Source organism: Lolium perenne, chromosome 2, assembly GCF_019359855.2.
Source record: "Lolium perenne isolate Kyuss_39 chromosome 2, Kyuss_2.0, whole genome shotgun sequence".
Taxonomy (NCBI): Eukaryota; Viridiplantae; Streptophyta; class Magnoliopsida; order Poales; family Poaceae; genus Lolium; species Lolium perenne.
This window is the reverse complement of record NC_067245.2, coordinates 300,087,813-300,159,555: the sequence shown is the minus strand read 5'-3', so window position 1 is coordinate 300,159,555 and position 71,743 is coordinate 300,087,813. Positions and strand designations below refer to the sequence as shown.

The 71,743-nt window shown below is 42.8% G+C and overlaps 4 protein-coding genes and 1 pseudogene across 4 annotated transcripts in view; all 5 read left to right on the top strand.

The window, feature by feature from the left end:
• The first annotated feature begins 13,350 nt into the window (after positions 1-13,350).
• On the top strand, positions 13,351-17,284 carry LOC127336033 (RNA-binding protein L). Its single transcript, XM_051362774.2, has 7 exons — positions 13,351-13,780; positions 14,189-14,648; positions 16,101-16,156; positions 16,238-16,368; positions 16,459-16,561; positions 16,652-16,846; positions 17,011-17,284. Exons 1-7 carry the CDS (start codon positions 13,433-13,435, stop codon positions 17,011-17,013), a joined length of 1,296 nt encoding a protein of 431 aa, XP_051218734.1. The 5' UTR covers positions 13,351-13,432; the 3' UTR covers positions 17,014-17,284.
• Positions 17,285-19,212: 1,928 nt separating this feature from the next.
• On the top strand, positions 19,213-22,696 carry LOC127336035 (RNA-binding protein L). Its single transcript, XM_051362776.2, has 7 exons — positions 19,213-19,597; positions 20,043-20,502; positions 21,474-21,529; positions 21,610-21,740; positions 21,834-21,936; positions 22,027-22,209; positions 22,400-22,696. Exons 1-7 carry the CDS (start codon positions 19,271-19,273, stop codon positions 22,400-22,402), a joined length of 1,263 nt encoding a protein of 420 aa, XP_051218736.1. The 5' UTR covers positions 19,213-19,270; the 3' UTR covers positions 22,403-22,696.
• Positions 22,697-24,070: 1,374 nt separating this feature from the next.
• LOC127336036 (uncharacterized) lies at positions 24,071-29,203 on the top strand. Its single transcript, XM_051362777.2, has 9 exons — positions 24,071-24,305; positions 25,533-25,654; positions 25,733-25,863; positions 26,041-26,197; positions 27,103-27,348; positions 27,702-27,803; positions 27,915-27,965; positions 28,451-28,541; positions 28,678-29,203. Exons 1-9 carry the CDS (start codon positions 24,128-24,130, stop codon positions 28,830-28,832), a joined length of 1,233 nt encoding a protein of 410 aa, XP_051218737.1. The 5' UTR covers positions 24,071-24,127; the 3' UTR covers positions 28,833-29,203.
• A 14,353-nt stretch (positions 29,204-43,556) lies between these two features.
• LOC127329404 (BTB/POZ and MATH domain-containing protein 2-like) lies at positions 43,557-44,779 on the top strand (annotated as a pseudogene).
• A 26,931-nt stretch (positions 44,780-71,710) lies between these two features.
• The window catches only part of LOC127329405 (BTB/POZ and MATH domain-containing protein 2-like), a 1,101-nt gene continuing 1,068 nt past the window's right edge, over positions 71,711-71,743 (top strand). The window contains exon 1 of the mRNA XM_051355928.1: positions 71,711-71,743. This exon is cut by the window's right edge and continues 1,068 nt beyond it. Coding sequence (XP_051211888.1) covers positions 71,711-71,743 — 33 coding nt within the window.

Genomic DNA, 71,743 nt, shown 5'->3' with positions numbered 1-71,743 from the left:
CATGGGGAGAGGTGCCTATACTAGGGTATGTAAATGAAAGGTTATGATTGGTAGTTCGCGTACTGCGTACTATAAATCAGGGCCAGTTACCCCTGACGAGCTATTGCAATTGTTGTGGCACAAGTGTACAACCTCTGCAGAGTTAAACCTATTCGAATAGCCGCGTCCTCGGTTATGGACAGTTGGAAAGGCCATACTGTTCCGTCATCAGAACTTTTCGAAAACTATGAATGGTGAAGGGTGACTTGTGAATTTGAACTTGAAAGGTGACATTGACTTTGAATCACAACGGAGTTGTGGGAATGACACTAATGTTCCCACTTGAGTTAGTTAGCACAGGAAGAGTTGTTTACAAAAATGTTTGTGAACTAAAATTGGCTTTATGCAAAATAAACTAGAGCTTAGCACCCCTTACTAGAATTGTTAGCACTTACATTAGTATTAGTTTGCGAGTACTTTAAAGTACTCACGGCTGTGTCCCTGGCTATTCAAATGGCCAGACTATGAAGAGGAGCAGAACTATCAAGATGACGACCAGCAGGACGCCTACGACAACTAGGGAATCTTCTGACGTCAGACGTTGGCCTGTGGACTAGCGAGTCCCTTCTACTTTACGCTTCCGCTATGAAACTATGAACTTTGTGTATATTGATCAATAGATCAACTATTTGTGTAATATGGATCATGTGATCTCTATTTGTAAGACGACTATGGTATGTAATGAATGATGACTTATGATATTCAACTGTTATGTCTCGCAACAACAATATTCCTGGGATTGCGATGTATGGCATAACAGGCATCTGGACTTAAAAATCCGGGTGTTGACAACAACTCACGTTTCTTGGAATATCATAGTGATGATGAAGTATCCAAGAGATGTATTCAAACCTTGTTGGGTCAATGATGAAGATAAAATATTAATGCCATTATATTTTTTGTGGATTATGCTTTAGAGACTATCGCTTTTACACTAAATAGAGCATCATCATGATCCGTTGAAATGACACCATACAGGTTATGGCATGGGTATAAACCCTAATAGTTCTTTCTTTAAATTTTGGTCTAAACCAAAATCGGATGAATGTCTTTGTTGGTTATCCCAAAGAATTGATTGGGAATTCTTTCCACTATGAAGTAAACAACAAAAGTGTTTGTTAATGTTACTTGTTTATTTCCAAGAAATTGTTTTCTAGCGAAGTATTTGAGTGGGAGGACAATAGAACTTGATAAGGTTTATGAACCTGAGTATAATGATCAGAGTAGCGCAGCATCGGAAATTGATTCCGGAAGCGGCTGCGACGATCATGGCTCCCATGACTACAAAATGTTTTAGCCATGGAGATCGAAGTTCACATTGAACCTTGTAGGTATGGTTTACTTTGTGATCAAATAAATGATTTGTGGACAAAAGATTGATTTTGAACAATGATAAACCAACTACAAACAAAGAAGTTATGATGGGCCCTGACTCCGTTAAAATGGCTATACGCCATGAAATCCAAGATAGATGAATATTTTTTTTGAAAGTAAATGGATCTACAAAATTGATGGACTTGGATGAAATATCCTTGAAGAAGCTTGACTTGTCGAAAAGTTGTTTACGACAAAGTTCAAAGAGTTGACTACGACAAGATTAGATCTTCCGTAGCAATGCTTATAGTCTATATGGATTATTCTAGTAATCACTACATATTTCTTTTATGAGATATGTTAGTAGGATGGCAAAATACATTACTTATCAGAAGTATGTATTAAAGGTGTATACAAGATACAACCAAGAGTTTAGCTGGTCCATGGAATACTAGATAGGTATACAAACTTCAATTGGATGAAGTGAGTATCACGGAGTTGGAATCTTCACCAGATGAAATAGTCAAAGGTTTTTGATTTCATCAGAGACGATGAAGAGGCTTGTATTTGCAAGAAATTAAGTGGGAGCGCTAAGACATATTTATAATACTTTATGTAGATGACATATAGTTGGTTATAAATAATGTAATTATATACTTGATTAAAAGGTTTCATTGAGAATTAACTTTAATGAAAGGATATGGACTGAAACAAATTTTGTGTCAATATCTATAAAGATAGATTGAAACACATAATAAGTTTAAGCCAAAGTACATAGAATAGATATTGAAATAGTTCAATATAGAAATATTTAGAAAATATTCTTGTCATGTGAAGGTTTAACAAGACTTGAGTGTATCTAACACTCAATGAGTAAAAACACATGAGTGATTATAGATCACGAATAATATGTACACAATCAGATGTCATATGCTATAAAGTGTTATGAGCATATACCAGAATGATTCATATGATGATCATTGGACGACAGTAAGAATATCCTTGAGTACTTTAGAAGAACTAAGGATATATATATAGTTTTGTATGGGGTAATGACAAACAAATCGCTGTAAAGTGTTGCACCGATATTAGTTTGATCACATATAAAAATAAAATTCAAATCTCAAATTAGGCTAAGTATTGTTTAAAAGGTAGCACAATGAGATAGAAGTTGTCTATGCTAGATTTAGAAGAGTTCTAAATATTGTGACGGATTCTACAAACAAAGGCAGAGCATGTCATTGTTTTGACATTGACCGAGGATGTTAAGTCAAAAGGTTCTTTGAGAACTTGGTGTAGTTCCGACAGAGTCAGAACTTTGAAGCTATATTGTGTGTGACAATATTAGTGACATATTTCAGACCGCGGAATTAAGGTTCCACCAGAAGACCAAACATATTTAATGCCGACTCATTTGGAAATGAGTGATGCGTTGAGACGCAAATGAATTACAAAATACATACGTTTCTGAGCGTGTCAGATCCGTTGACTAAAACCTCTCCCGTGAGCAAAACATGATAAAGCACCGGAAGGCCAAGGTGTTATATCTTTACAAATGTAAACTAGATTATTGACTCTAGTGCAAGTGGGAGACTGTTGGAGATATGCCCAAGAGGCAATAATAAAATGGTTATTATAATATATCTTTGTGTTTATGATAATGTTTACATACCATGCTATAATTGTATTAACCGAAACATTGATACATGTGTGTTATGTGAACAACAAGGAGTCCCTAGTAAGCCTCTTGTATAAACTAGCTTGTTGATTAATAGATGATCATAGTTTCATGATCATGAACATTGGATGTTATTAATAACAAGGTTATGTCATTATATGAATGATGTAATGGACACACCCATTTAAGCGTAGCATAAGATCACGTCATTAAGTTATTTGCTATAAGCTTTCGATACATAGTTACCTAGTCCTTTCAACCATGAGATCATGTAAATCACTTATACCGGAAAGGTACTTTGATTACATCAAACGCCACTGCGTAAATGGGTGGTTATAAAGGTGGGATTAAGTATCCGGAAAGTATGAGTTGAGGCATATGGATCAACAGTGGGATTTGTCCATCCCGATGACGGATAGATATACTCTGGGCCCTCTCGGTGGAATGTCATCTAAATAGCTTGCAAGCATATGAATGGTTCATAAGAGACCACATACCACGGTACGAGTAAAGAGTACTTGTCAGGAGACGAGGTTGAACAAGGTATAGAGTGATACCGATGATCAAACCTCGGACAAGTAAAATATCGTGTGACAAAGGGAATTGGTATCGTATGTGAATGGTTCATTCGATCACTAAGTCATCGTTGAATATGTGGGAGCCATTATGGATCTCCAGATCCCGCTATTGGTTATTGGTCGGAGAGAAGTCTCAACCATGTCTACATAGTTCGCGAACCGTAGGGTGACACACTTAAGGTTTGATGTCGTTTAAGTAGATATGGAATATGGAATGGAGTTCGAAGTTTTGTTCGGAGTCTCGGATGGGATCCAGGACATCACGAGGAGTTCCAGAATGGTCCGGAGAATAAGATTCATATATAGGAAGTCATATTCCAAGTTTGGAAATGATCCGGTGCATTTATGGCAGGTTCTAGAAGGTTCTAGAAAAGTCCGGAAGAAATCACCATGGAAAGTGGAGTCCCGGAGGGACTCCACCTTGCATGGCCAGCCAACCCTAAAGGGGAGGAGTCCAAGGTGGACTCCCCAAGGGTGGCCGACCAAGCCCCCAAGGAAGGGGTGGGAGTCCCACCTTGAGTGGGATTTCCCCCTTGAGTAGGTTTCCCACCTTTGGGAAGTTTTGGTGTTGGGGTCTTATTCGAAGACTTGGACTACAACTCTTGGGGCTTCCACCTATATAATGAGGGGCATAGGGGAGGGGGCCGGCCACCACAAGCCCTCAAGGAGGCCGCACCCCATAGTGGCCGGCCACCCCCTCTCCCAAACCCTAGCCGCCCCCTCTCCTCCACCTCTCCCGCAACGCTTAGCGAAGCTCCGCCGGAGTTCTCCATCGCCACCGCCACCACGCCGTCGTGCTGCCGGATTCAAGGAGGAGCTACTACTTCTGCTGCCCGCTGGAACGGGGAGAAGGACGTCATCTTCATCAACACCGAACGTGTGACCGAGTACGGAGGTGCTGCCCGATTGTGGCACCGTCAAGATCTTCTACGCGCTTTTGAAAGCGGCAAGTGATCGTCTACCGCAGCAACGAGAGCCTACTCTCGTAGGCTTTGGAACTCTTCAAGGGTTAGTCTCGTTCATCCCCTCGTTGCTCCCATCTTCTAGATTGCATCTTGGCTTGGATTGCGTTCTCGCGGTAGGAAATTTTTTGTTTTCTATGCAACGAATCCCTTCACGGAGCCCCCGTACGCCAGCCACGATAGAAATTTAAACTTGGAATAACATTTAAAAATGAAATTCATACAAAAGTTGCTAGATTTTAAACTAAAAACTAAAAAAAATCTAGCGGCGTTGTGCGTCGAAGGCGCTGAAGTCGAGGTTGTTGCCGTCATCGCCGTCATCGATGGACGTCCGAAAGGACCAGTCGTCGTCGCCCTCCTCCTCCTCCCTTGGCGTCGGTGGCACGAATGGTCCGGCAAGGTTGACGAAGTTGGCGCCGTGGTCCCTGGCGGACCACACCACCGCCTACCATGGGTCCAGCGTAATCTGCCGGTATTCCTCGTCGACGGAGCGACCGACGATGAAATTTTGGCCAGGGAATTCCACCTCGTCGTCGTCGCTACGGAGGACCGCCAGCGCCTCCACCACCTCCTCCCACCATAGATCCTTCACTGGCGGAAGTGGTGGCGAGGCCGCGACGTCTTCCTCCTTGAGGCGGCGGTGGTGGCTGATACGTCTCCGACGTATCGATAATTTCTTATGTTCCATGCCACATTATTGATGATATCTACATGTTTTATGCATACTTTATGTCATATTTGTGCATTTTCTGGAACTAACCTATTAACAAGATGCCGAAGAGCCAGTTGCTGTTTTATGCTGTTTTTGGTTTCAGAAATCCTAGTAAGGAAATATTCTCGGAATTGGACGAAATCAACGCCCAGGGGCCTATTTTCACACGAAGCTTCCAGAAGACCGAAGAGTCAACGAAGTGGGGCCACGAGGCGGCCAGAAGGTAGGGCGGCGCGGCCCAAGCCCTGGCCGCGCCACCCTGTCTCCTGGGCCCCTCGTGACGCCCCTTGACCTGCCCTTCCGCCTACAAATAGCCTTCGTCGCGAAACCCCCAGTACCGAGAGCCACGATACGGAAAACCTTCCAGAGACGCCGCCGCCGCCAATCCCATCTCGGGGGATTCAGGAGATCGCCTCCGGCACCCTGCCGGAGAGGGGATCCATCTACCGGAGGACTCTACACCGCCATGGTCGCCTCCGGAGTGATGAGTGAGTAGTTCACCCCTGGACTATGGATCGATAGCAGTAGCTAGATGGTTGTCTTCTCCTTATGTGCTTCATTGTTGGATCTTGTGAGCTGCCGAACATGATCAAGATCATCTATCTGTAATGCTATATGTTGTGTTTGTTGGGATCCGATGAATAGAGAATACCATGTTATGTTGATTATCAATTTATATCTATGTGTTGTTTATGATCTTGCATGCTCTCCGTTATTAGTAGAGGCTCTAGCCAAGTTTTTGCTAGTAACTCCAAGAGGGAGTATTTATGCTCGATAGTGGGTTCATGTCTCCGTGAATCTGGGGGAGTGACAGAAACCTCTAAGGTTATGGATGTGCTGTTGCCACTAGGGATAAAACATTGATGCTATGTCCGAGGATGTAGTTATTGATTACATTACGCGCAATACTTAATGCAATTATCTGTTGTTAGCAACTTAATACTGGAGGGGGTTCGGATGATAACCTGAAGGTGGACTTTTTAGGCATAGATGCATGCTGGATAGCGGTCTATGTACTTTGTCGTAATGCCCAATTAAATCTCACAATACTCATCATATCATGTATGTGCATGGTCATGCCCTCTTTATTTGTCAATTGCCCAACTGTAATTTGTTCACCCAACATGCTATTTATCTTATGGGAGAGACACCACTAGTGAACTGTGGACCCCGGTCCAATTCTTTACATCTGAAATACAATCTACTGCAATACTTGTTCTACTGTTTTCTGCAAAAAATCATCATCCACACTATACATCTAATCCTTTGTTACAGCAAGCCGGTGAGATTGACAACCTCACTGTTTCGTTGGGGCAAAGTACTTGGTTTGTGTTGTGCAGGTTCCACGTTGGCGCCGGAATCCCTGGTGTTGCGCCGCACTACATCTCGCCGCCATCAACCTTCAACGTGCTTCTTGACTCCCTCTTTGGTTCGATAAACCTTGGTTTCTAACTGAGGGAAACTTACTGCTGTACGCATCACACCTTCCACTTGGGGTTCCCAACGGTCGCGTGCTATACGCGTGTCAAGCTAAATTTCTGGCGCCGTTGCCGGGGAGATCAAGACACGCTGCAAGGGGATTCTCCACATCCCAATCTCTTTACTTTGTTTTTGTCTTGCTTTATTTTATTTACTATTTTGTTTGCTGCACTAAATCAAAATACAAAAAAAATTAGTTGCTAGTTTTACTTTATTTACTGTCTTGCACTCTATATCAAAAACACAAAAAATTAGTTACTTGCATTTTACTTTTGTTACCATGTCTAGTTCTGCACTTGTTACTTCTTCACCTGAAGAATTAGTCTTCACTTTTAAACAAGGGGATGAGGAGAGTTTTAAAGATGCTTGGTCCAGAATTTTTACTTCTTATCGTAAAACTGAACCTCAAATGACTCTAAGTTTGCTCCTTAGTAATTTTTATTTTGGTCTTATGATTCGCTATAGATATGCCTTGGATGCTTTAGTGGGAGGATATTTCCTCCATTGCAATGGGATCAAGCTTTTAATGCCATAAAGAAGTTGGTTGCATCACATGATTCAGCTAATAACTTTGATTCAGCCCTTATTAGCATTTATAATAGATTAAACAATCTTGAGACAAGTGCATCTCGCTTGAATGACAACTATCGCTACGTTCGTAACCGTCTTGAACAAGTTTTAGTGAACTCTGAACCTTCATTATGGGATCCTACTGTTAAAATTGTTATCGGTGATCAAACTCTTCATGCCAATTGTGATATTAAGTCTGAATTTTGCCTTATGCCTAAGAGTATTCATGAATCTTTGCAACTTTGGGGATTCGTTGAAGGAGGAGAAGAAATAACTCTTATTGATAACTCTGTTATAATTCCAAAGGGAATAGCTGCAGGTGTGCATACAACCATTCTTGGAAGAACAATATCCATTGATTATCTTGTTATTGAATGTGTAGGAACAGGACAAATCACACTCGGAAGATCCCTGCTGAAACTATTGGGAGCAGTCATAGATATGGGAGAAGGCACCCTGAAATTCACCTCTACACCGGGGGGAAGACATGTATTTCCTAAATCAAAGAGTAAGAAAAAGAACAAGAAAGGTAAGGGTAAAGCCCAAGGTAATGTTGATACACCATCTCTTGATAATACTTGATATACACTTTCTGCGCCTAGCTGAAAGGCGTTAAAGAAAAGCGCTTATGGGAGACAACCCATGTTTTTACTACAGTACCGTTGTTTTATTTTGTGTCTTGGAAGTTGTTTACTACTGTAGCAACCTCTCCTTATCTTAGTTTTGTGCATTGCTGTGCCAAGTAAAGTCGTTGATAGTAAGGTTCATACTAGATTTGGATTACTGCGCAGAAACAGATTTCTTTGCTGTAACGAATCTGGGCAAAATTCTCTGTAGGTAACTCAGAAAATTATGCCAATTTACGTGAGTGATCCTCAGATATGTACGCAACTTTCATTCAATTTGAGCATTTTCATTTGAGCAAGTCTAGTGCCTCAATAAAATTCGTTTTTACGAACTGTTCTGTTTTGACAGATTCTGCCTTTTATTTCGCATTGCCTATTTTGATATGCTCGATGGATATTTCGATTCCATTGACTTTCAGTAGCTTTGTGCAATGTCCAGAAGTGTTAAGAATGATTATGTCACCTCTGAACATGTATATTTTGATTGTGCACTAACTCTCTAATGAGTTGTTTTGAGTTTGGTGTGGAGGAAGTTTTCAAGGATCAAGAGAGGGAGATGATACAACATGATCAAGGAGAGTGAAAGCTCTAAGCTTGGGGATGCCCCGGTGGTTCACCCTTGCATATATCAAGAAGACTCAAGCTTCTAAGCTTGGGGATGCCCAAGGCATCCCCTTCTTCATCGACAACATTATCAGGTTCCTCCCCTGAAACTATATTTTTATTCCGTCACATCTTATGTGCTTTGCTTGGAGCGTCGGTTTGTTTTTGTTTTTGTTTTGTTTAAATAAAATGGATCCTAGCATTCTTTGTGTGGGAGAGAGACACGCTCCGCTGTTGCATATGGACAAATATGTCCTTAGGCTTTACTCATAGTATTCATGGCGAAAGTTTCTTCTTCGTTAAATTGTTGTATGGTTGGAAACGGGAAATGTTGCATGTGGTAGTGTATAATAAAATACTTGTAGAACATTGAGCTTTGATAACTTGATTCTTTGCAAATGTTTTGAGGTATTTAGATGGTAAGGCTTGCTGGATAAATAAGTTAAAATTAGTAGTGGGTTGTTGTCTTTAAGCTTGTGCCGTACTACAAACTCTATTTAAATAGTTGAAGGCGTAGTTGGACTTGATAGCTTTCCATGTCTGAGAGTTCATCGTAATAACTAAGTTGTGCTGAAGGTCGAGGGAGCTAGCGGGGTACTTGTGCCACCATGAACGGCCCTCCTTGGAGTAAATTTTAATCATGCTCTTAATGATGAACCTGCTAGTTGTTTGCAATAAGCTTGTGAGTTCTTTTTGACTAATGTTAAGCTACGGTTTTTGGCACTTCCACCATCCAAATTTGCTAGCCTCTTCGGTACTGTGCATTGCCTTTTGCTCATATTGAGAATTGTGCATACTTCGCCAGTACATCCAAACCCGTGGGAGGACTTTCTCTTGTTCTCCTACACATAAGCCCATACATCTCCTCAAAACAGCCACCATACCTACCTACCACAGCATTTTCATAGCTGTTCCGAAATATATTGCCATGCAACATCCATTTTACATTACATGCCATGTTGTCATTTATTATTTATATATTGGTTTGCATGATCATATACAGCTGATGTGTGGTTTACCCATGTTACGCTAGATCATTGCATATCCTGCTACATTGGCAGAGGCATACAGTTTCATACATCATGTTTCATTCATTATGAGTTATTTGTACCAAGAAGTGTGTTGTCATATTAGGATGTTGCCCCTAAAAATGAAAAGAGCCGTGGAGGCCATCAAAAAGAAAAAAAAAAGAAAAGAAAAATGAAAAGAAAAAAAAGAAAGAAAAAAAAGAAAAAAAAAAGAGAAGAAAAAAAGAGAATAAAGAAAAAGGAGGCAGCATTACTATCTTTTATCCACACTTGTGCTCATGTTTTAGCACCCGCATTATTCATAGTCATCATTTGTGCTCATATTTAGCACCTACATTCATATGAGAGAGTTTTCATGTTTTACTAGTATAACTATGTGGGGAATTTACATTATAGAACTTGGGTTGTATATTCCAATGATGAGCCTCCTCAAAAGTGCTCTAGGTCTTCATGAGCAACCAAGTTGGATGCACCCCCACTAGTTCCATTGGAGAGCTTTCATACACATATAGCTCTATGTGCATCCGTTGCATGGCAATCACTACTCCTTGCATAGCTTCGATCATAAGGCTTCCTCTTGTCTAATGGTCATTTACAGCTTTGCAAGCCTTTCTTCCATTTGGCCTTCCAAACTCCCATTAACGTTCTTTATGCCATAACATCCTGGTGCTAATATCAAATGCTTGCGCTCACCGGTTGAGTAGACTTCGAAACAGTTGATTCATGACGTTCATGTTTATGTTTACTTGACTGAATTCTTCTTATGTTGTGAAAATTTACTTGATGCTTGGAATGAAGGATAGAACTTCTATGCTGAATACTTAATACATCTTTAATGAACTTTCTACGGTTGCATGTCTTTAAAGCAATAGTTCATGAAAACTTCTAGCTTGTCTAACTCTTGCATTATCATCTCTTATATCAATATAGACACTTGCTTTGAATGATTTGATCTCAGCTCATATGCTTTACAATAGTATGATCAAGGTTATGATGGCATGTCACTCCGTAAATTATCTTTTTATCGTTTACCGCTTCGGGACGAGCAGAAACTAAGCTTGGGGATGCTGATACGTCTCCGACGTATCGATAATTTCTTATGTTCCATGCCACATTATTGATGATATCTACATGTTTTATGCATACTTTATGTCATATTTATGCATTTTCTGGAACTAACCTATTAGCAAGATGCCGAAGAGCCGATTCTTTGTTTTCTCATTGCTTTTGGTTTCAGAAATCCTAGTAAGGAAATATTCTCGGAATTGGACGAAATCAACGCCCAGGGGCCTATTTTCACACGAAGTTTCCAGAAGACCGAAGAGTCAACGAAGTGGGACCACGAGGCGACCAGAAGGTAGGGCGGCGCGGCCCAAGCCCTGGCCGCGCCACCCTGTCTCCTGGGCCCCTCGTGACGCCCCTTGACCTGCCCTTCCGCCTACAAATAGCCTTCATCGCGAAACCCCCAGTACCGAGAGCCACGATACGGAAAACCTTCCAGAGACGCCGCCGCCGCCAATCCCATCTCGGGGGATTCAGAGATCGCCTCCGGCACCCTGCCGGAGAGGGGATCCATCTCCCGGAGGACTCTACACCGCCATGGTCGCCTCCGGAGTGATGAGTGAGTAGTTCACCCCTGAACTATGGGTCCATAGCAGTAGCTAGATGGTTGTCTTCTCCTTATGTGCTTCATTGTTGGATCTTGTGAGCTGCCGAACATGATCAAGATCATCTATCTGTAATGCTATATGTTGTGTTTGTTGGGATCCGATGAATAGAGAATACCATGTTATGTTGATTATCAATTTATATCTATGTGTTGTTTATGATCTTGCATGCTCTCCGTTATTAGTAGAGGCTCTGGCCAAGTTTTTGCTAGTAACTCCAAGAGGGAGTATTTATGCTCGATAGTGGGTTCATGTCTCCGTGAATCTGGGGAGTGACAGAAACCTCTAAGGTTATGGATGTGCTGTTGCCACTAGGGATAAAACATTGATGCTATGTCCGAGGATGTAGTTATTGATTACATTACACGCAATACTTAATGCAATTGTTTGTTGTTAGCAACTTAATACTGGAGGGGGTTCGGATGATAACCTGAAGGTGGACTTTTTAGGCATAGATGCATGCTGGATAGCGGTCTATGTACTTTGTCGTAATGCCCAATTAAATCTCACAATACTCATCATATCATGTATGTGCATGGTCATGCCCTCTTTATTTGTCAATTGCCCAACTGTAATTTGTTCACCCAACATGTTATTTATCTTATGGGAGAGACACCACTAGTGAACTGTGGACCCCGGTCCAATTCTTTACATCTGAAATACAATCTACTGCAATACTTGTTCTACTGTTTTCTGCAAACAATCATCATCCACACTATACATCTAATCCTTCGTTACAGCAAGCCGGTGAGATTGACAACCTCACTGTTTCGTTGGGGCAAAGTACTTGGTTTGTGTTGTGCAGGTTCCACGTTGGCGCCGGAATCCCTGGTGTTGCGTCGCACTACATCTCGCCGCCATCAACCTTCAACGTGCTTCTTGATTCCTACTGGTTCGATAAACCTTGGTTTCTAACTGAGAGAAACTTACTGCTGTACGCATCACACCTTCCACTTGGGGTTCCCAACGGTCGCGTGCTGTACGCGTGTCAGTGGCCCGACCCCATCGTCCGACGTGACAGCCGTGCAGCAGCTTGTATTGTACTGGCACAGGGATGCGCTGCCAGTACCGTACGTCGGCCTCGTCGAGGCTAAGCTGCAATGAGCGGAACACGCCGCCGCTGCTGCTGGCCTCGTGGTTGTGTGCCATCGTCGGTGGGTGCGTGGGAGGTTTGCGCGGCGGTTGCGATGGTGGCAACTAGGGTTGGAAGGCGGTGAAGAAGAGAAGTGCATGCCGGTAGGGTTTTAAGGGAGGCGGGGGACGCACATTGAAGGTGCGTGGGGAAGGTGGGTAGACGTCGCGTGGCTAGTCGCCACCCTCGTCGCCGCTTAGGTTTTCGCGTGGGAGACCATTAACGCTGACGACCAACCTTCCCGCGTCGTTTCTGATGTGAACCGTCGCGTCCTCTCGCTGACAAGGCGTCCCACCCGTGAAAACTGTCGTCTCGCGAGGCACCGACGCACCCGATTCACGCCCTTCGCGTAGGGGCCGGTACGGGGTTGCCGGCGCTTCTATTCGAAAAAACACCGATATTATTTGGGACGCGCCGGTGCGAGCCAATTTTAGATGCCGGACTCCCAAAATGCTATCGGGCGTTATCGGAGCCGACGATGGAGATGCTCTTACAGAACGGAGGTAGTAATCTATATCTTTTATAAAGCAAAACCACGATAAGGTTATTTAAGTTGTCTATCTCAACATGCAAGCTATCCACATCATTCATTCTATTAGCCATCCAATTATCCATGTCGTCCCCCACTAACATTCATTAATACTCTACATGCAAGCCACATCATCTTTTTTTTAAGTCATCCAATTATTCACATCATCAACTTTTAGCCGTCAACTATATAACCATTTTAAGTTGGTTCTTTTAAGTTAGCGTTTTGAATATTTACGCATCCTGCATGTTTCAACAAATAATATCATATTCCAATTAACTTATACTCTTTCACTTTTTTACAAAATAGAGTTATCGAAGAAATTCCCGGTGAAACGGGCGGGGTATGCTTCTGAAATATTCGGAAGAGATGGACAAGGACACTGGACACCAGGTCGAGATGTGCACGGGTAATAAGAAGATTTCTTTCTGCACGGACAAATCTCAACCCTGAAATCCCCATCTCCTCTCCCGTCCCGTCTCCCCTCTCTCTCTCTAGGGTTACGGTCTCTCGCCATGATGCAGCAGCCCCCGCCGTCGCAGCCGCAGCCCGGCATGCCTCCGCAGGGCGCGACCGGGCAGCCGCCGCACTGGGGCGCGATCCCGCCGCCGATGCCGCAGTACGGGCAGCCCCCGCCGCAGTACGCGCAGCCGCCGCCACCGCAGCAGCAGATGTGGGGCCAGCCGCCGCCACAGACGGCGCCCTACGGGCAGGTGCCTGCTCCGCAGCAGTACTATGCCGCGCCGCAGGCTCCTCCGGCCGCCCCCGCGTCGGCGGACGAGGTGAAAACGCTCTGGATCGGGGACCTGCAGTACTGGATGGACGAGAACTACATCTACGGCTGCTTCGCGGCCACCGGGGAGGTATGTGTCCCGATCTGATGCGAGATTTCTTCTTCCGTCGCGCCTAATTTTGGTCGCGCTTGTCCCCGAATTAGTGGATGTGCCTGTCCCTGTTTCTAATGCGTCGAACTGTAAGGTTTAGGGTGGTTTTGTTTTGTTAGTAGAACCGCTAAGGAATATTGCTCGAGGAAATTACTTGTTACTCTGTGACGATTTTTTTTTCTAACAAAAAAAAAAAAACAAAGCTCTAGTTGATTTAGCTGTGATTATTGAGCAGTTAAATGTATCTCAGTACGATTGTATGATGGTATGACTGCAAGTCTCTTCTGAAACATCTCTAGCTAACGCCTAACGTTGGTGTGGAGGTTCTGCAGACCATGTAACATACATGCAAAGTTGCTTAATACGATCTTTGCTTTAACTTCGCAGGTTCAGGCTGTGAAGCTTATCCGTGACAAGCAAACTGGGCAACTTCAGGGTTATGGCTTTGTTGAGTTTGTAAGCCATGCAGCCGCTGAACGAGTTCTTACAACATTCAATGGACAAATGATGCCAAATGTCGAGATGGCATACAGACTCAACTGGGCCAGTGCTGGTGAAAAACGTGATGATACCCCAGATTACACAATTTTTGTTGGGGATCTGGCAGCAGATGTTACAGACTACATGTTACAGGAGACATTTAGGGTCCATTACCCTTCGGTGAAGGGCGCCAAAGTTGTGACTGATAAAATGACAATGCGCTCAAAGGGTTATGGATTTGTCAAGTTTGGTGATCCTACAGAGCAAGCTCGCGCAATGACTGAAATGAATGGAATGCCTTGTTCTTCCCGACCTATGCGCATTGGTCCAGCAGCAAATAGAAAAACAACTGGTGTTCAGGAGAGAGGTAAATATTGTCAATGACATGTCCCTGCAATTGTTATTTGCTATCACATACATTAGTTGCTTCTTATTGGTATCTGATTACTATGCTTGTAGCTGTGGGTGCCTTTACCTTCTGTGATTTTTATCTTGCTGTTTTACTTGTTTGTGTCAGAACAAATTGATATCAAGTCTTAACCTTCTTATGAAAAAGGCAATCTTCATTATTATAATCCCCCTTCGTGAATTTGGATCATTTAATGCAATAGAATTAGAACAATAGAAAACAGTACACTCATGAAACTCATGTTATCTGGAAGCAGGATGTCAACAGGCTCTCTTCATATAGGAACCCTGGAATTGACTTGAGCCGTGACATTTCTTGTGTAATGTGTGGCCTCATTTAGGTCAGTGTAAATCATTTATGTCCTAAATTTGAAATCCATTTCTGGTTCTTCTGTTTATGTCATTCTCCTGGTTACTGCAGGATCTATTGCATTTATATGTATATATCTTTGCAGCACATTTTATTTGTGTGTAATAAACTTTGGTCTGTTTTTTTACTGCTGACTTTATAGTGATTGATTCCCTTTTGCAAAGTGAATTTCATATATAACCAAACAACATGACCTTTTGTCAGTAATTCTTTGTTACCTTTTGGGTTTAATTTGTAATTGCGTTTTGCTAGTAATTTTTTATTTGTCTTCATTGCCATTTTCCAGTCACCATGTCATCTTTATCATTTGAACTAAATGTTTATGCTGCCTTGCAAACTTACTTTTTGCAGTATGACAGTTTTAGCTACATCTTTCCATTTCGCTTGTGATTTCAAATCTTAAGCAGTTCACTATGTTCAATATTTTATGTTATAAACCTAGCCTGTTTTGATGTTTTCTGCACATAGCACTGTAAGTAGGTTTATGCTTATCCTTGCTATGAATATATTAACTTATATTTTGATCTGTATTGACTTATTGTCTTACTAGCAATATTTGGCCACTTTATTGCATTTTTAATTTGGTAATGCAATTTGGCATCTATGTATAGTGTCTATTCGGCTCACGTTCAGCCTGGCGCCTTTTGGCTTCATATTTACTTATTAAATATAATACTACCCTTAAGACATGTTTCTTCTTGTTTGCCAAGCCAATTTTGTTACTCTCAATTTGCTTCTGTGGTGCTTGCTATTCTTCTTAATGATATGATGTAAAATGTATTGGATCCACTTGAATAATACTGTCTAGTGTATTTTAACCTAACCACTTCTTCTTGTTTGTTGAGACAATGTAGTTGCTCCCAGTTTCCTGCTACTGTTCTCATTGTATATGGTGTAAAATGTCTTGATCTGTTTGAATATCACTGTGTAGTGTATGTTACTATTTTGATGAAAACTCCTGCATGATAGCATTCATGTTTACCCTTTGATACTTTACAAGTCTTACATTGTATTTTCTTCACTTTTTGCTTTCATTTACAGTACCAAATACAAATACTCAAGGAGCTCAGTCCGACAATGATCCTAGCAATACCACCGTGCGTTCTTAGTTCTACTTTTCTGTACCATCTTAATTGATTTTCAGTTTTTTGTTGACTTCTTAGTCTGTTTGAGCTCAGATATTTGTTGGTGGCCTTGACCCCAACGTCAGCGAAGATGCCTTGAAACAAGTTTTTACTCCTTATGGGGAAGTTGTCCATGTCAAGATTCCTGTTGGAAAGAGATGTGGTTTTGTCCAGTTTGCTAACAGGTTGATGTTATTTACTGATTCCTTATTTGTTCCCTTCTGCACATGTCTAAAATACTTTATTCTAAGATACTCTTCTCAATACCTATCCAGGCCTTCTGCTGAGCAAGCTCTTCAAATGCTGCAAGGGACCTTGATTGGTGGGCAGAATGCAAGGCTTTCATGGGGACGAAGCCCTTCGAATAAACAGGCTCAGGTCAATTTATCGCATACTGAAAGTTCTTTCCTGTACATGTTGTTTATTCTATCTAAAGTAAGTAACATTGTGATCTTTAAACATCTTCAGCCGCAGCAGGAATCCAACCAGTGGGGGGCAGCTGCTGGTGCTGGTGGTTACTATGGTGGCTATGGACAAGGTTATGAGGCTTATGGTGGCGGTTATGCACAACCTCAAGACCCTAACATGTATGGTTATGGAGCTTATGCAGGGTACCCCAATTACCAGCAACCAGCAGCGGCGCAGCAGCCACCACAACAGCAGGTGAAGTTCCTAGATTGATCTTAGTGCATATCTAGCTCTAGAGAGTTGCAAATTCAACACTGAATTCTATTTCAGCACGATTCCAACATGTCAATAGCAGTGATAACCATGACTTTTACTGACTAATCTAAAGCTGTGCCATGTTTTTGTCATATTTTTTGCAGTGATGTCTGTTGGGTTGTGGAGACACACCGGAACCCATTTCAAGTCACTGTCAAGCTATATCAAGCCCTTGTCAATAGAGAGACGGTACCTAGACTCCAGATTTTGATTGCCCCTGGGCAAGGTTTATTCTCGCTGTATTATGAACTGTTCCATCGTGATTCTGCAGATATGCACCGGAAAACATGCTTTGTTCGCCCTCTCCTTATTTCTATACTTATTATTGTGATCTGCTGTTGAATTATGCTATAATATTGTACCGGCTATTTCCTGTTCCTTCTTTTTTGTTACTTTTGTATTGGATTATCTTTCATTAGACAACCCAGTTTGTTTGAGTTCCCGTCCGTGCTCCTTCGCATTTGGTTCCTCGCCTGGTTTGGTTAACACCTTGGCTCAGGTATTTTAAGTGAAAAATGCCTTGCTCTCGGACAAAACTTGTTTGGGTAATAAATGAAAAGTATATTTGTGAAAAAGGCAAAAGAATTGGTCATTTTTATTATGACGGCAATGAAAGAAAATCTCATCATGATCTGGAGCGGTAATTTGTACTGGCTAGTGGATTAACAGTCTTCTCTCTAGACTGAGCCGCTAGAGCCGTAGCCCCATATATATGATCTTGTAGTACGAAAACACATGCGATGCCCATACCATAGTAATGCCACCGATAGCCAAAGCCATTCGATGCGACACAACAACTGGCAGGGACGTAGACAAGGTGAGACGAGCAGGGGTTGCGCCCCCTATGCTTGTGATTTTCTTAAGAAAAATAAGCACTTAGCGCATCATATATTAATGAAAAGAAAAATAAATTTGTTGGTTTCCGAAGGAAAAATGTTTTGTCATGGATAAAACTTGACTCTCCGATCAGATTATAACAAGCGTAGATATTCCGTATGTCAAAAGCATAACAAAGGCGATGCATGCACTTGGGCCTTTTGGTTGCCTACAAATTTCCAATCAGGCTCCCAACTTTGGCCCATTTGGTTTCGCGTGTAAAAAGATATCTGTACACATAAAGCAACAAGGACTCTAATAGGGAGGAACACTCAAACCGGCGATTTTTTCAGGACTAACTTCTAGCGAGTGTAAAAAGGATCTTCCTTGGCAAGTAACTCTATGGAGGTGTTTATGTTTATCTAATCTATTTAAATTTAGTCCCATCTAATCTATCATACAAACCATGCCTTGATGCGAGGTAAGCACCCCTAAAAAAGATGTACATCAATGTTGTAATTTCATTCCCACAATCGGTTCGTAGTTTGGTTGATTTTTTAAAGTTTAGTTTCACGTTGATGTTTGGAGCTTTTTAAGGTGAATCCTAACAAATTCATCGCACACAGTTGATCGTTTAAATTTTTTAAGAAGTACCTTCATCACTATTTTACATAACTTTTGTGTTCTATGTTTTTTGTTATGACATTCAAAGATCAGTAGATCTATATTTCCCTACTATATGCAAAATAAAACTATAGTTTTTGCTAATACCATGGTATAAAGTATTGAAGTTTTTCTAAAACAAAACAACCCCCACCCCCAAAAATAAATTAATAAATAAATAAAGCCACACTATTCTTAGAAACCATAATATTGTTAGAATATTTCTAAAACATTTTGCTATCAAATGCACCGTGTGTTACCATGATATATGATTACATAGTTCTTAAAACGTTAGTTGAGCTGCTCATGGATTTTATACCATCAACTTGAAAAGAAACTCACATAAAAACTTTATGGCGATGAGACAATGAATAGTTGTTGCCGGGTGGTGACTAGTGTTGATGGCCGCTTGCGTTGGTGGGAGGAACGATCTTTCCCTTTGCGTGGATTAGAGGATAACGACATGAGATACTGCATCAAGTATTCTAGCTACTAGTATCGTCAGACAATAAGACAAGTGAAAGGGTGATCGAACTCGCCACACGTAACAAAAAATATTGTTGAGCGAATTTGTTGCAGGTACACGCTTAATTGTTTTACTCCCTCCATTGCTAAAAAAAGTTTCTAAACTTTATTTAGAGGTATATAGACATATTTTAGCTATAGATTCATCTGTATTTAGAAAAAAAGTTACAAAGCTTTTTTTTAGAAAGAAGAGAGTATACTTCAGAGTTTCTATTACTCCTACAGTAAAATCATTTGAATCCAATATGTCCAAACTCCAAGCCTCCGTGTACAAATCGCAATCCTGAAATTTCCATATCCTCTTCTCCCCCGTCTCTCTCTCTTTCTCTCTCTCTCTCTCTAGGGTTACGGTCTCTCGCCATGATGCAGCAGCCCCCGCCGTCGCAGCCGCACCCCGGCATGCCTCCGCAAGGCGCCACCGGGCAGCCGCCGCACTGGGGCGCGATCCCGCCGCCGATGCCCCAGTACGCGCAGCCCCCGCCGCAGCAGCCGCATGCGATGTGGGGCCAGCCGCCTCCACAGGCGGCGCCCTACGCGCAGGTGCCTGCTCCGCAGCAGTACTACGCTGCGCCGCAGGCTCCGGCCGCCCCCGCGGCGGCGGACGAGGTGAGGACGCTCTGGATCGGGGATCTCCAGTATTGGATGGACGAGAACTACGTCTACGGCTGCTTCGCGAGCACCGGGGAGGTATGCATCCCGATCTGACTCTAGATTTGTTCTCCTCGCTCGGTCTGATGCGAGGTACAGTTGCGCTGTGTTTGGATTGCGCTTGTCCTAGAATTCGTGGATGTACGCGTCGTTTATCTAGATTTAAGGTTTTGGTTCCCTCAAAATAAGATTTAAGGTTTGGGTGACGAAGGATTTAGTTGTGATGGTAGAGCTGCTTAATAAATTGAGCTCTAGGGAATTGAGCTCCAGGGGGTTAGTTATTTTGTGGCGATTATTTTTCTAACATTTTTTTTTCATGCTCTAGCTGAATTAGCTGTTATTCTTCAGCAGTTATGAGTTTTGTTACGATTTGTATGATGTTGCAAGGACAATTGTGTCTTCTGCACATGGGTTTGAATGTTTCTAGACCATGTAACAACAGATGTGAATTTACCAATCTGAGTTTTTTTGTGTCAATTTACAGGTACAGTCTGTGAAGCTTATCCGTGACAAGCTAACTGGACAGCTTCAGGGTTATGGCTTTGTTGAGTTTGTAAGCCATGCAGCCGCTGAGCGAGTGCTTACAACATTCAATGGGCAAATGATGCCAAATGTTGAGATGCAATACAGGCTGAATTGGGCCAGTGCTGGTGAAAAGCGTGATGATAGCCCTGATTATACAATTTTTGTTGGGGATCTTGCTGCAGATGTTACAGACTACATGCTACAAGAGACATTCAGGGTCCATTACCCTTCAGTGAAGGGCGCAAAAGTTGTAACAGATAAAATGACAATGCGTCCAAAGGGTTATGGTTTTGTCAAGTTTGGCGATCCTGCAGAGCAAGCTCGTGCAATGACTGAAATGAATGGGATGCCTTGTTCTTCCAGACCTATGCGCATTGGTCCAGCAGCAAATAAAAAAACAACTGGCGTTCAGGAGAGAGGTAAATGTTATCAATCTCATGTTGCTCTCATGTCGCTGCATTAGCCTTTTGCTATGACATTTATACAGCTATTTCTCATGGCTACCTGATTGTTATGCTTGAGGGGGCCTTTCCCTTCTTTTATATTTTTCTTGTTCTTTTACTTGGTTTATTCTGAACAATCGAACATATGTTCTACTTTTTTTCTGCAAGAAGACATTCTTCATCAGTATAATGGCCCTTGCATGAATTTAGATTATTTAACGCAGAATAGAATAATACTACTCCCCCTGTCCTGTAATATAAGGCGTTATTATCAATACTCTCCTCACGTCTGGCAAGTTATCAGGTTGTAATAACGTATTATATTACGGGACATATGTCTGGCAAGTTATCAGGTTGTAATAACGTCTTATATTACGGACATATGGACATGAGGAGAGTATTGGTGATAACATCTTATATTATGGGACATATGGAGAGAACAAATTATTCTAATGCTATCTGGAAACAGCATCCAACAGTCTTCCTTCCTATAGGTGCTGTACCAATCGAGTTGAGGTGTTACATTTCTTGCATAATGTGTTGCCTCATTTAGATCAACTGTAAATCATTCATGTTCTAAATTTGAAGTCTGTTTCTGTTTTGTTCATTGTTTTCCTGATTACCTATATGCCGAATATATACGTCTATCTTTAGAACCTCTTTCCTTTGTATATAAAAGTTACGGCCAATGCTCAATCAGGAATGCACACATGCAAAGTAAATTGCCGTGCAGACCTTTGGTTTCTTCATTCATCAAGAGAATTGCTAATTACATGCACTGAGATAATCGATGATTCCTTATTTATCCTTTCCAATGCTTTAGTCACAATGTTATATTTGTCATTAGAACTTTGTGTGTCTCTTGCATGATATGCATTCATGTTTACTTTTTATATTTATCAAGTCTTACAATGTATTTCCTTCACTTTTTTTGCTTTCATTTACAGTACCAAATACAAATACTCAAGGAGCTCAGTCTGACAATGATCCTAACAATACCACCGTGCGTTCTTAGTTCTACTTTTCTGTATAACACTTTGTTTTTCAATTTTTTGTTTGACGTTTTGGTTTCTTTTGTCGCAGATATTCGTCGGCGGCCTTGACCCCAACGTCACTGAAGATGCCTTGAAACTAGTTTTTGCTCCTTTTGGGGAAGTCATCCATGTCAAGATTCCTGTTGGAAAGAGATGTGGTTTTGTTCAGTTCAGTAACAGGTTAGTTTTATTTGTTGAATGCTATGGTTGTTCCTTGTGTGTGTATTTTTGAAGTACATTCCTTCTAAGCTACTCTTGTCACCGTGTACTCAGGCCTTCTGCTGAGCAAGCACTGCAATTGCTGCAAGGTACCTTGATTGGTGGGCAGAATGTGAGGCTTTCATGGGGACGAAGCCCTTCGAACAAGCAGACTCAGGTAATCTCTTGCATATTTTAAATTGCTATCCTGTCTGAGTTGTATGCTAGTGCTAAAGTTGGTAACATTATGAGCTGTCAACATTTTCAGCCTCAGCAGGAATCCAACCAGTGGGGTGCAGGTGCTGGTGCTGCTGCCGGTGGTTACTATGCTGGCTATGGACAAGGTTATAGTGGATATGCACAACCTCAAGACCCTAACATGTACGGTTATGGGGCTTACCCTGGCTATCCGAACTACCAACAACCAGCAGGGCAGCAGCCACCTCAACAGGTGAAGTTCCTCATCATTTATCAACCTCATCTTAGTTCTAGGAAATTTGAACTTAACATTGTATTCTACTCCAACACAGATGTGTATTCTCCTCTGTAGTCCATTGGCATGATTCCGACACGTCAACACGAGTGGCCATATAACCTCTACTTGTACTAATCTAAAACTGCACTGTCTTTTCCTTTTCCAGTGATCTCTGTCAAAACAGCAGAACCCCCATTTCAGTGCGGCACTGTCGAGCTATGATCTAGCGCCTGTCAATAGAGAGAGAGATGGTTTCTGGACTTCGGATTTTGGTGTTGCCTGCTGGCGAGCTTCATTCTATGCGTTGTATTATGAAGAGCTTTTCCCTGCTGCCCCATTTCGGTTCTCGAGACATGTACTGGAAAACATGCTTTGTTTGACCAACCCAACTCTCCTGATGTACTGTTATTTTATTATTACTGTTGTGTTATGCTTTATAAATTATATACTATTGAACCGGTCATTTCCTGTTGCAATTTTTTTTTTGCTGTTGCTTTGTGGTCTTGGATTCTCCTTTTTATCACAGGCACACCTCTGCTTTGTTTTTGATAGCATTATCAGGTCATGGCTGCGTGTGCTGTGTTTCTGGGCTATGAGAGATGAAGAGTATAATGAGTTCCAGGCTAGGTCCCTGGCGAGGCGCAGGGGTGCGGAGCTGCCATGGCCACCACCTCTGCAAGCCACCCCGGCACCGTCCACTACCTCCGCGAGTGCACTGCCTCCCATGGGAACCTCTCCCTTGGCCATGGCCTCAACCTGTGATGCTATACAATATTTTTTCGCTACAAATTGTTTTGTGGTTATACTAATATAGTACTCCCTCTGCCCCATGAAGATTGTCCGAGGTTGTTAAATCTTAGATGTATCTAGATACTATATAACATCTAAATACATCTAAATCTTGACAAATTTCAGACAACCTTGGTGGGATGGAATAAATATAAATTGTTTGCTACAATGTCTCCAACGAAATCTGTTTTTCTACATTTGTTATGTGATTTTGCAATTTTTTTTTTTACTTTTTTGCTGCCATGTCTCTAGCTAGTCTACGAAATCAGGCTTTGCTACATTTGCTATGCGATTTTTCTATAATAATAGTATAATTGTTTCGATTCAAGATCTCCGGTGACATTATCTTTAGAGAGGTCTCCAATCAGATCGGTTTTGCTGCAATTGCAGTTTTTTATTTTTGCTACAATAACATAATATGTTTGGTAGGTGGTCTACAATGGTCTCGGTGAGGTTTTTGCTAAGATGTGTATTTTATGTTGAATTACTTTATTCGACGGTCGAGTTAGTTTTGCTACATTGGTGTTTATTTTGGAAACAAAAGTAGAGATTTAGTTGGAAATAGATTTTAAAAGTTTTTTTTTTTTGCTATTTGGTACATTATATATAGCACAAAAGCGAGATTTGGAATCTTAGAGGAGCAAAAAAAATTGATCTTGGGGATGCCTAGCATTGTGTATTTGTATTTGCATTATAATAATAAAGAGAATACAGTTCCCACGGTCGACGATTCTACCGGAAAACAGATCGTCGACGAACGACGATTGTACCGGAAAGCATTCCGATCGTACCGGAAAAGAGTACTCCGCAGAGATGCCCTCTGCAAGTGCAAGGCGACAAAGCTGACGAGAAAGGCAGCCATAATTCGAGACATGCGCTGTAGCACCTGTACGTACAGCCAGAGATTCCTCGCCATCAGAGCGCTTTGAGATACGCGCCCGACCCGATCGCGTCACGAGTCCGACCGGTCGGACTCTGTCCCCATTCCGAACCGACCGGACGACCCGTCGTGACACGGCCGCGCACGCACGCTGGGTCCTTTCCTCTCCGCTTTGTCGCCTCGCCTTTCCGCCCGGCTCGTCGCCTCCCCTCTTCCTCTCCACCCATGGCCCGCCCCAAAAAGGCCAAGGCGGCGCCGGCGGCGGCCGCGCCGCCGCCCGCGGTCTGCGAGGCGCTGCTGCTCGCCACGGTCTGCATGGTCGGCCTGCCCGTCGAGGTGCAGGTCCGCGACGGATCCGCCTACGCCGGCGTCTTTCACGCCGCCTCCCTCGACGCCGGATACGGTACGCGCCCGCCCTTCCTCCTCCTCGTTGGTTCCCGTAGGTGTGCCGCGGGGTTCGGGGATCATGGGAACGGGGCCCGGTCCCGTGATCCGGCTGTTGGGTGGACGCAGTGGATGCCGCGAGGCAACTTGGTTGCTCTCCTCTGTTTTTTCTTAGAATGCGTTTGCGATCTGCGTGTTCGTTGTGTGGCCGTGGTCGGCGGCCGCCCCGTTTTGCTAGTTTTAATCGATGTTGTCGTGGATTTGGGCCGGGTGGTGGAGATCGGCGTGTGCTGTTCCTCTTCTCTGATGCGGCCATGTGCGTCGCGCTCTCCGGCGGCCGCCGGCCGAGATCTCGGTACTCTCGTTCGGTAGGAATTGTCCTGGAAATTGTATCCGGATTCCTTCGAGCTACCCTGGTTCATGCAATGAAATTTTGGTTAGCATTACGTTCCTTCACCATCCTCCCATCCTGTACCGTCCACGTCGTGAGTTTAGTTTGAAGCGTCATTTTGGCGATCTTTTGAGCATTTGGGGTCGATTCAAATGTACTTTGTTGAGATCACAGGGTACCGTTTCTGATTTATTTTCTGGTCTCAAGTCACGTTGCTGCATTTCGTTGTTGGATTACATCGGAGCCATTAGTGTCGATTGAGGGATGAAGTTCCACCTGTATATTGCTTTTATTTTGCGTACACGTATCGACAACTATGCTTTCGTTGCGGGATCAAGCGGCTATCCTTCATTGTGTTATCCAATTGTAGACTGTAGTACGTAGCTAATTGTTATGATTGGGTATTATGAAGGGATTGCACTAGTTAACTTAAAATATTGGTTTATCTCTAGATTTGAGCTGTGATTACGTGCCTCGTGGTGAGTTTCAGAGGAATAATGTATTTTTATCCGCAGAAAAGTAATTACAGTAGAATTTTCACCTTGGGGGAACGAACATTAGTATATTGTTACTCCTTTTATGCAGGCTGATTCGTGCTTGTTTTGGATCTGTTGTAAGTTCTCTAGAAATTATGCCTTTTCCTTGGCAGATCATGTGCAGTGTCTCTGGATTATCCTTGATCTTGTGTTGTTTCTGCTGTGATATCTGAACTCCCTTTGCGCACCTAGTGCTACTGCTTATATTTTCCCGGCTTCAGGGTCTAGGGCAGTATAATTTCTGTGCTGTCTGATTTCAGAGAACAACTTTGAGTTTTCGGGGGAGAAAAAAATGGACTGATGGATTTCTGTTGAGCAGGTGTTGTGCTAAAGAAAGCACGGAAGATTGTGAATGGGAAGGACGATGCCAATCTATCTCTGGGAGCTTTTGTGGATACTCTCGTTGTTTGCCCAGATGATCTTGTTCAAGTGATTGCAAAGGTAGGCTTAATGCACTTAGCGTATACTGGTACACATAACACATTGCCTTGGGAGTTGATGAACTGTTGTTTTTTTCAGGATTTTTCCCTTGCTACTAAAGATGTTGCTAAAAGTACTGCTTGTGGTGTGATGGCAGCATCATTGGAGCCACAAACTTCACATTTGAAAGATCCAAAAGCATCCGGGTCTGTAAATGTGTCTCCATCAAAGTATGTTCTCATTTCAACTATTTTATGTTATTCAGACCCACGTTTTGTCATATGCATGACCCATGATTGCATGGTTCTGGTTCAAAATATACATTTCATGATTTCAAGCAATCTATTCTACTTATTTTTACTATATCCTATTCATTTTGACCTTTATTAATGCTATTTCTGTCACAGACAGGTTGAGAAGTGCAGCAGGCAGTGTCAGAATAGTGATATCTCCATTGGGAAAATCGCTCCAAGTATAAACTCTAGTTCTTCAGATCTTAAAACATCCGAACCAGTCAATAATTCATCTACTAAAGTTGTCTTGTCAAGCAAAAGCACTACTAAGGTGAGTTCCTTTGGTTTGCTCTGACAGCAACAAGTTTGTCTACTTCTTACCTAACTGTACAGAGTTCTTATTTCAACTCACCTTATGCGATCGATGCCTTTGGACTATAACGTAGTATTTAACTGTACAGAGTTCTTATTTCAACTATATGTACATTGTGCTGGTTTATCTGTTATTTCAGCTCTGTTGTGAATGTTTTTTTTGTTTTTTCAGTATTTTAAAAAATGATTAGAATCTCAGTTGATTGAGATTTTCTAAGTCTCATTCGATTCAGAAAAGTGCAATTTCAGTGTACTGACAAATGAAGTTGCATGTTTCACTAAATTGAAGTTGCACTTTTCTGAATTGAGCGAGACTTAGAAATGTCAGTCGATCGAGACCCAGCAAAACCGTAAAGTTAGATACCTAAATATTCTCAGCCGAGTGTTCTTCACCAAGTATTGCTCTTACTACTAGTGATTTCTTATTTTGGATTATCACTGATAGAAGTTACATTTAGAAAAATTAAAGGGCATGTGTAACACAGGTGCTTTGTAAAAGAAGTGTATTTTCTTGCCGCAAGTACATAGGTGCTAATGTTGTACCATTGATGCTTAAATAGGCACGGACGTGTTGTACTTGCTTATGCACACAGCTAGATATAATTACTATATATAATAATACAACAACCTAAGCATGCAGAAAGTGATACTTGTACGAGGAGATGTCTCTTACATGGGTGCTTTGCTATACTCTCTTTGAGCACTCATGTAAAAGTATCTTGCATTGTACTACTGCCGTTTTTTACTTGTGTTCACAAGCCTTCATAACCTTCCAATGCTTTATTGTCTTCACTACTACATTGTATATATTACATGCAGTTCATTATTATCTGTCCTCATTTGTTGTTTTAAACAATATTTCAGGAATCGAAACTCAATCCACATGCTAAGGTCTTTGCTCCATCTTTGGCAAGTACCAAACCTGTACATGTAGCTGCACCCCCTGTTAGCCCAAACTATATCTCGAACTCTGTCCCTAGAGTTCCAACTGGTATACCTGTATTTCAAAGTCACTCTCTGCCAGGCAGTTCATCTCTACCCAGCAAGGTTGTTCATTATAATAACCTGGCTCCTGGAAACTTTGGCATTTCACCTCAATATGTTCAATCAGTAAGTACATCGATTTACTCCTTGTACGATTCTGATTATTTTATCTTGTAATTGGATCTAATACCATATTATACCAAGTGAAATATGACTTGATATATTAATTTCTACGCCCAGCATGTAGCATCAAGGTGATAGTACGCACAAGCTCCTGCATTTACTTTATGTTGGGTCTAGCTCTGCTCTTACCCTGAAAAGCCACTATCTGAATACTAGCTATGTTTTATTGTTCTGTAATGTACTGTATCCACCTGGCTTTGATCTTGCTTGCTGCCTTAGTATATCATACATTTTTAAATCTAATAGATTATTATTCTGAATTCTGATAGATCCTGTCTACACTTTTTCCATGACAGATTATGGGGCATAATGTGGGCAGGCTAGATCCTGCAAGACTTGGTACACCATATCACCCCTTGCAAACGGGATCAACCTATATCAGCCCTAGCCCTCAGCCTGTAAGTAATTGCATTTAAAAGATCTGTTCATTTGTGTCTATTTATTGTACCTGAACCTATTGTCATCTGGGAGTCAACTGAACCCAGTCATTTATAATTTGTACATTATAGGTGCTTGATGGGAAGTTCAGTCCTGTTGTTTATGTTCATCCAGTTCCTCAGGTAAGCCATTGCTGTTTTTACAAAGGGTTCAAGTGGATCTTTTTTCAGTAGGAGGATGGATCAAGCAGAATTGTAGAAGCATGTCTTAGCTAGAACAACTTTGGAAATGAGATTGTTTTTAGAAATAGACATTTTACTGCTTCAATAAACTTTGGCTGTAGGTAATTAAATATTAGCATCCACAATCTTGAGGCTTTACTGTTTGTGACCCTGATGTTGCTTAGACTCTTAAATTGTAGTTCCAGATCACTTGCTAATCAAATGATTGTTTTCCTTTAAGTTTCTTAACCAGCCGGCTTCTTAAAAGCTCTTCCATGTAACAAACCTTTCTCCATATAAGTGATGTTTACTGTAAATATAAACTGAACTGGACACAGAATTTTGAACCAAAACTGGGCTGCACGCAGAATTAAATAATAAACTGGCATGGACACAAATTTCCGGTTGCTCTTTTTGGCTGATCTATTTTTCGGTTTTCGTTGAAGGATGCTATGCATGGAACACCTGTTATTTCCCAAGGTTGGCCTCGTCCTGTGTTGTTGAACTCATATCAAGCTAGCTTGCAAAAGTTTCAAGGTAACACATCCTACTCATGATCGGCGACTTGTGTGGACATTGCAATCTCCAACCTCGATGTTTTCGATTGATCAGAGAAGTCTTTTAAATTTCAGTCACTCATAACATACCCGCTTATCTTTTGTTCACTCTCCAGGCACTGGCCCATTCTATGGGGCTCCTTCAGTCATGGCAAGTGGGAACCTGCCTATGATGGTACCAAGCCCTGCACAGCTTGTGCAGCCATTCCAGGCCATTCATCCGATCATGCTTCCTTCTGCAACCAGCATGTTTCCAGGCAAATACATGTAAAGTGTCATACAAATGTGAATTTCCGCTTCCGTTGGAAGAATCTTGGCTTACCCCTTGGCTTTGGGGGCACACATCTAAGAGGACTCGCAGTTTTTCCTATCCTGTTAATTCACCTACTAGTTGCTGGTCACTGTCCGTCTTTTTATTGGGAGGACTTGCAACATTTGCTATAAACCATACTTCGGTGTGGGTTATGGATTAATTTTTGGGGGGAGTTCATGGGAGGAGTTGATATGAAAATAGAGAGGAGTTTGAAGCAATTCTTTGAGTGCCTTGGCAACACATTTTACCTGTTCTTTTGCCTTGCGGAGCAGTATGTACAATGAAACATTGTAAAAGAGTAAGATAGTGAAGGGCCTTTTTCGTTTTTCTGCCATGAAAGTGTAATCTTGCTGTTATGAATGTCATCTTCTGTGGCAAGTGTACTTCTGGTACTATTCTTATTATTATAACGTCTAGCCAGTCCTATCAGCAGAGTACACAACATCAAAGGAGAAATGATCTCAAAATTTAAGGTCTTGTATTTCTTGTCAAATGAATCGAAAGCGATACGAAATCATTAACCTGATACGTTCCTAGATATGTTCAATGAAAAGAAGTGTTGAAATTAAGATCCTGGAGCCGGTGAACCGAATAGGTATGCAAGAGTACACATCACCTATCACGAACAGAATAGGCCTTTTGCGTCTGAATATGGGACGTGTTAGCTGATGCTGATTCTTGACATCAAGCTGGCCCTTTCTTAATTAAGAGTCCATGCATTACAAATTCTAAAAAAAAAAAGAGTCCATACATTACTTTTGCCTGAAATCTTGTTGGCGTGCGGCCGCCAGAACGACGCGCCGAGCGGGCGGTCTCGTGGCCACCTGAGCCTTATCAGGTGTGGGTCTGTCCGGGTGGTGCACGTGGGTGACGTGTGTTACTAACCGTTGCTTCTCGTCGTGGGTCCCACATGTCGGTGACTGGGTTGGTGGGTTTTGTCGTGAGAAAAATATACAACCACTGCTGTTCGAATTTGGGGGATCGTGCCCACTTCTCGACTCCGCCCGCAGTTTCCCCATTCCCCTCTCTCAGCAGCGGCGGAGAGGCTCCCCCAGCGGCGGCGATTGCGCGGCGATTGGTGGTTGCCGGAGGCTGTAGGGGGGTCGGCGGGGTGGCGCTCCGCAACGGGGGCGACTGGATCGGAGACGCCGACCGCGGGAGCTACTGCCGCAGCGAGGAGGCGGTGGGGAGCGATCTCAGCGGCGAGTAAATCAGCGCCGAGGAGGTGTTCCGCCGCCGTGTCGGAGAGAAGTTCGTGAGCATCTACTACTACCGCCGCGCCTCCGTGCACTTCCGTGTCGCGGTAATTATCTCCTCCTCCCCTGCAGCACTCTACCCGCGATTTGGTAGTAGTTGGTGTCTACCCGCGGCGAGGTGGCGCGGAACTCTAGGTTGAGGTCGACCGCGCCGAGGTGAGGTCGACCGCTGCGAGGTGGCGCGGAGAGGTTGGGGGTGCTCGCCTCCCCGTTGATTTTTGCCGAGTATGTGGCTGTTGTTGACGACCAGCGTGATGAAATCGCTCCCCACCGCCTCCGAATAAGTCGTAGTTGAGGTCGCAGTTGCGTCTCTGGGAGGTTGAGGTCAGGCGAGAGGGGTCGAGGGAGTTTTGAGGTTTTTGTGGATAAGTTGATGTCGTAGTTGCTTTTTGTATTTTTGTTATTGCTAATCTAGGTATGTTTGTTGCCTGTAGTGGTAGGAAACTTGCTTATGCTCTGGTAGAAAGAACTCTAGGTTGAGGTCGAGCGCGCCGAGGTGAAGTCGACCGATGCGAGGTGGCGCGGAGAGGTTGGGGGTGCTCGCCTCCCCGTTGATTTTTGCCGAGTATGTGGCTGTTTGTTGACGACCAGCGTGATGAAATCGCTCCCCACCGCCTCCGAATCAGTTGTAGTTGAGGTCGCAGTTGCGTCTCTGGGAGGTTGAGGTCAGGCGAGAGGGGTCGAGGGAGTTTTGAGGTTTTTTGTGGATAAGTTGATGTCGTAGTTGCTTTTTGTATTTTTGTTATTGCTAATCCAGGTGTGTTTGTTGCCTGTAGTGGTAGGAAACTTGCTTATGCTTTGGTAGAAAACTTGCTTATGCAGTTATGCAGTTTGCAGTGGTAGAAAAATTGCTTATGCACTTGGTTTTTTGTTCCATTTTTGTTTGTTGCTAATCCAGATCTGTTTGTTGACTGTAGTGGTAGAAACTTGCTACAATAGTTTGAGATGATTATCTACAGGTTCATATTTTTGTTTTGGTTGACTATGTTGATACAATAGTTGCTTGTCACACCTAGGCAGGTTCATAGTTTGAGATGATTAGGTGGATTTAACTTTTTTGAGCCAGCATTTTGATTTTCATACTTTTTCTGTTGCTCTGGGTTGAAGACCACCATCTAGGTTGTTTATTCATATTGAAAACACGAGGCTATGTCTTCCTAGGTTGAAGTCTAAAACCAATCACGCCTTTATGAATTTTTTTTAGTTTTGATTCAGTTTGTGTATTGAAAATAAAGGCTAGAACCTATACTTGAGTTTTCTTATAGACTGAATGAAGAGTTGTATTGATTTTTATAATTTTGTACTTTTGTTTGTTGCTCAACTAGAAATGTTTTTGTTGCCTGTACTGCTATGTTTTTTTTGTTGCATGTAGTGAAATGTTTGTTGCTCTAGTGCTATGTTTTGTTGCCTCTAGTGCTATTAAAGTTGATATGCAGAATGAATCTTTTTTTGTTTTGCATAGTTTGCTTTTATTTGGGTTGTTATTGCTCAACTTTGCTATGTTTGTTGCCTGTAGTGCTAGTAAATTTTCTATGTAGATTCAGTTCTTCCTCTTGTAAATTTCATGTTGATAAGGTTACCTACTTATCATTTGTTTTAACAAATAGGTGTGCTAAAATGGTAGGAACTGATCCGCCTGAAGTAGCTGGGTCTTCTTCAGGTCACCAGCAAGTTCAGGTTAGTTTTCCTTTTAATCTCTTGTTTTTTGCTTTTCTGCAATTGTATTCAATTAAATGGTTGGGTCCTTTTTTCTCCTACAAACTTTTATATGTGTTTATATGTGTGTTGACTCCCCAATGCAGCCTACCAGTCATATTGCAATGAAATGTATACTGCAGCCTGTCGAGGGCATCCTCCAAAAAGGAAGAAGAACAAGGTGGTACCACAAAAGACTGGGGATGCTGGAGTTCAGAAGGAGACAGCAACAAAACAGAAAGAAAAGGAAGTTAAGAAAAAAAGGATAGCGCAGATGTAAGTTATTGTACTCACAATGCATCATTTCTTACACAGAGCATTTTTGTATAATTGTCTGTTCTGGGTAGGTTCTTTTGTAACATGCAGTAAATTTAAGAGTTGATGGGACTTTTAGGAGTAACTTTTTTCTTTTTCTATTTTTTGTGCAACTTGGCTATGCAGGAAATAAGAAACATGGCATCACCATCCCGTTTCTTTGCTCTAAATGGTGAACTTAATGCTGATCAAAGGATTGCCATACTAAAGATGGACTTAGGTGGTCTTCTCAACATCGGTGCATGCACTATGCCCATTGATCTCAGCCAATGGGTCATGAAGTGTTACAATCATGAGAAATCAGAGTTAGTGATACCCAACAGGGTGAAGATACCAGTTGATGCTGAAAGTGTTTCAAGAGTTTGGGGGCTACCGAATTCTGGGCTGAAAGTTTGTTACGAGATGAAGACGGACATCATCAAAGCAATCAATGAGGAGTACGGTTTTCCTGGAACGAATGCTCCTGAAAAGACTGCATGGTGTAAGATGATAAAAGATATGGAAGGTGCTGCTGACGACCGATTTCTCCGAGCTTGGGCTATTGTTGCTTTTGATTGCTTCCTTGCGCCTACTACCGGCCTTAAAGTTAGCCCACGCTGCTACCCTGCTGTAAATGATATCAAGCTTCTTCCTCGAACAAATATATGCCAGTTTGTTGCTGATCAGATTAGGGTTGCTTTCAGCGCCTTGGAAGATAAGAAGTCTGTCTGTTGCTGCGTATTTCATTTGGTGGTAAGTGTATTTTTTTCCTATGATGAACACAATACAGAGAATAGCATCTATGAGGAAAATTATTGTTTACATTCAAACATTTTAGTTGCTAGTTTTTGAGATATGACCAGCCTGTGTGTTAATTCATGTTTTCCACTGTATTAATCTCTGCAGTTGCTTTTTGGTACATACTTTTTGCACATGTACTGCTGTTAGTTGCCTTGTTCAAGTCATAAATTGCCTCCCAACTATGTATTGCATAATCCACCAAGAGCTCTTTTTGGTTTTTATCAATGAATTTGCTGCCTTCAATCCATATTTAGTTGCTTAGAAATACAGTTTTTTAAGTTGCCTCACATGAAGTTTTTTGCTTTTTTCTATCTATGATGTTTTTGTGAGCCAACAAGATTTTTCAGGTAATTCAATTCTGTTTTGTGAGCCAACAAGATTTTCAAAGATTGCATATGTGTTTTGTTGCCTATATTAGTTGTGAAGTTGCATGAATAGGAGCTGTAGTTGCCTATATTGGTTACAAAGTTGCTATTCATTCTATCTTAACACCAGAAGAACAAACATGTCTAAAAATAATTAGTAGTTGCACATATTGATTATGAATTTTGCATGAAAATAGCTACTGTTTTTTGCCTTGAATTTTGCAGTCACTTTATAACCTCATGAAAATAGCTACTGTTTTTTGTTCTCCAATGCTTCCTTTGCCCCCTCACACATCCCTTTTTTTGATGAGCAGATGCTGTATCTTGATTCACTAGAAGTTGATGAGGTTATAAGTGACTGCAATCCTCGTGTTGATGCCTAGGACAACTCATTAATTAGCAAGGTGAAGAAGAAGGATAGGATTAGCCCTGGAGTTTTCGGCAAATTACAAGTATGCATTAGACCATAAACTTCTTTTAGTTTTGCTAAGATAACTTTTTCATTTCTTAGAAAGTTCACGGTCTTCTTTTTTTATTGCCCTTACACTGATACATTTTTTCCAATTTTTTTTTATGAATTTAAAAAACCAGCTGAAGGAGAAATACAGGGACACTCAACAGGGTGGTCTTTTTGGAGGATTGCTAAAGGCTGAACAGTTTACTGCCTCTAATCTGCCATGAGACTACGACCAAAGTGTGAGCACCTAAAACAATACTTATTTCTTAGTTATAGCATAGTTTTTATATCATTCTTTTTTCCACAGCTTATAACTGTTAAGAATTTGTTTCCTGATTTCAATTGTTACAGAAGAAAAGAAAAATTGGTGCGTTGCTTTATGGTCTGTGCTCTGAATTTGAAGAGTCGATGGCGAAGTTTGTCCAGGGGATTGGCAATCTTGAGCAACGTACTGCTGCTGGAAGCACTACCCGTGCCAATGTAGTACCGAAGGAAAAACCACAGAGGCCAAGGAAGAGGCACAGATTTAGGTCACGAAGAAGAGGCAGCACTTCAAGATGATAGTGATGACTCCGCAAATTCTGATGACGATGAAGCTGACAACCTGGTATTGAATGATGATGATAGCGACGATGACAGAAGGCAAGTAATTATCAAAACTCAAATGCAAAACATGAAACATTATAACAGGCAACTTCATGATCATTTAGATGCAATTTTAATTACTATTACAGGCAACTAAAAGTATAAAGCAGGCAAGTTCATTACCATCTGCAGCAATTAATTTACCAATAAAAGCAACTAGAACTGCATTTATCTGCAACTTTCCCAAATTTCATGACCACTGCAATTATATTGTCTGCAAGTAAATTAATAAACACAGGCAACTTCATGACCATTTTCCAGCTATTTTAATAGCCATTACATGCAACTACAACTGTTCAAACTGCAACTTTTCCAAAATAAATAATCTATGCATAGTTATTTGATTCCCCTTTTTCGTGTTAACAGGGAAGAAGATACCGAGGATGACAGTGAGAATGATAACAACGATGACAACCGAGCCGACGCTGAGGATGATGGGGAACAACGTGATGACGCTGATGAGGAGGAGGTTGAAGGGAATGGGGACGATGACGAAGAGGAAGAGAAAGAGGAAGAGGAACAGGGAGATGATGATGAATTTGATGGTAAAGGAGGTGATGACGGAGATGATGACAGTGATGGTGATGGAGGCAACAATGCTGCAACTGGCTTTCAGGGAGGACAAAACGACGATATGTATGATGACGAAGCTAGTGACGATTCTTTGACCACTGCGCAGTACTATCTTAATACCAGGAGTAAAAGGGGCAGTACATGTACAGGTGACAAGAGGAAAAAGAAGGATGATGCCGATGTTTTGCCAACAGCAACAATGGAGGATGCATCAGTGCCTGACTAGTGCAGATTTGAGAAAAAGAGTAAGCTTGCAGACATCCCTCCAACGGAAAAACATGTTGTTCTTGAGGAAAGGTCAGATAATATCAAAGAAAATGTGTCCAAAGAACATTCAACCCCCAATGCTGCACATGAGGATGGATTGGCTTTCATCAATGCTATGCAAGGTAGCCCGGGGGCATACATGGAGTTTCTTGGTCGAACTCCTAGTCACAGGACAGAAGATGTGCAACATGATGAGCCCACATTGGGTAAACATGCAAGTGCCATGAAAAACATCAACAAACGGAAACCAATAGACATCCAGCTAGGCAATGATGCACGTGCACCACAACATTCAACTACCATACTGGAGGCAACTACAGCTACACCACAGTCAGCTACTGAAGCTGTTCATGCAGCTTTGCAGGGAAAACATTCAAATGCCGGACGGAAGGCAACATCAGTCACAGTTGCTGCAACTTCCAGTAGCATACATGCAACTAATGCTGGAACTGAGGCAACTACAGCTAGGCCAGAGACAACTGCAAATCCAAGAGCCTTTCAAAGATCTTTGTCAGTCCAGCTGCATCATCCACCACAGCAGGCAACTCCTACCACCATGCAGGGGAACACACTGAGATGCCGCGCAACTCATGCTGCCAGGGAGGCAACAATACCTGGACCTGTTTGTACCTCACCAACTGATCATGCAACATAAGTGTTGCAAACAAGGCAACTACCAGTTCATTTGCAGCAACAAGCCCTTTGGAACATGCAACTCCAGCCCTACAGGTGCCAGTTGTGCCCGGCAATAGGGTGCAGTTTAGTCCTCCTACACGTCAAACATGCCCACCGCCATCTCCACACACAGCTCCTCGAGGGTCTTTGTCGTAGGATGAGGTATACAGTTTGATCAACAAGAGCATCGCGTCACCGGACATGCCCCAGCATATGCAGCGCAACAAATCTGCTGAAACAAAGTGGAAGGAACAAAGCAATTATAAGATGAAACTCCCGAGGACCAGGTCTGGAAGTGAGCTTCTGGAAGGGTATTGCAACGCGCCAACATTCAACCTTGGCCCGGAATTCGATTTGACTGAAAATCAAAATGCTGCAACATGTGCACCCGCAGATGAAGAGTATGATGCTTTGGAAGGAATTGATCCTGCAGAGATTGAGAGGGTTTGTATTGCTGCCGAGCAAGCACGTAGACCTGTGCACGAGCAACAAAGAACTGAACAGAATTCAATATCTCCAAACAGCTTTCAAACACCTATGAAAGAAGCAGAGAATGTTGCAACTGAATCAATATCGGGTGGTACAGGAAGCTCAACAGTTCCTCATCAATTCCAGAGGAGGATAATCAAGCTTCCACCGTGCAAAAAATCTCCATTTGTCAATGTTGATAGCACCAAACAGTTCCAGTGCACAGCTGAAGTGAACAAACTGTATGCTATGATAATCCAGTATGCAGGAAGAAGCACTAGGCAACAGAATTCAGATGACAAAAGGTTTCTCCTACCTACAACATGCACTAGTTTTCTTCCATGAATCAATGATGCATGCTTAGTTGCAAAGACTTTTTTATTGCAACTTATCTAATTTGGGGTTGTCTTTCTCCCTTCAATTTCTTACAGCCCTCATATTGTGGACTTTGGTGGATACCATATTACGGCCAAGGAACTCGCAAACTCAATGAAGCCAGGTGGTTGGCTACATAGTGCAGTTATGGAAGTGGGAATTCAGGCAATCACAAAGAACATGACACCATCATCTAACAAGGTCATCATGCCACTGAGGATAGGAGTAAGTACAAGTCATGTACAGTAGGCAAAACTTTTTTTTGTGTTGGACATGAAAATGCTGATTACTATTTTGTTTTTTTTTTGTTTCATTTGCAAAGACTTGGTTGCAGAACCTCGACTTTAACCGCCATGAAATGAAGGAGCTGTTCAGTTATGAAAGACGATTAGATAAGAAAGACATGGTATAACTTCCTTTCTTTTCTCTGGATTTTTTTTTTAAATTTTTTATTGTTTGCATTTATATGGTTGGTGCTAACCATGCAATTCATGCTAAAAACATGCCATTCTGTACTTCAGAAGCAACTTTTTTTACATAAAAAGTAATTTCAATCCCATTCCAGGCAACACTCTACTGTTTAAGAAGCAACTACTTTAGTGACTCCAGCATTATTTATCACCAACAAAAACATTTACAGGCAACATTCTTTCTTTTGTATAGCAAATACTTCCAAACAATAAGTAATTTCAAACCATACCCATCCAACATCCTTATTACTACTATGTGTAATTTAGAACCAATTCAAGGCAAATACAGTAGCTATTTTCATGCAAATTCATAATCAATATGTGCAACTACTAATTATTTTTAGACATGTTTGTACTTCTGGTGTTAAGATAGAATGAGTAGCAACTTTGTAACCAATATAGGCAACTACAGCTCCTATTCATGCAACTTCACAACTAATACAGGCAACAAAACACATGTCTTTTCATGAATAACTTTTTTTTACTAAATTTTTGCACTATTTTTTTTAAGCTCTGACCAAACAGTAATCATATATGCCAAACTACCAGGTCATGATACCTGTCTGCGAACCACTAAACAAGAAGACAAAAAATGAACCTCTTGTTAACCACTATTGGTTGTTAACTGTGAACATGAGGGACAAGAGGTATCAAGTGCTCGATTCATGGAGGACATTCAATGACAAAGCTCTAAGGGAAACTTACAAGAAGATCCGCACTACTCTATCCATTCTATGGGAGGAGAACTACAACAAGTCTAAAATCAAAATAGATGATTTCATGTTGCAAGAAATAGCAGTGCCAAAGCAAACCAATAAATAAGCAATACCACTTGTTTTATAAACTCTTTTTTTATGCTTTCTTTTCCACTTTGTTTAAACACATTCCATGGTCTTTACTCACTGCCTTTTCATTTCCTTGTTCTTCCTTTCTGTCGCGTCTTATGGTGTTGCAGCCATGATTGTGGGGTTTGCACGCTCATGAATGCGGACGGCTGGGGAGGGAGATTACCACCAGAATATAAAGCCGAGGATATCCCAAAAATAAGGAAGTTGCTGACGCACAATTGGGTTGCTTCAGAAGATAACAAAGGAAACTGGAGGCAAATTCTAAACAATTGAAGAACAAGTATGCAGACATCAATTCCTTTTTTTTTGGTTTCTACTTTTATAAATGTTATCAGTGCATCATTTTTCTACTTACATGTTATAATTCATATCCTACTTCAGTTTTTCATACTCGCCAGTACATGTCTGATATCAATGTTCTCATAGTTGCTTCATTGTCATCGCAATTTGCTTGCACTAGTACTGCATTTTGCATCATTTTAACCTAAAAGTTGCCACAACACACAACAGCAAAGAAATTTGTCATATTTCAGAGTTGCACACTAGACTACAATAAGGGAGGCAAGACTTTTCTTTGATTTTTCAATAAGTGCTTTCTAATGTAGACAACTAAAAGAGAAAAAAAAAAGCTCGCGGAGAACTACAAAGGACTTGTGTTTCTGCAGTACTACAGGAACCTCTGCTTGCAAGTTGCAGAATTATGCTCGAACAAACCACAAGTGTGGCACTGAACTTTTTTCTTTGGATGCAACTCAAGAGCTGAAACTGTACGGTGCTCCTTAGTCCTCCCTTTAGTCGTTGTTTTTGCTGGGTCCCTAGGTTTCGTAGGCTGATCAGGTGCACTAGTGGACGGGACTGCTGAGACAGGCTTCTTCTTCTTGAGCGACTTGTTCAAGTGAGATATCTCTGTTGCTGCAGCTCTCAAATGTTTGTTAACAATGGCAGTAGCTGCATCTGTTCTACTAGCAATACAGGCAAGTTTTGTGAATCCCATATTAAGGTTCGCGTGCCGCAATTGCACTTGTGATTCTGGAGGCATAACATCTGGCTGTTCAAAGAATCGTCTGCTGGCACATAACCACTCAAAGCACCTTGAGTCCACCTTTTTAGGATATACCTATCTGGTATCTCATCAACACCAAGGTGGGTGAAGATCTTTAAGATGTGGCAACAAAGTATACCATCCCTGTCCATCTTGGAGCACTCACAGTAGTACATCCCTTCTTCCTTATTAGCTGTTACCAGGTAGGTCCTAGTACCATATTTTGCGCACCATCCCCTGTTTGGCTCAAGCTTGTAAAAGTTGCAACCAAATGGTAACACATTGTACCTCCCAATCAGCTCAAACTCGTTCCGGAACCTCAAATATATGTCTCTGCAGTAAACTTTGAAAGCATGTTCCTCAACAGGGAATGGTGACCATGGACGAAGTTCCAAACAATCCGTCCTGTAATCATTACCCCCTTCTTTCACAAGTACATGAGTCTGCAACTTCTCATACTGTTTTACAAAGTGTAGTATAGACTTTTTTGGGTTCGTATAGCGTTTGAGAATGGCATTAAAGCCCTCACTTCGTTGCGTGGACTGCAGGAATGGGAAGAATCTGTGCTTGAAGTAGCATGGTACCCACTTAGCACGATTAGCATAGAGAGTCGTAAAGTAAGAATTTGCACCACCAACAACTGGCCACTTGCCTACAAACAGAGCCCATTTTGCCTCAAACTCCTCTGGTGAAAAGCTGAAATCGATGCAATCATTGAAATCTTCAGCTAAACCAGGGTTCCTGCCCAGTGTAGGGCCACATTTCAACTGTGCGTTCTGCATTATGTGCCAGCGACAATTACGGTGAACAGAAGATGGGAACAATCTGCCAATCGAGACCGCCATAGCACCATCTTGGTCTGTGATAATATTGTCCGGGGCAAGACCATTCATGGCAATAAGGAAACTCTCAAACAACCAATCATAGCTTTGTGCCAATTCTTGCTTAACAAATCCACAACCCAGCATGATGGACTGCCCATGTTTATTTATCCCAATGAATGGTGCAAAAGTCATACTGTACTTATTTGTCAAGTAAGTTGCATCAAAGGAGACACAGTCATGGTAAGCCTCTGCATATGCCTTCCGGGCAGCTCCATCAACCCAGAAAATGTTTTCTACCCTGTCTTCGTCGTCCAATTTTAACCGGAAATAAAAGTCTGGATCCTTTTCTTCTTTAAGCTCTACAAAGTAGCTCACAACTTTAGCCAGATCCCCATCTTTTGTTTCTTCTCTAGTCAGAGTTGCACAGTAGTTGGTGATTGTTTTGGTTGTGTATGGCACAAGCAACTCTGAACCATAAAATTCTGACATGATTTCCATCATTTTCCTTGTTATTGAAAATAAAGTAGGAATGGGTAGTTAGTTTGCATTATAGTCCACAACTATTGCCTCACATTTTCGAGCATTACTTTCCAAACTATTTTTTACATGCATTTTTTACAATGACAACTTGCACAACATATCCTGGAATTTGACAAATAAACCAGGCAACTACCTAAACAATCCATGAAATCATAAAACCATTCCAGGCTAGTACCAAATCAAGTGTCTGCAAGTAAATTAATAGAACATGCAACTTCATGACCATTCACAGCAAATTATTAACCATTACATGCAACTAGTTATTATTTTCATGCAACTTTACAAATACTACTGTCACATTCTTTTTTACTTTTCCAAATGATTCTTACCAGCTGAATTTTTTTTACACATGCAACATACAAATTTTAGCAGTATCAAAACTGAAAAACTTACCAGCTGTCAAATTTGTATTGTGAAGATTCTTCACAAATTCCTTTTCCTCCTTTGGCATGCCTTGGTGTGACCTTAGATATTTTGTGAGAGATGGTTTGTGGATAAGTGGATGGTTATGCTCAGGCACAAAGTGGATAACCTCCCATCTTCCATCAATTAACTTCACAACCATCTGGGCCTTGCAAAACGTGTGCACAATATTTTCTCTTTTACGCTTCTTGGGCGCCTTTTCTTTTCGCCCTTGAGCAGCAAGATCAGCCACAACGGAAGCAAGCTCTGCATTTTCAATATCAGCCTCATCTTCAGACTCAGAATCAGGAATTGGCCCAACATCAACCTGCAACTCAGCCCCACCATCATCTTTCCTTGGTCTCCTGAATTTGTTGCAAGTGAACTGCTGTTTCTGTTTCTCTCCGGTGATTGTAGACCTCCTGTTACTATTTACTTTCACAGAGAAACCTTTCCTTGCAGCATGTGCATTGTAGTGCTCCTTAGCACCCTCCAACGTATCATAGCGCATGCCAACATGGGGGTCATTTGGCTGGGACGAAGCCTCATCCTCATTTCCATCTTGTGCAATTGAAGTAGTGTCTGTAGGAGCAACAAAAGGACCTGTGTATGTATTTGTTGCAGCAGGTTCTACATTAACAACCGGGGCGTGAGTGTTCACAGGTGGCTGTGGTGACTCGTCAATTGCCTCATCCAACAGTTGTGTAAAATAATTGGGAGGTAAGATAACAGGTTCCTCATTAATATCAAAAGGAACCTCATTTAGATCAAGGAAATCCACTCCATGAGTACCAGGGACCTAGAACAAATGACCCATTAGCAATTACAACAAACACAAAATGTAACTCAAGCAAAATAGTTATCGAAAACATGCAACTAACATGGGCATGGAAGCAACTAACATACACAAACAAAGCAACTAACAACCACAAACAAAGCAACTAACATGCACAAACATGTAGCAAAAACCAGGTGGGTTTTTTAGGGAAGATGATGATGATGACAGTGAGTACTTTTTTGTTGCTTCCACATAATACTAATTTTTATGTTTCATGCCTTACTACTTATGTATTGCATCTGCAATATTACTTCTTATAACTACATTTTTGACTTGGAGCTAACACCTTGTTCTATATACGCATAGGCATTGTTGATAAAGAAGATATAAAGTGCAACAGGAATTGCAAAGGACAACATCATGACTTCCTCAACATCGATTGCTACTTACCTAAAACAAAGTACACTTTTATTTGCTAGGTGCACGATCTAGTTTGCAGATATGTGGATTTGTACATAGCATGGAGTTCTTCTAGATGACAAGACCACTGTTGAATATGTGTTCCCTTTTCTGTTGATGGATCCTTACTTCTATTTTCTACTATGTGCCGTAGTGCAGTCATGCAAATTACTTGTTGCCTGGAAACATTTACTTGTTGCTTCTATTAAGCATTGAATTTGCCTGCATGGTTTACAAAGTTACCTGCTTCTACTTTGTGTCATCCTACATTACTTTGTTGCCTAGGGAACATTTTTTGTTGCTTCTCTTATGCATGAAAGTTGCATGCATAGGCTAAAAAGTTACTTACTCTAATATTTTCACCTTATTTTTACAAGTTGCCCGGGAAACATTACTTGTTGCTTGTACTATTCAAGGAATTTGCATGCATGGGTAACAAAAGTTGCTTCCTTTTGCTTTGTTCATCCTAGAATTATTACCAGCTTTGCAGTTCCTCATAGTACTTGCTTCAAATTGGTACCAGTTGCATATTCTGCCCAGTTTTTTAGCCTATTACTACATGGGCACATAGTATGCAGGGCTAACAAGAATAAAAGTTGCCTGATTGTTTCCAATCTAGATGGGAAACTTCAATCTAGATGCAGGAGCAAATCCTACTCATGTATAGGCAAGAAAGTTCACAGATACTAGCAGGTATGTCCCATAGCTTCTCTTTGATGAAAAAAGAAGGCTATCAGGAGAGGAATATGAGGATCTATAGGCAATTTTTGAAGGTTTCTGTTCAGTTTTTGTTACCTGATCTGAAGATCCCACTGGAAATCTTCCTGTTCTGGAGATGCTTGGTTCTTGGTTCGTAGACATGGAGAGCTGGGAGGTTGACGAAGGGATTTGGGAGCTTGACGAAGGGAGCTGGGAAGGTGACGAAGGGAGATGGGGAGCTGGAGGCAGACGAACGGAGCTCCAGGTTGACGAAGAGCTGGGAGCTCGAGCTGGTAGGTTTTGGTTCTGTTATGACAGATCTGGGCGTTATATGGGATCTGGGATCTGAGGGGAGCTGCTAGGTTTGGGCGGGGATTGGAGGGAGGATCTCCCGCGCTGTTTTTTCGGGATCTGGTGCGTGCCAGAAACAGCCAACCGGCACCCAGGTGGTGGACCAGGTGGCTTACCTTTTTCAGCCAAAGCCGACAGGTACTTTCCTTTTTGGGCCGGCCGCTCGGTTTGACTATTGGGCATGCGGCCGCCCGCTAGACGCGCCCTTACTTTTGAGTCCTACAGTTATATATTGTCGTAGGTCTTAAAGAGTCGATGCATTACTTCATATATATATATATATTAACGTCCTTAATTAGGTCTCAATCTTAAATAAGAGGCCTATGCTACGACGCACGCGTGCAAATTCTGACCGATTAACACGTTTGTTCTCCTACGAACGTACCTAGACGGCCGCCATGGGTGACAGCAGCTGGACCTCACCGGAGATCACGTCGAGATGCATCACGGAGCACGTGACCGCGACTTTCGATTACAAGGTGAGCAACTACCTGGAGCTCAAGGGCATGGGCGTCGGCAAGTTCGTTACCTCGCCCGTCTTCAGAGTCGGCGGCTACGATTGGGAGATCGTGTTCTACCCGGACGGGAGCAACACGGACAATCACCACGATCAAGCCTCATGCTACTTGTCCTATCTCGGCCAAGCCAAGGGTGTGAGCGCCAAGTTCACGCTCAGCTTGGTGAGGACGGATGGCCAGGAACACGTAGTCAAGGACACAGCTACTGCAGCTTGGACGACTGCGTGTTTAATCCGAGTCCGGGGTCAAACACTTGGGGCCATGCCCCGTTCGCGGACAGGTCAGAGCTGAAATCGATGTCGCGCGTCGGCGACGGCTGCTTCATGATCCGGTGCGTCCTCACCGTCAGAAAGGAATCTCCGCCGCTGGAGCTTCCCGTCCACCTCGAGCGTATGCTCGGGGACGGGAGAGGAGCGGACGTCACGTTCAGCGTGGGCGGCGAGGAGTTCTGCGCGCACAGGTCCCTTCTGGCCGCGCGATCGCCAATCTTTGCAGCGCAGTTATTTGGTCCGATGGCAGAGAAGGATATGCGGCACGTAGAGGTCATGGACATGGAGCCTACCATCTTCGAGATGATGCTTCACTACATCTACACGGACTCGATGCCGCCGCGCAGCGACGACGATGGAGGGGGCTACAACGCTCCGGTGATGCAGCATTTGCTGGTGGCGGCGGATAGGTATGCCATTGATAGGCTGAAGCACATGTGCGAGGAAGAACTGTGCAAGAGGATGGATGCCGAGACCGTCACCAACACACTAGCGTTGGCAGACCAGCACCAGTGCGAACGGCTCAAGAAGGCATGCGTAGCGTTTATGGCGTCCGCGAAAGTGATGACTGCTGTCGTAGAGACCCACGGGTTCAAGAAGCACCTCAAGACATGTTCCCGTCCACTGAGTTTGGAGGGGATCCCCAATGAGAAAAGGCAACCATCGATCCGAAGGAAGTACTTGCTTCGTTCCCGTCCACTTAGCGTGGAGGGGATCCCCCAAGGAGGCAAGGAGAAAAGGCAACCATCGATCCAGAGGAAGTACTTACTTCGTTCCCGTCCACTGAGTTTGAAGAGGAAGTACTTTCTCCGTTCCTTGAAACAGGACATATAAATGTTGTTAAAATCAACATGAAGTTTCATCATCAATCAAGATTTTAGATAAAACCTAGTATTAATTTGTACACTTCAAAGTCAATATATAAGATAAATCATCAAATATATTTTTATATTATATCAATATCGTATTATAGCTGCTGATAGCTTATATTCTGTATATACTTGGTCAAACTTTACATTTTTGACATCATAGAAAAATTATACTCGTATGATGTTTTCAGGAACCGAAGTGGAACCAGAGTACAGTACAGTAGCAATGATCAAGTAAAAAATCAGAAGGGATATTTATGAATCAGTATCAAAGTTTTCTCGTTATGGATAATATATATTTGAAAGCATTTGTCTTTTAATTGTATGATTTTGTGTGATCTCTATTTTTCTCTCTTTCTTTCTTTTCACTATTTCGAGCGCCTATGGTTTCATTCATCTGGTTATGTTTTTTTTTCTTCAGAAATAGGGTTACCCATGCCTACATGGTTAATTCACCTGTAGTAGTTACTAGTCATTGTCCGTGTTTCAAAAAAATAATAATCCTAGTCATTATATGTGTTTTTATTGGGTGGAGCTGCAACGTTTGGCATAAGTTAGGCTCCAGTGTGGGTTATGGATTACTTTTTGGGAGGAGTTCATGGGAGGCGTTGGTATCAACTTATACGACTGTCTTGGCCTTTGGAGAGAAATATGTACAACTAGTTAGGAAAGCGCGGCTTGTGCACACGTGCATCACAACAACATAGTACCCTTCTTGACCCATAAATTATGGGTGGAGAGGTAGATGTGATCTAAAAACCAACAACACGATGGCGGTGGTGGCTATGGTGGAGATTCCAGCGGGCAGGGCTTCGCCTACCCATGTGAGAGGAGGAAGGAGGGAGGGGGAGACTAGCTAGGGTTTGATGTGCCGACCCCCTTCCATGTCCACAGTTTATATAGGGGAAGGGGAGAAGCGCTAGGGTAACCTCGATCCCATCTAAAGACGGCGGCCAAGGGAGGGACTTGCCTCCCAAGTTTTACCCCCATGAAAATAGGATTTTGGCTTTATCCTCTTGGTGGGCCGCATGCATGGGCCCATGGTGGCTGGGCACCTAGCCAAAGTAGGCCTTGTGCTCTACCCATATAACCCATGTGGTTCCTCCAGAATAGATGGGCCCTATTGTGGGACCCCCCTAGAACCTTCTAGAAGATTCATGGTACAATACTGGAAAATCCGGAACTTTTTTGGAACCCTAAAATCAACTTCACTTATATGAATTGTATTCTCCGAACCATTATGAATTAAGCTCCTTACGATGTACTAATTCCCATTTGAGACACCGAACAATCTTCAGACCCACCATAATTAATATCATGTTTACACCCTAGCGTTATCGAGGATTAAGTGTGTGATCCAACGGGTTTGAGAATTTATGGGCATGATCTAGACACCTCTGTGATCAATAATCAATAGCAGGTCCTGGATGGTCATAATGATCCCCCACATCCAACGAAGATCTCTATCGGTTGAACCATGAATATAAGGATTCAAACAATCCCATATTCCATTTCCTTTGTCTCGAGATATTTTACTTGCCCGAGATTCGATCGTCGATTCGCCGGTATCACCATACCTAGTTCAATCTTGTTCCTAGCAAGTAATCTTTACTCGTACCGTAATATAACATTCTCTATGACCAACTCCTTAGTCACATACTTGCAAATGATATATAATGTGTGTTACCTGAGTGGGCCTTGAGAATATCTCTGCGTCACATGGATGGACAAATTCAAGTGTTGATACATTCAACCGAATAAGTACTTTCTGAGATACCCAAAGCCACCTTTATAATCACCCAATTACGAAGAGACGTTTCATAGCCTCATAGTATTATTCAAGTGCTAGAGAGTGACATAATCTTATGGTCTAAGGATAGGTGCATTTGACAGTCGAAAGCTACAACAATTCAAACATTAATACAATCTTATTGGTTTACTTAGTTATGTCCCATCCATCTTGTCATTCTCCTCATGACATGACCCCATTGTTAATTGACACCATATTTCTATGGTCAGGAAACCTTAGCCATCATTAACCAACAACCTAGTCTAGTAGAGACTTACTAGGGGTGCGGTATTGTATACAAATCACACATGTATTAATGTTTCTGCTTAATACAATTATAAATTAAATTATAAACACTTATCATGAACAATGCAATATGATAATTACTTCATTCTTATTGCCTCTAGAGCATATCTCCAACAGGATTGTGTTGGCCCCGTTTACGTGCTAGAGTTGATCTATGTTGTCGTGTCTAGTGTCCACTTTGATCTATTTCGTCATAAGTTGTAAGGGTTCTACTAATATCTATGTAATGTGCGTGTTGCCCAATATATTACGCCTATGTTTGTGCAATCTTTTTTATTTTATTCGTCCAATTATATTAATGTTTGTGAAAAATGCATTTTGTTTGTCCCAACTATTTATATTTGTGCAAAAAATCACATTTTGTTTGCCCCAGTATTTTATTTGCATAAATCTGCATTTTATTTGTCCCATAGGATGTGTTGTTATATTAGTTCTAAAAAAAGAAAACTATTAATCATGACGATGTCTTAATCACTTGTGCATCAAAAAGCAAAAAAGAAACAACTTTCAAAAAACCATGATGCCTAAGAGTACTTCGTATTGGATTAAACCATAGGCACCATTTGAGTGAAAGAACACCAGGTACTATTTGGATGTGAAATTAGAAAAACGAAGAAACCTATAAATAAATTATGTAATTGAGATGGGGTGTAAAGTGATGTGTTTAAATTGTACGCGGCCATCGGGTGTGCAAATTTTCTTTTAGCCGAAGCTACGTACACAGGTGCACCAACTCAAGTGGGATTGGTTTCTCTTTGGGCCTGTTTTATTCCCACACACATCGTCACGCCACAGCGCAACACAACTATTTTTTTACTTAACCCTGAACTATGCCATACACTCCGTGTTAACTGAAGAACTAAAAGTGTACTCGACCGAGAGGAGAAATACTTGGGCGAATCGCTGCTGCCTTTACTATTCATTAGGGAAATCCAGAGAGCAAATAATACATGGCATTAAGCTTACATGGCGTGGTGCAGAAACACGCTAACTGAAACAATAATTACAACTTCTAACCACAGATGTAAACAAGTAAATTAATTTATGATCCATGGAATTACGCTTACATGGCATGGAGCACATACATGCTAACTGAAACACTAATGACAACTTCTAACGGATGATCATCAGCAAGTAAACAAATCCTAGGTCAATTATACAAAAATAAAATCCCGTAACCATCATATATGCATGCTTCTTCGAATCGATCATCTGCCTTAGTGCTTGTTCAATTTCTTCAACTCTCCCGCCAGTTCCGCACCCCCCACTGTTGGAGTGACTTTGTGGGAGCCCAAAAAATTCTCCACAATCGATGACAGATTGAGCTCCCGGGTTGTCCCCCTTCAAATAAATTAGGCCCTCCACTTGAAGCCTCTCAATGTATTCACCCATCTACTCAAAATGCATGGAAACATGAACCCTAAATCCCAAGTCCAAGACAAAAACAAGAAATAATGAGAAATCGGAGCAAAAGGCTGAGAAAAACTTAGATCTAACCTTCCCCACATGTGGCCCGCTCTCGCATTTCACAAATTCTGCCGTTCTCCTCCTTCGTAGGGACCAACCACTTCAGGGCACGTTGCGTGCATAGTCAGGGCATCTGGTCATCGACACCAAGCCATACTTCGACCATGAGGGGCAGGAGGATGAAGGGGAGCTCAACATCTCTCGCCAGCCGGTGTTCCGTGCTTCGTCGCCGGTGAAGAAGTAGAAGAATAATGGGTGGGGGGAAGGGGAGGCAATGGGGGTGACGAGGCATTTGAGCGGGGATGGCTCGTGCTCTTGTCTTTTACTAAATCCGAGTTGGATAAGTTCTGGATCCCACTCTTAGGAGGATAAGTTGTGGGTCCCTCTCAGCTCACATAACCGAAATTTCTAATGATATCTCCTGCGCTTAAGGCCCGTGGCGTGTAAGAAGTTATAGAACCCTAATATCTGTTTCATGTTTATTTTGTTGTCCTTTGATACGTCTCCAACGTACCTATAATTTATGATGTTCCATGCTTGTTTTATGACAATAATTACATGTTTTGCTTGTACTTTATAATGTTTTTATGCATTTTTCGGAACTAACCTATTAACAAGATGCCACAGTGCCAGTTCCTGTTTTCTGCTATTTTTGGTTCCAGAAAGGCTGTTCGGGCAATATTCTCAGAATTCGACGAAACGAAGACCAAACATCATAATTCACCGAGACGGACCAGGACACCGAAGGGGAGTCAGAGGGGAGGCCTGGGGCCCCCACACCATAGGGCCGCGCGGGCAGGCCTCTGGCCGCGCCGGCCTATGGGGAGGGCGCCCTGGTGCCCCTCCTGCGCCGCCTCTTCGCCTATAAGACCCCTTTCGACCTAAAAACGCGATACCTTTTGACGAAACTCCAGAAAGACTCCAGGGGCGCCGCCGCCATCGCGAAACTCCAATTCGGGGGACAGAAGTCTCTATTCCGGCACCCTACCGGGACGGGGAAGTGCCCCCGGAAGCCATCTCCATCGACGCCACCGCCTCCATCATGCTCCGTGAGTAGTTCCCCCATGGACTACGGGTTCTAGCTGTAGCTAGTTGGTATCATCTCTCCCATGTACTTCAATGCAATGATCTCATGAGCTGCCTTACATGATTGAGATTCATCTGATGTAATCGGTGTTGTGTTTGTTGGGATCCGATGGATTGTTACATTATGATTAGTCTATCTATAAAGTTTGTGAAGTTATTGTTGCTGCAATCTTGTTGTGTTTAATGCTTGTCACTAGGGCCCGAGTGGCATGATCTTAGATTTAAGCTCTATACTTATTGCTTAGATTGTATCTACAAGTTGTATGCACATGTCTATGTCCGGAACCAAAGGCCCCAAAGTGACAGAAATTAGGACAACTGGAGGGGAAGGCTTAGATATGAGGATCACATGTTTTCACGGAGTGTTAATGCTTTGCTCCGGTGCTCTATTAAAAGGAGTGCCTTAATTTCCAGTAGATTCCCTAGAGGCCCGGCTGCCACCGGCTGGTAGGACAAAAGATGTTGTACAAGTTTCTCATTGCGAGCACGTATGACTATATATGGGAAACATGCCTACATGATTAATGATCTTGATGTTCTGTCTTAATGCTATTTCAATCATATCAATTGCCCAACTGTAATTTGTTCACCCAACACTTGTTATTGGAGAGTTACCACTAGTGTAGATAGCTGGGAACCCCGGTCCATCTCTCATCATTATATACTCGTTCTACATGACATTGGAAGTAGTATCAACTATTTTCTGGTGCCATTGCTCTCATATTACTGCTACTGCTGCTGTGTTACTGTTATTACTGCTCTCATATTACTGCTGCTTTCACATCACCCCTGTTACTAGTGCTTTTCCAGGTGCAGCTGAATTGACAACTCAGTTGTTAAGGCTTATAAGTATTCTTTACCTCCCCTTGTGTCGAATCAATAAATTTGGGTTTTACTTCCCTCGAAGACTGTTGCGATCCCCTATACTTGTGGGTTATCAAGACTATTTTCTGGCGCCGTTGCCGGGGAGGCATAGCTCTACTCATAAGTTCACCTGGGGAGTACACTCTATCTCTCTCTCTCTCTGTTTTTATTTTATTTTGTTATGCTTAGTTTACTTTTGTCTAGTTTATTTGTGCTTAGTTTATTTCTGTCTAGTATTACTTTGCTTAGTTTACTTTTGTCTAGTTTGTTTTTGTTTTGTTTTATTTTCCTTATATACCCGAAAATCCATAAAAATTTGAAAAACCGAAAAATTAAAAACTGTTGCTATGGGAGAACCTACAACCTACTTGGAGCTTATAGAATATTATAATAATTATAGAGAATCAAGAGCGGGAAAAGTGATGAGTGCTGTGATAGAAAAATTGAATACAATTGCTAAAATCTTGCTGAAACGCCATGATATAAACTGTTGCTCTCAACAGGACACTAAACATCTTAAATTTCAATGTGGCTTTAGTGAGGAATTTTTAATTAAGAACTATAATCGGAATAACTATATTCATTTTGGGTTTGAAGAGGTAGAACAATTTGTCATATTTATGGGAGCCTCTGAGATAGAATCCTTCATGGTTAAAAATTATGAAACTTGTGTTGTTTGTAAGGACCTTAAAGATTATGTCTCTTCTATCCTTAATTTTTGCATAGAAAGTTACAGTGATAATCCTTATATCATTGATTATAAAGAGAGACTCATTAATGCACAAGAATGCACTCACAATTTGCAGGGACCAGTGGAAGAAGAAATTGATGAACCTGAAAGCTCATTGGATGAAAAAGAGGAGGAAATTGATGAACCTGAAAGCTCATTGGATGAAAAAGAAGAGGAGAGTGATGAACAAAAGGAGGAAGAATGGATTAGCTACCCATGCCGACCTTCTAATGAGAGTAACTCTTTATCTCTTACACTATTTGATTGTCCTCCATGCTTACCGAAAGAGGATAAATGTTATGTTCCTGTGGATTCTCTTGAAATATTCCCTATGAGTAAAACTTGTGAAAATGATTATGCTACTGTTATTTATGATAATCCATGCTATTTTGATAAATTTTATGATAATGCTTTGTTTGTGCCTGATGTCGAAATGCATGGTACTAAAGAGTTTTGCTTAGCAAATGTTTATGATAAAGCTCTAGATGATGGTCCTATGTTACTTGATAATATTAATTGTACTAATAATGAAAATGGGATTGGAGAGTTTTTGACTTTATCTATGAGTCCCATATCTCTTGAGATTGATCGATCATCTTGTTATATTATTGATAAAAGTGTGTTTGAAAGTTTTAATCGCACTATTTTTGAGCTTGATAAAAATTATGTGTTTATGGATCATGAAAAGCATGCTATATGTGATAGTTATATTATTGAGTTTGTTCATGAAGCTACTGAAAATTATTATGAGAGAGGAAAATATAGTTGTAGAAATTTTCATGGTACTAAAACACCTCTCTATATGCTTAAAATTTTGAAGTTACTCTTGTTTTATCTTCTTATGCTTATCACTTTGTTCTTCATGAATTTATTTGTGTACAAGATTCCTATGCATAGGAAGTGGGTTAGACTTAAATGTGTTTTGAATTTACTTTTTGATGCTCTCTTTTGCTTCAACTCTTATTTCTTGCGAGTGCATCATTAAAACTGCTGAGCCCATCTTAATGGCTATAAAGAAAGAACTTCTTGGGAGATAACCCATGTGTTTATTTTGCTACTGTTTTGTTGTGTCTTGGAAGTTTTTACTATTGTAGCAACCTCTCCTTATCTTTATTTTATTGCAATGTTGTGCCAAGTGAAGCCTCTAATCGAAGGTTGATACTAGATTTGGATTTCTGCGCAGAAACAGATTTCTATCTGTCACGAATCTGGGCTGTTTTCTCTGTAGGTAACTCAGAAAATTATGCCAATTTACGCGCGTGTTCCTCAGATATGTACGCAACTTTCATTAGTTTTGAGTTTTCTGATTTGAGCAACGTAAGTACCTCTTTAAAATTCGTCTTTACTGGCTGTTCTGTTTTGGCAGATTCTGTCTCTGTTTTTTGCATTGTCTCTTGCGGACTTTAAGCAAGACTTTCTAGACGTGGAGAGCTGTAGCTAATGTTTTATTGAGTACTTGCAATGTGTCACTACAGGGCTAAAGTGGATTAAAGTTTTTTGAGTACTAACCCCTCTAATGAAGTTTATGAGAAGTTTGGTGTGAAGGAAGTTTTCAAGGGTCAAGAGAGGAGGATGATATATGATCAAGAAGAGTGAAAAGCCTAAGCTTGGGGATGCCCCCGTGGTTCATCCCTGCATATTTCAAGAAGACTCAAGCGTCTAAGCTTGGGGATGCCCAAGGCACCCCCTTCTTCATCAACTTATCAGGTTTCTTCTATTGAAACTATATTTTTATTCGGTCACATCATATGTGCTTTACTTGGAGCGTCTGTGTGTTTATTTTCGTTTTGTTTGTGTTTGAATAAATTCGGATCCTAGCAATCCTTGTGTGGGAGAGAGACACGCTCCGCTTTTTCATATGAACACTGTTGTTCTTAGCTTTATTTTAATGTTCATGGCGGAGTTGAAAACTGCTGCATTTATCGATATTTGGTTGGAAACAGAAAATGCCTCATAATGTCTTGAATAATTTGATACTTGGCAATTGTTTTGAGCTCTCATAGATCATGATTAAGCTCTTGCATCATGTAGTTTAAACCTATTAGTGGATAAATACCGTAGAGCTTGTTGAAATTGGTTTGCATGATTGGTCTCTCTAAGGTCTAGATATTTTCTGGTAAAAGTGTTTGAGCAACAAGGAAGACAGTGTAGAGTATTATAATGCTTGCAATATGTTCTTATGTAAGTTTTGCTGTACCGGTTCATACTTGTGTTTGCTTCAAACAACCTTGCTAGCCAAAGCCTTGTACTGAGAGGAAATGCTTCTCGTGCATCCAAAACCTTGAGCCAAAACCTATGCCATTTGTGTCCACCATATGTACCTACTATGTGGTATTTCCTGCCATTCCAAGTAAATACTTCATGTGCTACCTTTAAACCTTCAAAATGCTTCTCAATTTGTGTTAATGTTTTATAGCTCATGAGGAAATATGTGGTGTTTATCTTTTGATCTTGTCTTTTACTTCGGACAGACTTTCACCAATGGACTAGTGGCTTCATCCGCTTATCCAATAATTTTGCAAAAAGAGCTGGCGCGGGGTTCCCAGCCCCCAATTAATCAACTTTCATTAATAATTCTCTTCACATGTTTTGCTCTGATTCATCAGTAAGCAACTTAATTTTGCAAATAGACACTCCTCCATGGTATGTGATTGTTGGAAGGCACCCGAGGATTCGGTTAGCCATGGCTTGAGAAAGCAAAGGTTGGGAGGAGTGTCATCTAAAAAAAAATAAAAACTAAACTAAAGTACATGTGTAAACAAAAGAGAAGAGGGATGATCTACCTTGCTGGTAGAGATAACGTCCTTCATGGGAGCCGCTCTTGAAAGTCTGGTTGATGAGGTAGTTAGAGTGCCCACTAACATTCGTTGACAACAACAAACACCTCTCAAAATTTTACTTTTATGATCTCTATATGATTTCAAAACTTAAAAAGCTCTAGCACATGATTTAATCCCTGCTTCCCTCAGCGAAGGGCCATTCTTTTACTTTATGTTGAGTCAGTTTACCTACTTCCTTCCATCTTAGAAGCAAACACTTGTGTCAACTGTACATTGATTCTTACATACTTGCATATTTGCATTCATCATATTACTTTATGTTGACAATTATCCATAAGATATGCATGTTGAAAGTTGAAAGCAACTGCTGAAACTTAAATCTTCCTCTGTGTTGCTTCAATGCCTTTACTTTGAATTTATTGCTTTATGAGTTAACTCTTATGCAAGACTTTTGATGCTTGTCTTGAAAGTACTCTTCATGAAAAGTTTTGCTATATGTTATCTATTTGTTAGCAACTATAGATCATTGCCTTGAGTCACTTCATTCATCTCATATGCTTTATAATAGGATGATCAAGATTATGTAAGTAGCATGTCACTACAGAAATTACTCTTTTTATCGTTTACGTACTCGAGGGCGAGCAGAAACTAAGCTTGGGGATGCTGATACGTCTCCAACGTACCTATAATTTCTGATGTTCCATGCTTGTTTTATGACAATACTTACATGTTTTGCTTGTACTTTATAATGTTTTTATGCATTTTTCGGAACTAACCTATTAACAAGATGCCACAGTGCCAGTTCCTGTTTTCTGCTGTTTTTGGTTCCAGAAAGGCTGTTCGGGCAATATTCTCGGAATTCGACGAAACGAAGACCAAACATCATAATTCACCGAGACGGACCAGGACACCGAAAGGGAGTCAGAGGGGAGGCCTGGGGCCCCCACACCATAGGGCCGCGCGGGCAGGCCCCTGGCCGCGCCGGCCTATGGGGAGGGCGCCCTGGTGCCCCTCCTGCGCCGCCTCTTCGCCTATAAGACCCCTTTCGACCTAAAAACGCGATACCTTTTGACGAAACTCCAGAAAGACTCCAGGGGCGCCGCCACCATCGCGAAACTCCAATTCGGGGGACAGAAGTCTCTATTCCGGCACCCTGCCGGGACGGGGAAGTGCCCCCGGAAGCCATCTCCATCGACGCCACCGCCTCCATCATGCTCCGTGAGTAGTTCCCCCATGGACTACGGGTTCTAGCTGTAGCTAGTTGGTATCATCTCTCCCATGTACTTCAATGCAATGATCTCATGAGCTGCCTTACATGATTGAGATTCATCTGATGTAATCGGTGTTGTGTTTGTTGGGATCCGATGGATTGTTACATTATGATTAGTCTATCTATAAAGTTTGTGAAGTTATTGTTGATGCAATCTTGTTGTGTTTAATGCTTGTCACTAGGGCCCGAGTGGCATGATCTTAGATTTAAGCTCTATACTTATTGCTTAGATTGTATCTACAAGTTGTATGCACATGTCTATGTCCGGAACCAAAGGCCCCAAAGTGACAGAAATTGGGACAACTGGAGGGGAAGGCTTAGATATGAGGATCACATGTTTTCACGGAGTGTTAATGCTTTGCTCCGGTGCTCTATTAAAAGGAGTGCCTTAATTTCCAGTAGATTCCCTAGAGGCCCGGCTGCCACCGACTGGTAGGACAAAAGATGTTGTACAAGTTTCTCATTGCGAGCACGTATGACTATATATGGGAAACATGCCTACATGATTAATGATCTTGATGTTCTGTCTTAATGCTATTTCAATCATATCAATTGCCCAACTGTAATTTGTTCACCCAACACTTGTTATTGGAGAGTTACCACTAGTGTAGATAGCTGGGAACCCCGGTCCATCTCTCATCATTATATACTCGTTCTACATGACATTGGAAGTAGTATCAACTATTTTCTGGTGCCATTGCTCTCATATTATCACATCGCTTTGTTATTCTTTGTTATTACTGCTCTCATATTACTGCTACTTTCACATCACCCATGTTACTAGTGCTTTTCCAGGTGCAGCTGAATTGACAACTCAGTTGTTAAGGCTTATAAGTATTCTTTACCTCCCCTTGTGTTGAATCAATAAATTTGGGTTTTACTTCCCTCGAAGACTGTTGCGATCCCCTATACTTGTGGGTTATCATCCTTCATGGTGTATATAAAGAGGTACATTGAGGAAGTAGACTTGGAGTACAAGAAGCTAATCTGGAGTCCTAGTCTAACTCTAACCCCTACACATATAAGCATCCTAACATCCCTCCTCAGTTGTAGTGGAAGTGAAGCGTACGATTCAGACTGAATTTGTAGTCTCATGCTTTCGTCGCCTTCTCCTCCTTGTCATCATCGACTTCCCCTTATGGTGCCTTATCTTCCCCCCGTAGTCACAACAAGAGTGTCGTGGGCGCAAGTGACAACGCGGACGCTGTCGACTAGAGTTGTTGCTGACATGTAGTTGTAGACGTTGTGATATCATTGTCAAGGTAGCCGAACATGATGTATCCATGATCGAGGTAGCGTGGTCGATGATGTAATCGTCCTAGGTGGTGTAACCGCATTCGCCGGAGGCGCAAACAATTGCGTGATTTTTTTCTTCTTTTTTCTTTTGTTTGGACGGAGCTGCGGATTTTGGACGTTTTGTACCTTCTAGAGGTACCATCGGGGGCATCTTGCAGATGTCAGAGGACGCGGTCATAAGTGAGACCACTAGTTTTGCCAGGAATGGAGGAAGCCCACCAAGAACACACAGGTTTGCTAGAACTGTATGCGCGGTTGTAGGGCCTAGGGGCATCACAATTGTGATGCAAGTTTGTCGATGCAGTCTTAGCCGTCGGACGCGGTCAATGCCGTCGTCGATGTCGTGACGCGGTCATGTTGTTGTCGTGCCTTGCAGTTGTAATGTCAGAGGGCGTCTGATACGTCTCCGACGTATCGATAATTTCTTATGTTCCATGCCACATTATTGATGATATCTACATGTTTTATACACATTATATGTCATTATTATGCGTTTTCCGGAACTAACCTATTGACGAGATGCCGAAGGGCCAGTTCCTGTTTTCTGCTGTTTTTGATTCCAGAAATCCTAGTAAGGAAATATTCTCGGAATCGGACGAAATCAAGGCCCAGCATCCTATTTTTCCGCGAAGCTTCCAGAACACCCGAGAGTCGCCAGAGGGGGGGCCCTGTGGGCCCTAGATGATAGGGCGGCGCGGCCTGGGCCCTGGCCGCGCCCCCCTAGTGTGTCGTCGCCTCGTCGACCCTCCGACTCCGCCTCTTCGCCTATAAAAAGGTCCCTGACCTAAAACCTCGAGACGGAAAAGCCACGGTACGAGAAACCTTCCAGAGCCGCCGCCATCGCGAAGCCAAGATCTGGGGGACAGGACTCTCTGTTCCGGCACGCCGCCGGGACGGGGAAGTGCCCCCGGAAGGCTTCTCCATCAACACCACCGCCATCTTCATCAACGATGCTGTCTCCCATGAGGAGGGAGTAGTTCTCCATCGAGGCTCGGGGCTGTACCGGTAGCTATGTGGTTCATCTCTCTCCTATGTACTTCAATACAATAATCTCATGAGCTGCCTTACATGATTGAGATTCATATGATGATGCTTGTAATCTAGATGTCGTTATGCTAGTCAAGTGAATTTTACTTATGTGATCTCCGGAGACTCCTTGTCCCACGTGTGTAAAGGTGACAGTGTGTGCACCGTGTGGGTCTCTTAGGCTATATTTCACGTATCACGTATTCACTGTTATGAATGGCATAGTGAAGTGCTTATTTATATCTCTTTATGATTGCAATGTGTTTTGTATCACAATTTATCTATGTGCTACTCTAGTGATGTTATTAAAGTAGTTTTATTCCTCCTGCACGGTGTAATGGTGACAGTGTGTGCATCCGTGTTAGTACTTGGCGTAGGCTATGATTATAATATCTTGTAGATTATGAAGTTAACTATTGCTATGATAGTATTGATGTGATCTATGCCTCCTTTCGTAGCGTGAAGGTGACAGTGTGTATGCTACGTTAGTACTTGGTTTAGTTGTGTTGATCTATCTTACACTCTAAGGTTATTTAAATATGAACATTGAATTGTGGAGCTTGTTAACTCCGGCATTGAGGGTTCGTGTAATCCTACGCAATGGTGTTCATCATCCAACAAAAGGGTGTAGAGTATGCATTTATCTATTCTGTTATGTGATCAATGTTGAGAGTGTTCACTAGTGAAAGTGTAATCCCTAGGCCTTGTTCCTAGATACTGCTATCGCTGCTTGTTTACTGTTTTACTACTGCTGCGTTACTACTGCTTGTTTACTGTCCTGGGCAAAGCACTTTTCTGGTACCGTTGCTACTACTTATTCATACCACCTGTATTTCACTATCTCTTCGCCGAACTAGTGCACCTATTAGGTGTGTTGGGGACACAAGAGACTTCTTGCTTTGTGGTTGCAGGGTTGCATGAGAGGGATATCTTTGACCTCTTCCTCCCTGAGTTCGATAAACCTTGGGTGATCCACTTAAGGGAAAACTTGCTGCTGTTCTACAAACCTCTGCTCTTGGAGGCCCAACACTGTCTACAGGAAAAGGAGGGGAGGCGTAGACATCAAGCTATTTTCTGGCGCCGTTGCCAGGGAGGAAAGGTAAAAGGCACTCATACTTCGGTTCCAGGTAGTACTTTTCTGGCGCCGTTGTGTTTGTGCTCGAAGCTATTTCCTTTAGATCCTGCAATTGCAACTTTTTGTTTCTTGTTTACACTAGTAAGGCATAATGGAAAACAACAAAAATATGAGAGATCTTTATGAACTTTATCTTGAATTAGGACATGATGTGTTTGAAGAGAGAATTAAAAAACCCATGGAACTTTATATGCATGCTAATGGGAATGTTATTAATATGAATGCTTTGAACACTATTGTTTCTAATGCTATGGAAAATTCTAAGCTTGGGGAAGCTGGCTTTGATGAGCATGATCTTTTTAGTCCCCCAAGAATTGAGGAGAAAATTTACTTTGATGATACTTTACCTCCTATTTATGATGATTATAATGATAGTAGTCTTTTGTTACCGCCTGTTATGGAGGATAAATTTGATTATGATTACAATATGCCTCCTATATTTGATGATGAGAATAATAATGATAGCTACTTTGTTGAATTTGCTCCTACTACAATTAATAAGAATAACTATGCTTATGTGGAGAGTAATTATTTTATGCATGAGACTCATGGTAAGAATGCTTTATGTGATAGTTATATTGTTGAGTTTTCTCATGATACTACTGAAAGTTATTATGAGAGAGAAAAGTATGGTTGTAGAAATTTTCATGTTACTAAAACACCTCTCTATGTGCTGAAATTTTTGAAGCTACACTTGTTCTATCTTCCTATGCTTGTTACTTTGCTCTTTATGAACTTGTTTATTTACAAGATTCCTATGCATAGGAAGGATGTTAGACTTAAATGTGTTTTGAATTTGCCACTTGATGCTCTCTTTTGCTTCAAATACTATTTCTTGCGAGTGCATCATTAAAACTGCTGAGCCCATCTTAATGGCTATAAAGAAAGAACTTCTTGGGAGATAACCCATGTGTTATTTTGCTACAGTACTTTGTTTTATATTTGTGTTTTGGAAGTTGTTTACTACTGTATCAACCTCTCCTTATATTAGTTTTGTTGCATTTTTGTGCCAAGTAAAGTCTTTGATAGTAAGGTTCATACTAGATTTGGATTACTGCGCAGAAACAGATTTCTTGCTGTCACGAATCTGAGCCTAATTCTCTGTAGGTAACTCAGAAAATTATGCCAATTTACGTGAGTGATCCTCAGATATGTACGCAACTTTCATTCAATTTGGGCATTTTCATTTGAGCAAGTCTGTTGCCCTTTTAAAATTCATCTTTACGGACTGTTTTGTTTTGACAGATTCTGCCTTTTATTTTGCATTGCCTCTTTTGCTATGTGGGATGGATTTCTTTGTTCCATTAACTTCCAGTAGCTTTGGGCAATGTCCAGAAGTGTTAAGAATGATTGTGTCACCTCTGAACATGTGAGTTTTTGATTATGCACTAACCCTCTAATGAGTTTGTTTCGAGTTTGGTGTGGAGGAAGTTTTCAAGGGTCAAGAGAGGAGGATGATATATTATGATCAAGGAGAGTGAAAGCTCTAAGCTTGGGGATGCCCCGGTGGTTCACCCCTGCATATTTTAAGAAGACTCAAGCGTCTAAGCTTGGGGATGCCCAAGGCATCCCCTTCTTCATCGACAACTTATCAGGTTCCTTCTCTTGAAACTATATTTTTATTCGGTCACATCTTATGTACTTTACTTGGAGCGTCTGTGTGCTTTTATTTTTGTTTTGTTATTTTCATTCTCTGAATAAATACATGCTTGTGTGGGAGAGAGACACGCTCCGCTGGTTCATATGAACACATGTGTTCTTAGCTTTTAATGTTCATGGCGAAGGTTGAAACTGCTTCGTTCATTGTTATATGGTTGGAATCGGGAAATGCTACATGTAGTAATTCTAAAATGTCTTGAACAATTTGATACTTGGCAATTGTTGTGCTCATGTTTAAGCTCTTGCATCATATACTTTGCACCTATTAATGAAGAAATACATAGAGCTTGCTAAAATTTGGTTTGCATAATTGGTCTCTCTAAAGTCTAGATAATTTCTAGTATTGAGTTTTGAACAACAAGGAAGACGGTGTAGAGTCTTATAATATTTACAATATGTCTTTTATGTGAGTTTTGCTGCACCGGTTCATCCTTGTGTTTGTTTCAAATAACCTTGCTAGCCTAAACCTTGTATCGAGAGGGAATACTTCTCATGCATCCAAAATCCTTGAGCCAACCACTATGCCATTTGTGTCCACCATACCTACCTACTACATGGTATTTCTCCGCCATTCCAAAGTAAATTGCTTGAGTGCTACCTTTAAATAATTCAAAATTTATCACCTCTTATTTGTGTCAATGTTTTATAGCTCATGAGGAAGTATGTGGTGTTTTATCTTTCGATCTTGTCATTTACTTTTGAAAGACTTTCACAATGGACTAGTGGCACATCCGCTTATCCAATAATTTTGCAAAAAGAGCTGGCAATGGGGTTCCCAGCCCCGATTAATTAACTTGCATTAATAATTCTCTTCACATGTTTTGCTCTGATCTATCAGTAAGCAACTTAATTTTGCAAATAGACACTCCTCCATGGTATGTGAATGTTGGAAGGCACCCGAGGATTCGGTTAGCCATGGCTTGTGTAAGCAAAAGGTTGGGAGGAGTGTCATCCATAAATAAAGAAGAACTAAACTAAAGTACATGTGTAAACAAAAGAGAAGAGGGATGATCTACCTTGCTGGTAGAGATAACGTCCTCCATGGGAGCCGCCCTTGAAAGTCTGGTTGATAAGGTAGTTAGAGTGCCCACTACCATTCGTTGACAACAACAAACACCTCTCAAAATTTTACTTTTATGCTCTCTTTATGTTTTCAAAAACAAAGCTCTAGCACAAATATAGCAATCAATGCTTCCCTCTGCGAAGGGCCTTTCTTTTACTTTTATGTTGAGTCAGTTCACCTATTTCTCTCCACCTCAAGAAGCAAACACTTGTGTGAACTGTGCATTGATTCCTACATACTTGCATATTGCATTTGTTATATTACTCTATGTTGACAATTATCCATGAGATATACATGTTATAAGTTGAAAGCAACCGCTGAAACTTAATCTTCCTTTGTGTTGCTTCAATACCTTTACTTTGATTTATTGCTTTATGAGTTAACTCTTATGCAAGACTTATTGATGCTTGTCTTGAAGTACTATTCATGAAAAGTCTTTGCTTTATGATTCATTTGTTTACTCATGTCATTACCATTGTTTTGATCGCTGCATTCATTACATATGCTTACAATAGTATGATCAAGGTTATGATGGCATGTCACTCCAGAAATTATCTTTGTTATCGTTTACCTGCTCGGGACGAGCAGGAACTAAGCTTGGGGATGCTGATACGTCTCCGACGTATCGATAATTTCTTATGTTCCATGCCACATTATTGATGATATCTACATGTTTTATACACATTATATGTCATTATTATGCGTTTTCCGGAACTAACCTATTGACGAGATGCCGAAGGGCCAGTTCCTGTTTTCTGCTGTTTTTGGTTCCAGAAATCCTAGTAAGGAAATATTCTCGGAATCGGACGAAATCAAGGCCCAACATCCTATTTTTCCACGAAGCTTCCAGAACACCCGAGAGTCGCCAGAGGGGGGCCCTGTGGGCCCCAGATGATAGGGCGGCGCGGCCTGGGCCCTGGCCGCGCCCCCCTAGTGTGTCGTCGCCTCGTCGACCCTCCGACTCCGCCTCTTCGCCTATAAAAAGGTCCCTGACCTAAAACCTCGAGATGGAAAAGCCACGGTACGAGAAACCTTCCAGAGCCGCCGCCATCGCGAAGCCAAGATCTGGGGGACAGGACTCTCTGTTCCGGCACGCCGCCGGGACGGGGAAGTGCCCCCGGAAGACTTCTCCATCAACACCACCGCCATCTTCATCAACGCTGCTGTCTCCCATGAGGAGGGAGTAGTTCTCCATCGAGGCTCGGGGCTGTACCGGTAGCTATGTGGTTCATCTCTCTCCTATGTACTTCAATACAATAATCTCATGAGCTGCCTTACATGATTGAGATTCATATGATGATGCTTGTAATCTAGATGTCGTTATGCTAGTCAAGTGAATTTTACTCATGTGATCTCCGGAGACTCCTTGTCCCACGTGTGTAAAGGTGACAGTGTGTGCACCGTGTGGGTCTCTTAGGCTATATTTCACAGAATACTTATTCACTGTTATGAATGGCATAGTGAAGTGCTTATTTATATCTCTTTATGATTGCAATGTGTTTTGTATCACAATTTATCTATGTGCTACTCTAGTGATGTTATTAAAGTAGTTTTATTCCTCCTGCACGGTGTAATGGTGACAGTGTGTGCATCCGTGTTAGTACTTGGCGTAGGCTATGATTGTAATCTCTTGTAGATTATGAAGTTAACTATTGCTATGATAGTATTGATGTGATCTATGCCTCCTTTCGTAGCGTGAAGGTGACAGTGTGCATGCTACGTTAGTACTTGGTTTAGTTGTGTTGATCTATCTTACACTCTAAGGTTATTTAAATATGAACATTGAATTGTGGAGCTTGTTAACTCCGGCATTGAGGGTTCGTGTAATCCTACGCAATGGTGTTCATCATCCAACAAAAGGGTGTAGAGTATGCATTTATCTATTCTGTTATGTGATCAATGTTGAGAGTGTCCACTAGTGAAAGTGTAATCCCTAGGCCTTGTTCCTAGATACTGCTATCGCTGCTTGTTTACTGTTTTACTTCTGCTGCGTTACTACTGCTTGTTTACTGTCCTGAGCAAATCACTTTTCTGGTGCCGTTGCTACTACTTATTCATACCACCTGTATTTCACTATCTCTTCGCCGAACTAGTGCACCTATTAGGTGTGTTGGGGACACAAGAGACTTCTTGCTTTGTGGTTGCAGGGTTGCATGAGAGGGATATCTTTGACCTCTTCCTCCCTGAGTTCGATAAACCTTGGGTGATCCACTTAAGGGAAAACTTGCTGCTGTTCTACAAACCTCTGCTCTTGGAGGCCCAACACTGTCTACAGGAAAAGGAGGGGGGGCGTAGACATCAGCGTCGTAGTTGTATCTTGTATGTCCACAATGTGGACGATGTTGTGTGGCGGCGGTGGTGTTGACGGAGATGTTGATGATGCCCATGGTGATGTAGACCTTGGCGATGATGTTTCGGCAATGTCGGAGCAGCCCGTGAGAAGACCTTGTCGACGGTGTGTCGCTTGGAGGCATCCCTTGTGGCGACAATGATGTCGATGTCGTGCTTCCCGTCAGAAGTCGGCGATGAATCCACACCGACCTGGCGTGTGGATGGTGATGTCGCGTCTCGTGTATGTACCCAACGACGATCTTGGCTCGTAGCCGGTTGTAGCCATACAACTTGTGTCGTTGAAGGGATGTCTAGTGCAGACTTGTTGTTTGTGAAGAGCTTGTGTAGAGTTAATCGATTGACTCGATGAGGATGGCGTGACGATGCAGCAGGGCGCATGAAGTAGATGTGATGCCTTCACGCGAGTGGTGTGATCTGGCTCGGAATACGTGCACGTGTAGCCTTATATGGCTTTGCATGATAGGCTCAAGTCCTGTAGGCGGATAGCGGACGTGATCGATCTCGAATATTGGGCGTCGCATGATGCGTGCGGTTGGTCGCCTTGGCACATGGATCACACGGAATCTGTTTACCTGATGAGTGCATCTTTAGCATATTTTTATATCATTACTTTATTAAGATATCATTGAGTAGTAATAGGATTTTTGTATTTCAACGCGCTACCGTGCCTTTTATGCTTGTCTACACAGGATTTTAAAATAATAAGTCAATAATAAAATATCAATAAAAACTATCATTTTATGGTATTTTAACGTGATAAAAATCATTTAAACACTTAATTATGCACCTGAACGAAAGGAGGATGCGAGGAAAACTTACAGAAGGTTTAGCGGGCATCGGTATGGAGGGAGCCCGCCCGTACCGTCCGTCCGTACGACGTGTCAGGAGCACCGCCTCGTCAAATACTTCCATCTCGCGCAGACCGCACAGAGATCTGAGACACACAACTCCGCAAAACACAGAAACACCATCCCTGGTCAGATCTAGCGAAGGAACTTTGTAGAAGACATCATCCGGGCTGCTATGCGGATCATCGGAGGACAAGGCATCATCCCCTTCATCATCAACCGATGCATCACCATCACCATGACCGATCTCATTCTCCTTCAATCATATTTGTAATCTTGATTACTACTATGGATTTGTGTTTGAATTCATTTCATTCCTTTCATCCCCTCCATAAGATTATGATGATGTTCTTAATTGTTTCCATGTGTGAGTAGTTCCATTAGTTCTTCGGGAGATGAAGAAACCCTAGCATGAATATGAGATGAATCTAAGATGATCTATGGTTTTAAGTATTAATGTGTGTTATTTCTCTCTCTTGATATTATATGTTGTGCACCACGTAATATTTGCCTTATGGTCTCGAGAGGGAACTACCCTTTGAAGTGTGGTAAAGTGAACGTCGAGAAGTGACATTACCGTATCAGCACTTTACCACATGGATGAGGGGGATAAAGAGGGGCTCACCAAGGTCATATCGATAACCATGGGGTAAAACCCTTAATAACAGTAGTCAATATGTGGCTTGCAGAAGACTAGCTGATGTGGTTATGTAGAGATGCGGATGACCGATGGCTTTCTGAGCGCATCTTGTTATGGAGCTCTCCCCACACACAATATGATTAAAAGCATACTTCATCTTGATTAACATGAATCCTAATGCTAGAGGTGGATCCAATAATTCCCCGAGAACATTTTATCTTAATAAGTTTTAACCCATTTTCCATAACACTTTTTATTATTTTGTTTATCTTTTTGCATCCTTTTACAACCACACTCTAAAACACTTTAAAAATGAGATAAACAATTTAAAAAGTAGTCTTTAACAGATAGTAGCAAGGGACATTAAGACCTTAACTAGTAGCTCCTCGTGGTTCGATACTCTTATTTCAAAACTAGCTCTAATTGATTTGTGTACTTGCAGTCATCATTACTTGATGTCAGGAAGGCCGTGACTCCATGCCCATGTACTTTCCGGTGCATAATCTCCAAGATCTCGTGGGCGGCACTGCGTGGTCCGCTCGGCGGCATGGATCCAGCGGCGGCGTCTGGGCATGTTGCTGGAGGCCCTAGATCGGAGCTGGTGCAGGTTGATTCGCTTGAGTGCGCATGGAGCCACTCACGAGACGAGTCGGGCTGGAATCCTCCCTCTGTGCGTGCATGTCCGCCGCGCTGGCGGTTGCTGACTTGATGTTGCCGCTCCAACGCGGCTTGATGCTTGTCGGCGGCACGCACGAGCTTAGGCCGCTGCTTGACGTGGCTCCAAGGCTAGGCAGATCTTGCCCGCCGGGTCATCGAAATCGTGCGCTGCCTTGCACCAAAGTTAACTCCTTTTCACTGGAGGAAGATGACGGATTTGTGATAGGGATTTATTAGAGCATCTCCAGCCGCGTCCCCCAAAGCGTCTCCCAAACCGCGCCGGATTGAGCGTTTTGGGGGACGCGTTTTGTTCGTGCCGCGTTTGGGGGACGTCGCTCCCCAGCCGCGTCCCCCAAACGCCGCCCCCAAACATTTAAAATAATTTTTTAACACATAAACCATTTATATCAAATGTAGCATATGAATAAAAATGTTTGCGAGGATTGTTTTCAAATTAAATTACAACAAACAATAAAACAAGTAATCAAATATAATAAATAGGGCTAGATGCTATATCAAGGTGCCACGGTATTTCCTTTGATCCTCCACAAATGCTCAACGAGATCAGCTTGAAGTTGCTCATGCACATTGCTGTCACGTATCTCTGCGTGCATGGCGAGAAAATCAGCAAAATCTGCAGGCAACTCATGATCAACCTCCGCGAGAGGGCCTTGACACTCATAGGGACCAACATGTGACCTAACATGATTCTTGCGGTCATCCTCGATGATCATGTTGTGCATGATCACACAAGTCTGCATCACCTCCCACATTTGGTCGTGAGACCAGCTTAGAGCAGGGTACCGGACAATGGCAAATTGTGCTTGAAGCACACCAAATGCCCGCTCGACATCCTTCCTGCAAGCCTCCTGTCGTGTAGCAAAGTGAGAATTCTTCAGACCTGATGGATTCGAGATTGTTTTGACAAAAGTGGCCCATTTTGGATATATACCATCGGCTAGATAATAGCCTTTGGTATATTGGTGGCCATTGATCTCATAGTTGCATGGTGGAGCATGCCCTTCCACTAGTCTGCTGAACACCGGAGACCGCTTCAACACGTTGATGTCATTGTGTGATCCCGCCATGCCAAAGAAAGAATGCCAAATCCACAGGTCATAATCTGCCACAGCTTCAAGCACCACACTGCAATATCCATGACGCCCTTTGTATATACCTTGAAAAGCAAACGTGCAGTTCTTCCATGCCCAGTGCATGCAATCGATGCTTCCAAGCATTCCAGGAAATCCTCTGGCAGCATTTTGTGCCATGATCCTTGCAGTCTCTTCCTCAGTTGGCCCTCTCAAGTAGTATTTACCAAACTTTCCCACCACAGCTCGGCAAAACTTGTACATGCACTCAATGGCAGTAGACTCACTCATGCGAAGGTAGTCGTCCTGTGTATCGGCAGGTGCTCCGTATGCAAGCATCCTCATGGCGGCGGTGCACTTCTGAATGGACGAGAACCCGAGAACGCCTACAGCGTCGACCTTGAGCTTGAAGTAGGGGTCGAACTCTCGAACGCCATGGAGGATATTCATGAACAGGCCCTTGCTCATCCTGTACCGGCGCCGAAAATTGTCGGCATGTGTTGCCCCGTCGGCGAAGTAGTCGTTGTGCAGCATGGCATGCCCCTCCATCCTCTGCCGGGGCTTCGACTTCCTTCTTCCCGGCCTTGATCCTCCGCGGCGCTGCCTCTTCCTCTTCTCCGCCTCAGCGTCAAGCATGTCCTGGAGGGACGCGATGATCAGCAAATGCTCCCGCAGGTCGTCGTCGAACGCTTGCTCGTCCTCCAGCAGCAGGGCAACCATCTCATCGTCGCTGTCCATGGCTAAAGCAAAATCAATGGTTAAAATTGCGCCGAGGCAGACGACGCAACAAACAGCGGCCAATCGCGCCTACCTAGCAAGTCGTCGAGCACCTTCTGTGCGCGGAGGTGGGGCGGATTTGACGGCGCGTTCGGGACGCGCTGGCGACGCGGCGGCGGCGGCACGACCGGCGGGAGCCCCAGCCGCGACAACGGTGCCGACTCTCAGCAGAGATCAGACGTCCAAACGGCCGGGAAATCCAGCGGCGGCGGTGGGGTGGGAGGCGCGGGAAGGAAGGAGCGACGAGAAAAGAGGCGCGAACCAACGGTTTATGCAAATAGTCGCCGACATGTGGGAGCCCGCCTCGCTTTTCGTTGTGTCCGGCGTCCCCGGAGCGTCCCCTGTGGGACGAGGGGCGGGCTCGACGCCGGACACCGTATCGGCCGCGCCCGAGCAAAAATGGGCTTTGAGGGGGCCTTGGTGAACGCTTTTTTTGTCCGGCGCGCCCCAAATCCCTTTGGGGGACGCTTTGGGGGACGCGACTGGAGATGCTCTTATGTTGCTAAATTGGATCTAATCTATGCAACTGGAATTTCAAAAAATTGGTCCAAGATCTAATGTAAAGAACGGATCCGATCTTTGATTGAGACCAGTTGCTGCGTCCCTTGCCTAATGCATCAAATACCAATTAAATGGATGTGTCAGTGTGAGAAGGAGCGCCCGCGAATATTGTGGCACCTGGACATTGAACTCATATAGAAAGTTGATAAACTATCGTACCAGGTCTTAAGAGCATCTCTAAGGGCATCCCAGCGGGGGATTATCCTGTCCTGCGGTTTCTAAATAGTTCATGAACAAGCAAACAGGCTGCGCACGCTCGTAGCGCGATTTAAATGGACCGATTCACATGGATCGACCTATCCATTCACAAAATTTGGATAACGGATGCGTCGGTCCAAACAACGAGCATGTCCTCCCGTGTCCTCTCGCGTGGGCCGAGAACCCATGGCAGCGACCCAACAGACTTTTGCTCTAGTCATCAATGAAATAGAATGGGTCGTGCTGCTGGGCGCATTGGCTTAGCAGGCCACCCCGTGACCCAATTTCTATCCGAGACACAATCTAAACAGACAAAATCAAATCATTTAGGTCACCGTTTTAGGCTGCCTCGCTAGAGATGCCCTAACCGATCCCGAAAAACTGAGAGGAGCAAAAGCCTCCTTATTCCATAAATTTTATATTTGCTCATCTAAACTTAGCCATTCCTAAGTGGTTCCACAAAACTTAGAGGAGCAAAATTTTGTTTGTTGCAAATCAAATCATTTGACCCAAAAATTTAATATTAAAAATTGAATTAATGAATTTAATAAACCAAATTATTCAATATTACAAACAAAGTTATTAAAGGTAATACATCGAATTGTTCGAAATAAGATAAATGATAAAAACCCAACAAATTGCCACGGTATACCAGTGATGCTCAACAAGATCATGTTGCCGCCGAGAATGTGTATCCTTGTTCTCGATGCTTCTGTGCATTTCGAGGAACCGATTAATCCCGTTTGCATCATGCTGAGACTCACGTTTCCAAATCATGAACATAGCCATTTCCAAATCTTTATCTTCATCGTTTTCATCCTTCGGCGAAGATTTGTTGAAGAAGGTAATCTCGGTCAAGCTCGGTTGCAAAAGAAGAAGAAACAACTAAAAAAACTTACATAGTGAATTCGTTGAACAACTAGTGCGCGGCGGAGTTGGTGCCCGGGGCCGGCAGAGTACAGCCGACGATGAGGTGTGAGACCACCGCTGGGGCTGCGCGATGACCGGACGTCGAGGTAGCGGTTGCGGAATACACCTCTATGTTGGTGCAGCCTCGGGGCTGCACCTCTTCTTCCCTTTCACTCGCAGCTCACGGACAGAGGTAGAAGAAGAAAGACACAAAGATTTTTCCGGCTGGCGCACGAACGCCGCCACGGGCGCACCAACGCCCTAGTCTTCTTGTTTTTACAGTGGCTACATGGCTCGGCCGATGCTACAACCAAGCAATACATGGGAGAGCTTTATAGGCAGAGCAACGCACAAACGAAGCTCCTGCCCACGCTCACGATCCGCACTCACACGTCCACGATCCGCTCGTCCCGGCCGCACGCACGACGCGCGCACGGGTTTGACGCGGCTGCTCCAACAGCTCTAAACGCCCCCCTACTGCATGCATGCTAGGTACTGAAACTACATGAGCCAAAACTCACACACACGCGACGCACATGCTGGTCGACGCCAACCGTGGCTTATTTCTAACATTCTCCCCCTAAGCCACGACCCCCATCCTGACGTACTTCTTTGTCTCCGGCGACACACGCCACAACTTCTCTTCCCGGCGCACTGACGCCTCTTCTTTCTTCCACCCGAGCTCAACCTCGTGGTGCTTCAATGGAGTTACCGGAGGTGGGGCACCCACTCGCCACGCTCCACACGCCCCAGCTCGTGACCACGATCGCGCGCTAACGCAATCAACACGGCCAGCCCTGCATGCCCACGACGCGGTCTTCTCCCTCCTCGATCGTCCCGCGCACGTACGCAGTGATCCAGCCTTCTTCCTCGCCGGTGACACACGGAACAACCGGAGCGCACACACACGCCGGTCGCCACCGTGCTCACGCCGATCGTGGCTTCCATGGCCGTCGCATGGTGCCGCTACGGCCTCCGTGGCCGCGCAGCTCCTCCACGCCGCCGCCATGCCGCGCCACCGCGGCCTCTGCGCCACCACGCAGGTCCGCCGCGGTCGCCGCGCTCGCCGCACATACGGCGTCCCCTCGCCGCCTCCGCGTCCGCCGTGCTCGTCGCGGACTGACCGCGCGCCACGGCCGCACCTCGGATCGACAAGGCTCTGATACCACTTGTTGCTGTAGCCCGAGGCTGCACCTCTTCTTCCCTTTCACTCGCAGCTCACAGACAAAGGTAGAAGAAGAAAGACACACAGATTTTTCCGGCTGGCGCATGAACGCCGACACGGGCGCACCAACGCCCTAGTCTTCTTGTTTTTACAGTAGCTACATGGCTCGGCCGATGCTACAACCAAGCAATACATGGGAGAGCTTTATAGGCAGAGCAACGCACAAACGAAGCTCCTGCCCATGCTCACGACCCGCACTCACACGTCCACGATCCGCTCGTCCCGGCCGCACGCACGACGCGCACATACGCGTTTAACGCGGCTGCTCCAACAGCTCTAAACGCCCCCCTACTGCATGCTAGGTACTGAAACTACATGAGCCAAAACTCACACACACGCGACGCACACGCTGGTCGACGCCAACCGTGGCTTATTTCTAACACTCTAGCCGGTCGTCGGTCGAATAAACGACGAATCCGCCACTGGGAATTGCTCGTCGGGATGAGGCTACGACCCTCAGTTCTGGCCATGAACAGTTCCATGACGGTCGATCTACAAGTTCTCCTTGCGCCGATGGCTCCATTTTTCGAAGGAACCGAGCTCGTCGCGTCTGGAAATGACCTTGAATCGGCGACGGGATCGGGCTGGATGCGGCGGCTCTAGGGAAAGATTCCGGCGACGGTAGGCACCAACGAGAGAGGCGGAGTGGGGAATAGGGCGGACGGTGTTTCGGGCTCTCGGCGGAGGCGACAGGTGGTCGGCGATGTGAACACCGACGGGGAATGGCGGCGAAGCGAGGAGGCTGTGTGCACGGGCGAGGAGGAGGAAAAATATGCGAGCTGAGGTCACGGCCTCCCATTTTTTTTTTTCAGTCACGGAGGCCGATTCCTAATTTTTTTTATTAGCTAACACAGACGTGGGATCGGCTAGATGTTGTTTTGGCACCACGTTTGCTCCTCTAAAAGTTTTTGAGCAATCGGTTAGAGATGCTCTAAAAGTCCTTGATTTACTTCCTTCCTTCCCATATCTCTGAACTTCGTTCTATCTCTAAAGTGAGACGCGTAGGTAGGCTGGATTTCGAGATGACCAGTTACCTGCAGCTCAAGGACAGGAGTATATTCCTGCCCAAGTTAGTTGTATCTCTAAAGTAAGACGCGGACGTACGTACGCGTGCAAATCCTTTTCGAGTTGAAGAGCACCGTTTGTCCTCTACCTTCTTTTCCCGCGATGGCTAACAGCAGCCCGATCTCACCGGAGATC

What these genes read in the sequence shown, in the direction of transcription:
- LOC127336033 (XM_051362774.2), top strand. Translation starts at nt 13,433, where the DNA reads ATGATGCAGCAGCCCCCGCCGTCGCAGCCGCAGCCCGGCATGCCTCCG. An exon ending in ATGATCCTAGCAATACCACC is followed by an intron (nt 16,157 to 16,237) that starts GTGCGTTCTTAG and finishes GTTTGAGCTCAG; the next exon opens with ATATTTGTTGGTGGCCTTGA. An exon ending in CTTCGAATAAACAGGCTCAG is followed by an intron (nt 16,562 to 16,651) that starts GTCAATTTATCG and finishes AAACATCTTCAG; the next exon opens with CCGCAGCAGGAATCCAACCA.
- LOC127336035 (XM_051362776.2), top strand. Translation starts at nt 19,271, where the DNA reads ATGATGCAGCAGCCCCCGCCGTCGCAGCCGCACCCCGGCATGCCTCCG. An exon ending in GCTTCGCGAGCACCGGGGAG is followed by an intron (nt 19,598 to 20,042) that starts GTATGCATCCCG and finishes GTCAATTTACAG; the next exon opens with GTACAGTCTGTGAAGCTTAT. An exon ending in TTTGTTCAGTTCAGTAACAG is followed by an intron (nt 21,741 to 21,833) that starts GTTAGTTTTATT and finishes CCGTGTACTCAG; the next exon opens with GCCTTCTGCTGAGCAAGCAC.
- LOC127336036 (XM_051362777.2), top strand. Translation starts at nt 24,128, where the DNA reads ATGGCCCGCCCCAAAAAGGCCAAGGCGGCGCCGGCGGCGGCCGCGCCG. An exon ending in CAAGCAAAAGCACTACTAAG is followed by an intron (nt 26,198 to 27,102) that starts GTGAGTTCCTTT and finishes ACAATATTTCAG; the next exon opens with GAATCGAAACTCAATCCACA. An exon ending in CACCTCAATATGTTCAATCA is followed by an intron (nt 27,349 to 27,701) that starts GTAAGTACATCG and finishes TTTCCATGACAG; the next exon opens with ATTATGGGGCATAATGTGGG.